Source organism: Sorex fumeus, unplaced genomic scaffold, assembly GCF_029834395.1.
Source record: "Sorex fumeus unplaced genomic scaffold, SorFum_2.1 ptg000131l, whole genome shotgun sequence".
NCBI lineage: Eukaryota > Metazoa > Chordata > Mammalia > Eulipotyphla > Soricidae > Sorex > Sorex fumeus.
In genome coordinates this window covers 30,644,223-30,716,311 of record NW_026606188.1, presented here as the reverse complement: position 1 = coordinate 30,716,311, position 72,089 = coordinate 30,644,223, and the positions used below count along the sequence as shown (strand labels likewise).

The 72,089-nt window shown below is 39.2% G+C and overlaps 1 pseudogene; it reads left to right on the top strand.

The window, feature by feature from the left end:
• The first annotated feature begins 49,846 nt into the window (after positions 1-49,846).
• Positions 49,847-49,984, top strand: LOC130015827 (uncharacterized; annotated as a pseudogene).
• The last annotated feature ends 22,105 nt before the right edge of the window (positions 49,985-72,089 follow it).

Sequence of the window (72,089 nt, the reverse complement as noted above, 5' to 3'; positions counted from 1 at the left end):
CCTTCGTCGACAGTCAAGAATCAGGGATGATATCTCATTCGCTAAGGCATCAAAATTCAGATGGGCTGGACACGTAATGAGATTTGGAGACGACTGCTGGACTAGAGCCATTACTGACTGGATACCAAGGGACATCAAAAAAATCGCGTTGCCGCCCACCTATGAGATGGTCAGACTTCTTCGTCAAGACCCTGAACGATCAGTTTGAGGCTCTTTGTGTTCCTATAATGAGCAGACGCCATTGGGTTACACTAGCACATGACAGGGACGAATGCAGACATTACTGGCGCCACTCAAGCAAATCGATGAGTAAACGGATGTCTAGTGATCAAGTGTATAGCTGGCTTATTAAATTGAAATTGTTGAAGTTTAGAAATGTTAAATCTATATGGTATCTATGCAGACTAGAAATTCACTTAAGAGGTGACGTTGCCTCAGTGAAATTAGGATGACAAACTGAATTGCAATATAGCAATCGTGTTGCTTTTTCTCTGAGAAACTCCAGTATTTCTCTTTATACCTTTAATTGATTGTATGATGCCCATCTACATATTATAGAGGGTAATCTGCTTTGTTCAAAGGCTTTTGGTTATAAATGTTGGTCACATCTAAAATATATTCTCACAGAATCATCCAGACTCGTGTTTGGCCAAACAACTGGGCATCATAGTCTAATGAAATTGACACAAAATTAATCATCAAACCCAATAAAGAAGAGCCAGCTTTAATTCCTCTATATATTTTTGTCTCTTCTCTAGATAATAATGAGTTCAAACTTATTGGTAATTCTCTCTATTGTGAGAGGTGATTACAAAAATTTCTCTAAGTATGACTGTCACTGTCACTGCCACTGTCCTCCCATTGTTCATCGATTTGCTTGAGCGGGCCCAGTAACGTATCCATTGGAGACTTTGTTGTTACTGTGTTTGGCATATCAAGTACATCATGGGTAGCTTGCCAGGCTCTGCTGTGCAGGCAAGATACTCTTGGTAGCTTCTTGCCGGGCTCTCCGAGAGGGGTGGAGGAATCGAACTCGGGTCGGCCATGTTGGCTGCGTGCAAGGCAAACACCCTACCTCTGTGCTATCGCTCCAGCCCTGTTACTTTTTGACACTGAAAACTTGTGGCTAAAGAATATGGTTATTGGTCCATCTTTGAAATTTTTGTATTATGTTGTTAAATAACTTATTGTAATTACCTTACATATTATACATTGTATCTATTTATCCTGTTGACAATTGAGATTAACATCATAAATAGTCTCACTATGATCATGGACTTGTCAGAAGTTTTCCTCGGCTCACTCAAATTTAATTTATATATTTTGAAGTTACTTCCTTTAAATCATAGCAGTTTTCTGATATTTTGTCTTCATATCATTCTTTTTAGAATTTTTTGTTGGACAAAGATTGCTTCATTCTCTTGGGAAAATCTGTTCCACGTGAGTTTAATGTGATAGCCTATGGATTCCTCTGTACCACCATTTAAACAAGTGATTTTTATGTTATTCTTTGATTTGGGGGGGAGATAAGAAGGGAGTTCCCCCCAAGTAGTGTTCTGGAGGTCTGGGAGTCCATCATGGTGAGTATTAGCCAACTGGACTGGTGGTTTATTGCAAAGGACCACAGATGAGATCCACCATTGATAACCCAGACTACGCTGTCAGTGCTTGGGAACCTATAGCACCACACAAGAAGTTGTCTGGGGACCTTTAGAGATGTACCTGGTGATGCTCAGAGACCATTGCCTTATATCTTGTACAATTTCTCAAGCTCCTTATTCATTTATTCCAAATAAATGTATTGTTAAATACTCGAGTTATTAAATCCAGAACAAGACACATATAATTGTCACAAATGATATTGTACCTTCTTTGACTTATAGGGGAAACATGTTTGGGGAGAATTGCTTAATGAAATACGTTCAACAAAGTTGTGATCCTCTGGTTAGTAATATATAAATTCCACAGACTTTCTCTGTGGAAATTAAGATCTCAGGTCTGCATTTTGCATTGTAGTTTCTAATTTGTTTTAAAATTTCATTCGTCTTATCTTTAAAGTCTTTTCTCTCTGAATTCATGATGTGATCATCTGTGTACCTTCTATTTTATCAGATATTTTAAGGAAAAGCTTTCTTATTTCTTTGGCTATGATTGCTTCCACCTGTGATTTATTCATGTAAAAATAATATGTCTCATGTTTTCTACTGTTTCTTTTGTGTGTGCATAATGACATTTTTGGAATTGTGAATTTGCTACTCATTTATCTATTTGTAACACAAATAGTCATATATTGCTCCAGCTTTGACATAAGGTAGATTTTTTTCTGTTCTTATAATGTCTGCGCCAATCTATTTGCCCTGGCAGAAGTTTCATGAATGTATCTTTTTACAATGAAGAATGCAGCCAAAAATCTTAGCTTATACAGAGAAAGTCAGAACCATGTATGTTTTGCTCTTATTGCATCATCTTTCCACCAAATGTGTTTCACTCCATTATCAGTTACAGGAGCAAAAATAAAAGAAGTAAAAGTAAAGTGACATTTGCATGTCTTGTCTCTGGATTTATGGGAAGAAGAACAGATCTGAGAGATTCTTTATTTTTGGACATGTATAAACCAGTATCCCAATTCTACATAATCCCATACTTACCCACAAATCATCCACATGGCCTCACCCACTTTGATTTTATTTTTATGAGTCAGGATTATCCACCAGAATTTAACTTCCTGATAGGGTTTGTCAGGTTTATTTTTCATTTTATTTGTTAACTGTGTTTAATAATTTGCCTATGTGATAAGGCAAAATAATGATATACTACATCTTATTGAAGGAATAGTTAATACCTTGTCATCAGTGAGGGAAAGGGTGTCTGCTAAGTCACCAAGTTCAGGACTGATCAGAGGAGTCAGTATTAATATCTATCAAAATTTAAGTTCTTGTCTTTATGATTGTCTGCATTAACATACACCTCAGAGACCTGGGCCCTATGCAAACAGGATGAGAACACTATTCGGGTCTCCCAAAGAGGAACTGAAAGAGCTATGCTTGGAATATCACGTTTCACTCAAATGAGAGAAAGAATCCAGAATTCTGACCTCCGTCGACAATCAAGAATCAGGGATGCTGTCTCGTTTGCCAAGGTGTCAAAAATCAGATGGGCTGGTCACGTAATGAGATTTAAAGACAAACGCTGGACTAGAGCTGTTACCGACTGGATTCCACAGGATGTCAAAAAATCGAATGGCCGCCCACCTACCAGATGGTCAGACTTCTTCATCAAGATCATGAATGATCGGTTTGAGGCTCTTTGTGTTCCTAGAGCGAACAGATGCCATTGGGCTATACTAGCATGCGGCAAGGGCAAATAGAGACGTTACTGGTGCCTGCTTGAGCAAATCGATGATTAACGGGAAGTCAAGAATTTCCAGGATAAAATTATAAATAGTAAAGTAAAATAGATTTTTTAGGAAGAAAAAGACAGACAAGACAGAGACAGAGATTACAGGATACTAAACTCCCCATTTTATCTTTCAAGGTAGTCTTTTAAAATTATTTTTTTTTCTGCTCCCTATCTGCTGTAACAAGAAGTCTCACAATGGAGACGTTACTGGTGCCTGCTCAAGCAAATCGATGAACAATGGGAGGACAGTGCTATCCTCAATGTTGTGTTTTGGAGTGCCTTGAATTGGATTTTTTTCTTTTTATATTACTTCTCTGGTTGATAATGTCTAAAGACCCATCTTTGGATACACCAATCACCTGGAAGTTATTTCTATCTTCCTTTGTTCCAGACAGGAACTCATTTCTGAATTTCTGAACATATTTAACTGGCACTCTAGGCGTTATACTCAGTATCTCAAATACAAAACTCTTTATGTCTTCCCCAAACTCCCTTAATCTCTCTATCTTTGTAAATACTTCTTCTATTTGCTTAGGTGTCTCAAACTTATGTTTCCAGTCTCTTAAGTCCTTTGGCTCTATCTTCAAGCCATATTCTCGACTATATTGCATCTGAGTAGCTCCACAAGTACTACCATTCTTCAAGTCATAAGACTTTTTTCCTCCTCAACTCTAGAAATTTGTTCTTAACTCTGTCATTTACTTTTAACTTTATAACCAGAATGTACTTTATCTATGAGGAAGCCAGAGTGGTTGATAATATTGCATTACTAATGAATATTCAGTGCTTAGAGCACTTTCTGGAGCATAGTTGGAAATTAGTGTGTATTTGTTGACTTGTTACAAAAAAGGAAATGCTTTTTAGAAAGAGTTTGAATGCAATAGCTAGTGCCAGTACACACATCATTTAGTAACCAGACCATTGTAAATTTGGGGGGAAATTATTCACTCGATGCCACTCATCTTTCTCAACTAACAATTTAGTGTGCCCAAAATATGATACCCACATTAAATTTATGGGTTTACCACAGTATAAATCTGAGGTTGACATTCCATTTTACTCTCTATCATTCACTGGCATAAACCAGCACATTAATCTAAGACACTATACACTATGATAGAGTTACTTTTAAAAGAACTATTTTGTCTATCATTAAAATGTTATTAATGTAAAACTTATAACAAAAATCAAGCCTTATAACAAAAATCAAACCTTATAACAAAAATCAATAGGTTGACTCAAAGAAGGTTGGTGAAGAGAATTTGTGTAGAAGAATCATATTGAATACTTAACCCATTAAATACATAGAATCACTACTAATCTTCACATTCATCATTCAGATATGTAGATAATTTAGGAGGTTAATTTTCAGATTGGGTTAAGTAATCTGCCATTTTTCTGAAGTCTACATATGACAAAATATGAGGGCTCTGTAGTCAGTATCTTTCCTTTTTCTTTCCTGGTAAAGCTAAGGTCCTTATAATCAATGTGCTGAATGGTTAATTAATAAGAACTAAATTAAGCCCCTATGCCATGAAGCATTTAATTTGCTTTAGAATCCTAATCTATTTAAATGTCAGACCTCTAGGGAATAACACCATCTTGCTACATTTTATACATATTGCTCTTGGAAAACTGGTTGGAATTAAAAATAACAAGGGGATCCAAAATAAGAATAAAAAAGAATAAATGACTTTTATTCAGGAAGCCTTTGAAAATGGATCTGTCTGACTACAGTGGTCAATCTTCCCCAACTCATTGCTAAGAAAGAAATTTAGAAAATAAAGTAGCATATATGTCCCAAATTCGTCTTATCTGCAAATTCTGTCAAACTGAATGTGTGACAACACAAATGCAGGTTACTCTTAATTTTTTCCTGTGACCATGTTGGATAAAATAGAAAAAAAATTGAACACCAACATGCTTTCCACTAAATCTACTTTAAGATCACACGAATCGCTGCAATACATAAGGACAAAGCACAATACTTTCACTGTGAAACATTAAAAGCCAAGATTTTATGGCTCAGGGTCAGCATCCTGAAGAAAATTTAGTCGCAAGAAGAGAAGAAAATTTAAGGTGCATAATTAGCCTTCCTTTCTCTATTTTTGGCTTTGATGCCAGGAGCTCTGAGTTAACTATGGCAGATTAGTAATCAGGGATAAGTAGAATAGAGACAAATGTTGTGAACAGAACAAGAGTTGCTTCCATAAAATGGTTGTAAATAGAACAATGATAGTATAGTGGGTAGTGTGCTTACCTTTCATGTGGCCAACTGGGGTTCAGCCATATAGTCCCCCCCAGGCACCTCCAGGAATAATTCCTGAGTGCAGGGGCAGGAGAAACCCCTGAATATTGCAAGCTGTAGTTCCATACAAGAATTTAGTCTTTCAAATTTCAAATACCTATCATTCTTTGGTTAATTTTCATCCAGTGGCAAGCATCATTATTTTATTTTATTTTATTGAATCATCGTGATTCAAGCTTTCATGTTTGAGTTACAATCACACACTAATCAAATACCCATCATTATTAATACAATCAATTCATGATCTAATTTGCAAAATACTGAAAAGTGAATAGAAGAGCAATTCAAGAGGAGACATGCCGTGATAAGGTACAGCCCATGAAAGGTCTAAATATAGCCCTGGAAGAGGTTAGGGTTATTATTAGTGAGCATGAGATAAGACTAAGGCTTCTTGCTCCTAGTCTAGCAGAGATGGAGAAAGACTGAGACAAGAAAAACAGGACAACAGATAGTAGATTGGATTAGCTATGGTAACAAACATGAATCTTATGCAACATACGTCTTTATGCAAAAATGAAAGTTTAGATAAACAACATAGGAATAAAACTTATTGGGCTGGAGAGATAATAAAGCAGGAATGGCATGTACCTCACATTCGACTGACCTGGGTTTGTTCCTGGTACCTTATGTGGTTCCCTGAGCCCTGCCAGCCCATAGCATAGAGTCAGGAGCAATCCTTGAGCACTGCCAAGTCTGGCCCCAAAACAAAATAAATAAAAATAGATAGAAAGAAAACATTATTTTATACGAATAACTTAATATTGGATTTATCATTCCCAACTGAAAGATAGCAAGAGGAAAGCTTAAAAACAGGATGAGATTTAAATCTGATAAAAAGAGTTTGTTCCACGAGCTAAGAACCTACAGACATTGACAAAAACTTCCCCCAAGTTCCATGCCTCATACCAGAAAGGATTCAGAAGGTTGTTTTTTATGTTAATGTTGACTTTGAAAATGTAAATTTCTTTCCTTTTTTGTGGGTGAGCAGGGGTTTCCCAAGCACTGCTTTAGAGGGTCCAGAGGCAAATGTCCAGTGGCACAAAGTCAATTGCCTGGGACAGATGCCTCAATGGTAGGTTCTTGGAAGGCAAAGAGGTGTAGCTGGGTCCCAGATGTTTGGGGGCACCCAGCAGGTTCACACCTGGTGGTGCTCTAGTGCCTGCAGAGCAATGCCTCCTGTGCTACAGAAAACATGGGGTGCTAGGGATTGAACTCTGGGGCCTTGTGTATGCAAGGCATGCCCATGATATCTGAGCTTACCTCTCTGTGTCCATGAATTTTTCTTTTAAGAATAAGCAAATCAACAGCTCCCATAAAAAAGCTGGGGTAGCCATCCTTATATTAGACCACATCGATTTCAGAGTGAGGAAGGTCATAAGAGACTGACCCAGCAATACCACTCCTGGGAATATATCCCAGAGAGGCAAAAATGTATAGTCGAAGTGACATCTGCACTTGTTTGTTCATTGCAGCACTCTTTACAATAGCCAGAAACTGGAAGAAACCTGAATGCCCAAGAACAGATGACTGGTTAAAGAAACTTTGGTACATCTACACAATGGAGTACTATGTAGCTGTTAGAAAAGATGAAGTCATGAAATTTACATACAAGTGGTACAATATGGAAAGTATCATGCTAAGCGAAATGAGTCAGAAAGAGAGGGATAGACATAGAAAGATTGCATTCATCTGGGGGATATAAAGTAACAAAGTATGAGATTAATACCCAAGAATAGCTGAGATCAGCACCAGGAGGATTACTCCATAACTTAGAGGCCAGCCGGATATCCTAGAGGAAAGGGCAGTTCAGATAGAGAAGGGAGCACCAAATAAAGGATGTTTGGAGGATCCTCCCAGGAGGGGAGATGCATGTCGAAAGTAGACTATGGACTGAACATGTTTGCCACTCAATGCCTCTTTTGCAGACCACAACACCCAAAAGGAGAGAGAGAACATTGCCCTGCCACAGAGACAGGGGGGATGGGGGGATGGGGGTGGGAGGGATATTATCCATGGTGGTGGAAAATGGGCACTGGTGGAGGGATGGGTATCTGATCATTGTATAATTGAAACCAAAGCACAAAAAATTGTAAATCTACCACTTTAAAAAAAATAAAATAAAATAAAGGGGGAAAAATAACATTATAATTGATACTAATAAATACTATTTACAAATAATAAACTATAAATACAATTTAATAAAATTTGATACTTTGTCACAATTTGAAAAAAAAAAGAATAAGCAAATCATTTCTCAAAGAACATTTGTTTGTTTTTTTTCACCTGGAGCGTTAAGCATTTTAGTTGTAAAGAGTAAACTTCTGCTGTTTCCTATCTTCATGAGTCAGAACAGTTTTATCAGTCTTTGCATTTGTGTCTTTGAAGTAGGTGTCCACTTTTGTGTGGAAAACTTCTGGCAATCAGAGTTAATGGGCTTGCTAATTGGACAATTGTCTCAACAATTGTCTATTATATATGCCACTCCAAGAATACTGGAACATAAACAGTTTTGATTAGTGTCTTAAAATTAGAGACCTTGGGGCTGGAGAGATAGTACAGCTGGTGGGATGCTTGCTTTGCATGCCGCTGACCTTGGGCACCATGTAGGCCAAGGCTCCCCCAAACCCCCACCCCTGCCATCCAGCCCCACTCTGAACACTGCAGACTCAAAAACCAAACACTGTGACTCAAAAACCAAATAAAGAAATAAATAAAATTAGAGATCTTGTTAACTTTGCATGTGGTATCTGAAATACTACCTAAAGTTGCAGATGATGAAAAAAATTGAATACTTTATTCACATATATCTTGAATAACTAAAATTGGAATTAATTTTAGTATTTAAAATATTAATTTTGTCTAGGCTTTAAAAATATTCTAGCATAGATGCATGGATGTTACAAATATACTTAGTCGTTAGTGTGAATAAAAAATGATTATGTTCTGGCCCACGGAAAATATTTAAACATTTTGGATACCACTATAAGTGGTGATATGCTTAAGAGTATATTAATGTATGTTCTGAATATTTATATGATAAAAGGAATGCATTTACCTTAATAACACTAGCTTACTATTAAGATAGAGGAAGCTACACTATATTCAACCAGTGTACTGGTTGAATATTCTAATTTTAGTTAATTCTAGCTTGCATACTTTTCCTGTAGTAGTAGTACCAGATGGACAGTGCTTAACATTTCTGTTCTTCAGATTGCTGATACATCTTTTACCTTTTCGTGGTTTTAATGTCTTTGGCTAAGCCACATTCCTAGGCTAACCACATGCCATGGTGTTGTGAGTTTAAATGATAGAAGCACTGATGGGGCTACTCTTGTGGGATTTTGCAATACTCACCCCACCTTAGATCTTCTTTGCTTTTTGAATAGTCTATAATAACATTCTGAATATGGGCCAAGCTTGGTTATATTCTATTTGTTGCATAAGATTTTTGAGGTAGCTGTGAAAAAATAACATGCGTTGCTACAATTTGGCTTGGGGCATGTGTAATTCTCTTTATTTTTAGTTACATGGGACAGATGAATGTGTGTGTGTGTGTGTGTGTGTGTGTGTGTGTGATAAGTAAAGTTATGGTGATTTTATGGGTAGTCAGTGTATGTAGTTAGAGAAGTTTCCTGTGAATGATAAAGATTTCTAGATCTTGGGGGGGCACTCTGCATGCAGAGCCAACAATCTCCATCTTGTTTCCAGAGCAGTGGTCAGAAAGATTTAGTGCTTGAGGATGAAACAAAGGTATAGTCGATTCACCTGTAAGCAAGTACCAGCTATGGGCAACCTCAGAGAAGTTCCCAAACTAATTTCACCTACTACAGTCTTTCCAAGAAAAAAAATGTTGCACAATGTCCTTCTGAAAAATTGTCTTTTTGTTTCCTCGAAATTTTATATTGTTAAAGCACCATGAATTACAAAGTTGTTCATAGTTGTATAGTTGTGTTTTTGCATTGTTTCACCACTAACTCAGCCACCCATGTCAACTTCCCTCCACCAGTGTTCTCATATTCCCTCTCTGACACCCTCTCAACTCAACCCCAGTCTGCCATCTTGACAGACACCTCTTAAGTCTGGGTATTAAAATTTGGGGTTCATGATTTCAGTGTTGTTGACTTGATGATTTGGATACTTAACTTTATCTTCCTTGACACCATCTATGTGTTCCAAGTTCCAAGCTGAAATGTGTTGTTAAGTGGGTTCAGGGTCCACAATGCGCGTCCCCAATGTTTCTCATCTATCTCTTCTCCCCTTCCCCTTCATTCTATTTCTTCTCTTCTCCTCTCTACACTCCTTAGTGCAAATTATCTTCTTTGAGCAAGCAAACCAGTCCCCCGACTCAGCTGGATTCTGTAGCTTCCCCTGAATCATTCTAGCTTCCCAAGGGGCAGTGTTGATAGAGCAGAGTTCAGTTAGCTTTCCCAGCTGGTCCTTTGGGATTTTGTATCAGTATTATTACAGAAGCCCCCACATTCTTTGATATTACAGTTATTTTCTCCAACAGCCTTAGCTGGAGCTCTTCTGCTGCTGGCAGTAGCCCTTGTTCAGGTTCCCCTTATTCCCAAACCAAGTCCAGGATCCTCCCTGTGAATGGGGTTCTGGGCTCAGACTAGGGGTCCTGCTCTGGCTTGCCTCCTCATGCCTTTGTCCCTTTGGCTTTTCCTCCTTGTCCGGCCACACAAGTGTGAGGCCTGTTGTGTCCACATGTGTGTAGTGAGAGCGTCTCAATTATCTCACCAGGAGTGGTTCTGCTGCCGGAATGCTTGCTACATGCATGCGCGATTTCAAACGACTAACGGGAGGAACTAGGTTACCTGGTGCCCTCTACATATCCCCTCTCCCGCGGGAACAGTATGGCCCATTTGGGGAGACACTGCTAGGATTCTCACAGCATATTTACTTGCAGCCAGAGGTTAACAGTGGCATCAGTATATACACAGTCATGGGGAACATTCACCTCTTGATCACAGGGACTCCAAGAGGAACACAAAATGCAGATTGGCAGCTGAAATGTGTTGTTAATTGAACTCAGGGTCGACAAACTGTGTAAAATGACTAGGTCTAGAGTCCCATAACATATCATATTTGGACTATTTGTGTCAGGGCCACTGGGAGCTTTGGGTGATAATTGTGCAAAGAACTCTGGGTGAAAAATCAAGAATTCTGTTATCATGATTTGGCAGTACTCTGTAATTGTCATCCATCCAGTAAAGCCTAAGATAGACAGGTAAGAGGCTATTAGTCCCATAGAGGGAAACTGATGCACTTTTTAGAAAATTAAATCATAATCAGTAAAAACGCATAAACCAGAGATATATCCAGTACTCATCATTTTGCACCATGATTATTCTCTCCTTGGTATTTACGTCATTAGCCTAATGCAATGATTTTTTTGTTTTCTGCTTTTACTTTCAGTGACATATTATTACCACCGTCAGAGAAAGTATCATTCTGGTTCTATTTCTTTCACGAAAGTGAGGAGTGTTTTGTTGAGCTGTTGTAAGACTAGAGAATGAAGAATAGCTCCAATCCTCATTATTTTAAGAGCCACTTGGAGCATTTGTGCTTCCTGTCTTGTTCTAAGTGATGAGAGGTCCTGGTTCTCAGGGCACAGAGGGTGATACTTCTATAATGGGACATGATAAAGGTTCCACTAAATTCTACACCAAGGTTTTAGGGTATTTTTTTAGAACTGCTCTTTCCAGTAAACCACCCTGCAACAAAATCATAGAGCATGCTGGGGTAAGGGAGTAATGGAGTTAAATTATCATGTAGAGATAAGGATGTTGTTCCAAATGGAGTCACTATTCATGTCTTTTAATCCTTTTATGAACGGAGTCACTATTCATGTCTTTTAATCCTTTTATGCCCAGTGATAACAGCAATAGAGTTTTATTGTATAGAGCCTTTTAATTTTATGCAATCTAATTTTATTGTGCTTTGGTATATTTGTGACTTGCATATATTTTCATTTTATACAAATTGCAGGTTTGTGGCACTGCTGCATTTAACAAGTCTATGGCTTCAATTTCCCCCAACAACATGCATTTCTTTTTATATCCTTGTGTTTTAACTTGGTAATTCTCACAGTAATTCAAAGTCTTCAATTCTATTACATTTATTACTGTGAACAGTAATTAGTGATTTTTGTTTTTTGTCTTTGGCCACAGCTGGTGGTGCTCTGGGCATGTTCCATAGCTCTGTGCTCAGGGGTCACTCCTGGTGGTATTTGGGGAACTGCTATGTGGTGCTGGGGTCAAACCCAGGCTCGTCACATGGGTTTGATATGGGTTTGATTCTTACTTATTGTACCATCTCTCTGACTTTGAGATCAGTGATCTTTGATGTTACTTTTATAACTATTTTGGGGCACCACAAACCAGGGCCATTTAAGAACACAAATGATACATGTAGTTTGTGTTTCTGACAACCAGCATGCTCTCTCTCTCTGATTCTCTCTCTCTCTCTCTCCCCCCGCCTCCCTCCATCCCTCTTTCTCTGTCTCTGTCAATTTCTCCCCTTCCCTTTAAATTCTCCCTATTTTCTCAGTATAAGAATATTGAATTTAGTCTAACAATCCTAAAATTTCCTTTACATTTTCAAAGAAAGGAAAGGATGTGTATCTCTTATTTTAAACCAAAAGCTAGAAATGATTAAGCATAGCAAAAGCTATTTTGTACCTAAAAGTAAGCACCTTGCATCAATTAGCCAAGTTATGATTACAAAGCAAATGTTTTCAAAGAAATTAGAAGTGATACTCTAGTCACTGTCACTGTCACTATCATCCTGTTAATCATCGATTACTTGAGCAGGCTCCAGTAACATCTCCATTTGTCTCATCCCTGAGATGTTAGCATTGTAAACCTTATTCTCTCTCTCCGCAGATGTGGGATGCCAGCTGGATGTCCTTTGGCATAATGGTGACACGCTTGGTGGGGAATGTGCAGAGGTTGGTGTCCTCAAAGAGCCCCACCATGTAGGCCTCGCATGCCTCCTGCAGCACCATGATGGCCAAGCTCTGGGAGAGCAGGTTGGTCTTGAAGTCCTACTCGATCTTGTGCACCATCCTCTGGATCGGCAGCTGGCGGATCTTGAGTAGACTCATTTTAGCTACTGTTGTCAGCATATTTGGTGCGTCGTGAGTGGTCTGCCAGGCTCTGCTGTGGGGCTGGATACTCTTGGTAGCTTGCTGGGCTCCCCGGGGAGAAGATGGAGGCTTTTGGGACAATCTCTAATCACCCCTGCAGGTGTTCCCAGTGTACCTAAAGTAAGCTCCTGATGACCGGCCTGCTGTAACAATTTGTACACTGACAACACGCACCTGCCTGCATTTCTGGGCAGCGCCTGGGGCATCTACGGCCCCAGGTTTATCTCCTTGAAGTGGATGGAGTTCACCCAGAAGTCGTTGAATAGCTGGCAGATCAAGATCCCATTGCATAAGGTCTGTGCCAGGTTGAACACCTGCACCAAGTCCCAAGTCACTCGGTGGTTGGAAGACAGCATCCCAGAGTGAATAAGTCACCCTGCGGGCCACTGTCACTGCTCCATGCTCGATGGTGCCATGACTTGGCCCAGCTAGGGGAGGCAGTGATGCTACGGCCGCTGCCTCGGTCTTTCCTTGCTCCACCGAAGCCACTCTGTCCCAATCCTGCAAAGCAGCTGGCGATGTATGGCAGGAACCACGCGCAGAGCTCCAGCAGGGATCACACACAGAACTCCATGCCCAGTGCACTGAGCTGTGTGACACCAGGGCAAGATGGTGAGCCAGGTTCGGGAGAGCGTGAGGGGTTCAACCGGCGTTGGTGCCGTCTTGCCTCCTAGTCTATCGATACTCAAGTAAAAACATAAAATGATAAGAAAGTTTCTGATATTATTTCTGATATGAAGAAAAATAGGTTGTCTGAATAGAAGACCAAACCAAAGACAACATTCCTTAAACCAAATCCTAATCAAGAATAAGTCTTTAGCTGAGTGAAACGAATCAGGAGAAGGACAGATACAGAATGACTGTATTTATTTGTGGGATCTCTTTCTCTTTCTCTCTCTTTTTCTCTCTCTACATATACAATTATAAAATTAAAGACAGTTATATAGCTATAGAGAGAGGGAGAGAGAGGGAGGGAGAAGGAGAGAGAGAGAGAGAGAGAGAGAGAGAGAGAGAGAGAGAGAGACTAATATTCAAGGCCAGAGTAAATAGGGGCCCGGAGAACTAGTCAATGGTTGGGTTGGAACGTTGTCACAAGAGTGTGGGGATGGCTAAGGGCAGTTAGGATAGAGAAGGGCCCAATGTGACAATAATAGTTGGAAATAATAATTTTGGAAAGGAACTGAGTGTTGAAAGGCAAATGGATATATCTGATAATATTTCATTATTTGTATTGCAAACCATAAGGCCCCAAAGGAAAGAGATAGACAGAGAGAAGACAAGTGCCTGCCAAAGAAGAGGGTGGGGGGGGGACACGATGTGTGGTGGGAAATGTACACTGATGTGAAGAGATGGGTGTTGGAATATTATATAACTAAAACACAATCATGCACAACTTAGTAACTGTGTAACTGTGTATATCATTGCTTCAATAAAAATATTTTTAAAAGACTGTATTTAATTTTCTTTAATTAAATGAGATCCAATAAAGGTAATAAAATCACTTAATCACTTAATCCCCGTTATTCATGGATTTACTCGAGCAGGTGCCAATAACGTCTCCATTCATCCTGGTTGCGTGCTAGCGTAGCCCAATGGTATCTGTTCGTTCTAGGAACATGCAGAGCCTCAAACCGATTACTCAGGGTCTTGATGAAGAAGTCTGACCATCCTGTAGGTGGGCGGCCACGTGATCTTTTGATGTCCCATGGAATCCAATCAGTAATGGCTCTAGTCCAGCGGTTGTCTGTAAACCTCATTACGTGTCCAGCCCATCTGATTTTTGGTGTCTTGGTAAATGAGACAGTGTCCCTGATTCTTGAGCGTTGACGAAGATCAGAACTCCGGATTCTATCTCTCATTTGAGTGAATCATGATATTCCAAGCATAGCTCTTTCTATTCCTCTTTGAGAGACCTGAATAGCATTCTCATCCTGTTTTCGTAGGGTCCAGGTCTCTGAGGCATATGTTAATGCAGGAAGAACAGTGGAATCAAAGAGATGTGCTCGTAGCTGGAGGTTCTTTGTCCTTTTAGTTATTTCTTCAACGTTCTTGAAGACATTCCAAGCCGCTCTCTTCCTCCTGTGCAACTCAGGTGCTAGGTCATTCATCATGTTGATTTCTCGACCTAGGTATATATAACTGTTGCACTCGGAGATGGTGGTTCCGTTGAGAGCGAATGGGGTGTCAGGAACAAGGCTGTTTCTCATAAACATTGTCTTCGTAAGATTCAGCTGTAGTCTGACCTTTCCACATTCACGGTCAAGCATTTGTGCCACTTGGCTGATGTTTGGTGTTATTAGAACGATGTCATCAGCAAAGCGTAGGTGGTGTAGTTGCCGACCATCTATCTTCACTCCCATGCTTTGCCATTCCAGTCGTCGCATGATGTTCTCGAGGGTGGCACTGAAGAGTTTTGGTGAAATGGTATCACCCTGTCGAACCCCTCTCTTGATACGGATGACTACTTCTTTGTAGAATGGTGAGATTTTGGTAGTTAATCCGCAATAGAGCTCATGAAGGATCCTGATGTATTGAGTTTGTACGCCCTGATTGGCTAGGACTTGCATGACCGCTTCCATCTCAACAGAATCAAAGGCATTCTTTAAATCAATGAACGTTAGACAGAGCGGCATCTTGAACTCCCGAGAAACCTCAATGAGCTTAGTAATCGTGTGGATATGGTTGATGGTACTGAATCCTTTTCGGAATCTGGCCTTGTTCACATGGTTGTCCTTCATCTAGTGTTCTGCTAATCCTATTCAGGATGACTCCAGTGAACAGTTTGTAGACGACAGACAATAGGCAGATTGGGCGATAGTTGCCAATGTCGTGGTTGTCTCCCTTCTTGTATAGTAGTACAGTCCTGCTGGTTTTCCATTGGGATGGAACCTTGCATTCAGACAGGTAGCGTGTGAAGAGCCAAGCCAATGTATTGATGAGTACTGATGGTAAGTTCTTCAGGTGTTCAGGTCTGATCTTGTCTGGGCCAGGTGCTCTTTGTTTCTTTACCGACGAGATGGCATGTTGGATTTCGGAAGGGAGAACATTGGGAACGACATATCCATCATGTGATATGTGGTATGTGGGCAAGTGGACATGGCTATTAAAGAGATCTGAGTAGAAGTCATGAATAATCTTCTCCATTGCCCTTCTGGAAGATGTGATAGATCCATCATGATGTCGGAGGGCAGTCATCTTGGTTTTGTAGTTGGTGAAGGACAGGCGGGCATTACGAATGCTTTTCCCAGCTTCTGCCGCATCTACCAGTACTGCTGCTCTCCTGTTTTTGAGGTCATCCTTGATGGCTTCTCTGCACTGTTTTGCCAGTTCGGATGTTCGCTTGTGGTTGCCTGAGGCATGTGCCAAGCCACGTTGGCGAATAAGTTCAAGAGTGTTCGAAGAAAGGCGTTTTTTTGTGGTTATCTCTCTCTTGGCATTCGTTGCACAATCATGGAGGTGCTGAATCATTCGATCGTATTCCTCATCAATGTTGTCAATGACGGCATCTTCCCATGTTGCTGCAACAGAGCCAAAGAGCTCCCAGTTGGTGGTCGTTCTGGGAGTCCTCTTCTTAAACCTTGCATTCTTTTCTCCTCGTTCTGTGAGGTAGAATTTTGCACGAAGAAGACGGTGGTCTGATCCCATTTGGAATTTTGGGACAACAGCAACATTAGTTAGGCAAAACCACCGATTGAATATGATGTGGTCTATTTCATTGTGGAACCGTCCATCGGGATACTCCCATGTCCAACGTTTAGATTCAGCCTTTTGGGACTGTGAGTTACCAAGGAAGGTTTTGGTTGACATGATGAACTCAGACAGTCTGTCACCCTGTTCGTTCCATTCTAGGCCATGGGTCCCGATGTGGAGTTCATTGACTGATCTTCTTGGTCCTATCTTGGCATTAAAATCACCGACAATGATCTTGTAGAAGGTGTGATCTTCTTTATAGAACTTCTCCAGCTCCATGTATAACTTCTCAGTTTCTCTTTCACCATAACTGGATGTTGGTGCATAGACAACAAAGATAGAAACTGCCGGTAGTGAGCCACATCTATTCAAGTGTAATCGTCCTATTCGGGTTGTTATGCAATCGAATGAATCAATGCTCGTGGCTAAGTTTGTGTTGACAAGGATACCGACACCACCGACGCCTCTTTTATCACATGTTCCAAGGAACAATTCTTCTCCAGTGTCGAAAACAGCATGATGTGATTGATGTCTTCTCGTTTCCGTCAGACCAATGATGTCGTACTTGATCTTTGGCGCTTGTACCATAAGGTCTTCAATGGATGCAGCAGATGCCAGCATACGAGCATTAAAAGTACAGACAATCATTTTTGTTTTTCTTCGTTTTGGCAGCCTATTTCTGCCTTGATATTTTATCAGCCTTTCCTTCCATATCCTTATCGACTCTGCCATATTCAGGGTTAGGGGAATGAGATCCATTTATTACTGGATTTGGCATATCAATTTGGTCTATTTGGCATAGACCACCGATAGCTTGCCAGGCTCTGCCGTGCAGGTGGGATATTTAAAGGTACCCTGAAAACTTAGAGAAAAGTAAATAAATAGTCGCGAGATGGGAAATGCGGCCGCACGCTCCCGGGAGCTTGTTGTGATAATCTCTGGATCCTGGCCGTTGTTGGGGTTACACGGCAGTTGGAGGGTGTAACTGTCTAGCTACTGACAGGTCCAGTCCTAAACCGTGCAGGCTTGGGGATCTCAGCCCCGGGTCCCACACACCTGGGTTCCTCTGCCAGTTCTGTTATGCCTGAGGCTTATCCAAGTGTGTGGAGAGTGGCCTCAGTATGGCCTTGGCTGGGGCCTGGAGGTCTTCAGCTGTTGGGCCCTGGCGAGGATAGTCAGGCACAGGGTAGGAGACTCTGCCTTGTGCTCTCCCGGGAGCTTGTTGTGATAATCTCTGGATCCTGGCCATTGTATAAAATCAAACAAGCAATATTAGAAGCTTGAAGAGGTTGTTTTGTGAAGCCTAAGGAAATGTGCCATCCTGTAACATAGAAGTACAAATATAAGAGAGTGTTAATGTAGAAGCTGTAGCAAGGTATCCAGGAGAGCAACTAATGCAATAATGAAATGGGCAACTAAGCAACAGATTTTTGATGTAGATAAAATATCCCTATATTAGGTAAAAGTGCAATTTAGAACTTTCATAACTTTGGAGGAAACCACTTCAATAACTGATTGCAAATAACAGGATGACTCTATTCTTAAGAGATAATGTTGCTAATAATTTTAAGTGAAGACAGTACTCATTTATTAAAGAAAATCCTAGGACTATTACAAATAATGTTAAATATATTTTGAGTCTATTAATGCATAACAAAAGATGAGATATGACAGCACCTCTGCTTACATTTGTTTTTATTAAATATTTCAAGTTTATCTTTGAGTCCTGTTAGAGACAAAAATATTTTCTAAAAAACATGATGACTCATTGATAATTTATTTTGACACCCAAGCACACTAATTGAGATGTATAGATTTATGATGTTTTCCATGCCTACTAATTTTATTCTGTAGCCCATACGCCAGGGAATAATTTCCATTTTCAAATTCTTCTGTTGATGAGAGGCATTTTGTGAATCTATTGCTGCCATAGTGTTTCTTCTGGTCAATCTGGGCAAGATTATTGAAAACTTTTTGGAAAGGATCTACAATACTAGACGCCATTAGAAATGTTTGGGACTTACTGAAGGGGACAAAATATTAACCCATATAGGAATTTAGAAAATGTTGATTGCATTTCTAATGAATGACATTGAAGACTTTAAGACTCCAGCAGAGGAAATAAGTGTAGTTGTGATGGACATAGCAATAGAACTAGAATTAGATATAAGGTCTAAAGATAAGGCTGAATGGCTGTAATCTCATGCTAAAACATCAATGAATAAGATGTTGTCTGTTCTGTATGAACAAAGTAAGTATTTTATTCCAATTAAATATACTTCTGCTAAAGATTCTGTGAACATCTTTGAAATGCAAGAAAACTTAAAATATTAAATAAATTTAGTTGATAAATTAGCATAGAAATTGAGAGATTTAATTGTAACTTTTAAAGTTCCAACATAGATATATCAAAAAGGATTATATGCCACAAAGAAAACTTTGGTGAAAGGAAGAGTCAGTGAGGCAAACTTCACTGCTGTCTTATTTTAAATATTTTTATGGTCACCTCAGTCTTCAGCAACCTCTGCCCTGATCAGTCAGCAGCCATCCAGAGGAAGGCAAGACCCTCTACCACAAAAACATTAGAACTCATAAAGTTCCAGCTAACTATTAGTAGGACTTTTTAGCAATAATTTTTTAAAGAACTAAATTTTTAAATTTTCAACTTTTGGAATAGTATTTAAAGTATTGGTGTGCAAAATGACTGCCTCCTACTCCCATTATAGTGCCCGTGAGCCTCCATATGTGAGCTGCACCACCTCTAGTGTGATCGCTCTTCGTTCCTTTTCACCTCTACCTCCTTTGTTTGTGGGTGATAATCCAAGATGAGTTCCTTGGTTTTTCTGTCTGTATTCTACATATCAGTAAGACCATCTGACATCTGTTTCTTCTCCTCTGACTTATATTGCTTATCATGATACCTTTCAGTTTCTTCCACATTGCTGCAAACTGCATGGTTTCATCATTGCTTACAGCTGCATAGTATTATATCATGTATATAACCCCCAACTTCTTGGTAATTGGTGTGTTTCCATTTCCTAGAAATTTTATTATTTAGCACTGTAATCAATATAAATACATAATTCTTTGAACTCTCAGGGATGTGGTTTAAGAAAAGTCATCCTTATTCACTGTTGATGGGAATGTCCTCTGGTTATGTTTCTATAGAAAATAGTATAAAGACTTTTTCAAAAAGTGAAAATAAGGGCCATTAAGGGATAATGCAGAGTTTAAGGCACTTACATTGCTTGTGGCTGACCCTATTTCACTTGCACTACCTATGATCCCCTGAGTATTGCCAGGAGTAATACTGCATGTGGTGCCAAAACAAAAACAAAACAGAATCTGTAGTGATTGCTAAGAGGTCTGTACTTAGGCCAGAGAGATAGTATAGTGAGAGGGTGCTTTCCTTGCACACAGTAAACCAGGGTTTTATTCCTGACACTGTACACCTTCTAGCACCACCGAGAGTATTACAGAGAACAGAGCCAGAAATAAAACCTGAGGACATGTAATCCCAGAACAAAATACACACACAAATATTTTTCAATTAAGGTAGTACATGATTTTTAGACATAATTTAACTGCTCACTTACTGGAATTTGTCTGCAGTGGAAAAAACCAAGCTGTTTTCTGGGATTTCTGTGATATTACGATGTTTGTTTTATTCTGATGACCTGTACCTGAATCTTTAAAACCTTCAAGGTATGTCTATCTTATATGCATCATCATTTGTTGTCTTTATAATATCCTATGTGGTATTATTATTTACATTTTATATGAGTTAGCTGAGATAGAATTTTTAAAACTGTTCTCAGTGTCACAATTGCAATCAACTGAGACACTGGGAATTGAAGCCAATACGGCATAGGAAATCAATCCTACTAACTGCCATGGTGATCCTTTCATAAACAGGCATCTGGTTCATATGATGGACAAATATCTACTGAAGCAGTCTGACTCAGTTGAAGGAAGAGTGAAGAGATCACAAAGTAGATGGAAGTCTGCTTAAATTGAGAGAAAGCTCAAATTTTCCTCTTAAAAATGCAACCTTCATGTGTGCGGAGAGTGGTCTCGGCATGGTGGTGGCTGGTCCTGGAGGTCTTCTGCTGCCGGAGCCCTGGTCAGGGCAGGGAGGAAAACTCAACCCACTCCCCTCCAAGGGACCCCAGCGAGGAACAGCCAGGCGCAGGGGCAGGAGACTGCACTGTTCTCTTCCGGGAGCTGGTTTTTATAGTCTCTGAGTCTTGGCCGCTGATGGGATTACACGGCACCAGGGGGCCAGGTGTTGGGTGTGACCCCCGCCTACTGGAATTTGGAGGATCTGGGTGGAGGATGCTCAACTCCAATCCGAGTAGGCTTGGAGATCTCGGTCCCGGAACCCGCGTGGCTTTGTCCCTCTGCCAGTACCTTCATGTGTGCGGAGAGTGGTCTCAGCATGGTGGTGGCTGGTCCTGGAGGTCTTCGGCTGCTGGAGCCCTGGTCGGGGCGGGGAGGAAAGCTCAACCTGCTCCCCTCCAAGGGACCCCGGCGAGGAACAGCCAGGCACAGGGGTAGGAGACTGCACACATGAAGGTACTGGCAGAGGGACAAAACCACGCGGGTTCCGGGGCCGAGATCTCCAAGCCTACTCGGATTGGAGTTGAGCATCCTCCACCCAGATCCTCCAAATTCCAGTAGGCGGAGGTCACACCTAACACCTGGCCCCCTGGCGCCGTGTAATCCCATCAAGACTCAGAGACTATAAAATCCAGCTCCCGGACAAGAATGGTGCAGTCTTCTGCCCCCGCGCCTGGCTGTTCCTCGCTGGGGCCCCTTGGAGGGGAGCAAGTTGAGCTTTCCTCCCCGCCCTGACCAGGGCTCCAGCAGCCGAAGACCTCCAGGACCAGCCACCACCATGCTGAGACCACTCTCCGCACACATGAAGGTACTGGCAGAGGGACAAAGCCACGCGGGTTCCGGCCGCGCCATCTTATCAGGACATCTTTTTATGACATCTTATTATCTCATTCCTACTTTGGACAAACTTGCAGGCTATCGAATGTAGCCTGCCCACAGGGCAGAGTCTGGCAAATTCCCCGTGGCGTACCAAATATGCCAAATACTAGTAACAATGATGGGTCTCATTCTCCTAAAGAGCCTTGAATATAATCTCAGGGCTAGGATGAAAGAGACGTTACTGGGGCCTGCTCCAGGCAATCGACGAATAACAGGATGATGAATGAATGAATGAAAAAAAAATGCAACACATTCTCACAAATAGGAATCAATTTAACTGTGGCGTAATGCCAGTAAACGGATCTGATTAAATAGATGCTGCAGAAGCATTTCATAAAAAAAAAATTGCAACAGAACTTGTTTCATGGCAGTATTGAGTCGATGTCACATTACATAAATTCTCACTTCACACAAATTCATCTGGAGTTTTATAATTCCTCAAAGAAAAGTGATGGTCCCGATAACCAAATACAAGGTCATTTCCCATCTCTGCTTCCAATTTCTTTTGTATGTTTGGGCCACACCTGGCAGTGCTCAGGACTTACTCCTGCCTCTGCGCTTGGGGATCATTCCTGGTAGGTTCTGAGGATTGAATCTGAATCAGCTGTGTGCAAGCACCCTATGCTATACTATGTCTCTGGCCCCTTCACTCCCACTTTCAATTTATGATGACCTGAACGTGATATATACAAAGATAAAGTGAAATAAAACAGACTGAGGCATACAAATAACTATTCATCTAGAACATGGGAGGTCTGTTTTGTCTGTATAGGACTTGAAATGTTTTTATTCTTTTAAATTTACATCATTCATTTCTTTTTTCAAAACAATATCACTAATAAAATCATGAGAATTGGAGATGCCCTCTTATTGTCCCCAAAGTCTAACTTTCTCATTCTCAAATTTCATTCAACGAGTAGTATATAAGTATTGTGAAGACAATTAATTGAACAAAATTTTATTAAGTATTTATTACAGTAAAGACTACTTTAGCCATCAGAGATTCTATAAAGAAGAAAACCAAAGAATTATTTTTTCACATAGAGCTTATATTTAGTTTCTATGGGTATTTGTGGAGGGAGAGAGGTAGAGAATAAAATAGGAGATACAATATAATGTGTAAACAATGTGCTGAGGAATAAATCCAGTGGTTTACAATTTTGAAAATTGTTTTCCAGGTTATATATGCAAGGGGCTGGAGTGATAGCACAGCAGTAGGGCATTTGCCTTGCACGCAGCCAGCCTGGCTGAGCCAGGTTCGATTCCTCCGCCCCTCTCGAAGAGCCTGGCAAGCTATGGAGAGTATCTCGCCAGCATGGCAAAGCCTGGAAAGCTACCCGTGATGTATTCAATATGCCAAACACAGTAACAACAAGTCTCAAAATGGAGACATTACTGGGCCTGCTTGAGCAAATTGATGAACAATGGGAGGACCATGACCATGATATATGCAAGATTTCTTTGCATATAGTAAAACTGAGTATAAAGTTTATGAATTTTTTTGGCTTGGGAGGAGAGAGGGAAATCACAATATATATATTTTTTAATGTAGGATTACTGCTATTTATTCAGCCACTGATGGGCTGATTGATTTGGGCATGAACTTCACCTTACTTTTTTTTTCATAGTTTTATTTATTTATTTATTTTTCTTCTTATATTTATTTATTGAATCACTGTGGGAAAAGTTACTAAGCTTTCAGGTTTAAGTCTCAGTCATACAATAATCAAACACCTCTCCCTTCACCAGTACTCATTTTTCACCACCAAGAACCCCAATATACCCCCTTCCCACTCCTCCCAATGCACGTGAGGCAGATGATTTCCACTTAACTCTTCTCTACATTGATTACATTCATTATTTCGACAAAAGATGCATCATTATTGTTTAGAATTTCCCCCCACCCAACAACCAGAATTGCTGAAAAGGCATTATGAAATACTTTGTTTTCTATAGCTGGTTATGAGAATCATATAATGATTTTGGATTTCTGCAAAGAGCCAGATCATTATGAGATTGGTTTCTGTATGTTTGGTGTTATGGCTGTGCCAGGGAGCTGCTCGTGCGGGGCAACTTGTGACCTTGGTAGGGCATGAAGGACAAACTGGTACCACCTTCCTTCCCATGAGACTGCAGTTGCCCCGTCACTGCTGGCTCATACCTGACTTTCCAAGCTCTGAGGCAGCAGCCACCCTGGTGCCGGTGGGGGGGGGGGGGGGAGAAAGGCGGGAGGGAGCAACACCCTTTCCCTCCCTGGGAGGTATGGGGCCGTAGTTTAACACATGGTCCATTCACTTATCTGCCCAAAACTGCTGGGCTCCGGGTTAAGTCCTTTTGCCTCTGGAGCCATGGCTGTGCCGAAGAGCCGCTTGTGGGGGACAACCCATGACCTCGGTAGGGCGTGAAGGACGAGTCGGTACCCCCCCCCTTCCCATGAGACTGTAGTTGCCCCGTCACTGCTGGCTCATACCTGGCTTTCCAATAAGCTCTGAGGCGGCTGCCACCTTGTATGTGGTCCAGATGCATTTCTGCCAAAAGGCTCTGGGTTTTGAGATTTGTTTCTGAGTCTCTGGGATCATGGCCATTAATCAGCTTGATCAGGAGCCAGAGAGGCCGTTTGTAGGCGGCTACTTGGGGTCTCGTTGGGATGGGGAGGAAAGGGCTGGTTCCACCCCCATCTTGTGAGGCCCCGCGTGTCCAAACCTGACTCTCTAGGTGCCCCTGGAGGATGACGGTCACTGGGCTGCCAAGAGGAATAGGCCAAGGCACAAAACCTATTCCCACCTGAAGTGGCCCAGCCCCAGTAACCTACTGCAGGAACAGGAAGTATTTCTGTCAAAAGCTTTTGGGTTCCGAGATTCGTTTCTGAGTCTCTGGGATCATGGAGACTCATGGACTCACATGGAGAGTGTCATGCTAAGTGAAATGAGTCAGAAAGAGAGGGACAGACATAGAAGAATTGCATTCATTTGTGGAGTCTGAATTAACATAACATGAGACTGACACCCAAGGACAGTAGACACAAGGATCAGGAAGATTGCTCCATAGTTGGAAGCCTGTCTAATGAGTGGATTGGGAGGCACGGGGGGAAGGCAGCTGGAATAGAGAAGGGATCATTCAGACAATGATGGTTGTAGGGATTGGTCAGGATGGGAGATGTGTGCTGAAAGTAGACAAAGGACCAAACATGATAACCTCTCAGTATCTGTATTACAAACCATAATGCCCCCCAATAGAGAGAGAGTATGAAGGAAATTCCCTGCCATGGAGGCAGGGGATGGGTGGTAAAGTGGGGTATTACTGGGAATATTGGTGGTGGGGAGTGTGCACTGGTGGAGGAATGTGTGTTTGATCATTGTATGGTTGTAACTCAAACATGAAAGCTTGTAACTATATCTCATGGTGATTTAATAAAAAAAAAAGAAAGTGCATGAAAAACTCATTTGACATCGACAAAAATACAAATATCTTGAAAATCAGGGTAATATATCTTCTTATATATAGTGTACAGAAGATAATTTAATGATAAATGTGATAAGTTAGGATAAGCTTGTGATAAGTTAGGATAAGCTAATGTTAGAAGTGTACAATTTAAAAATTTAAAAGACAAGCCATCAAAATAACCTCAAAATAAAATTAATAGAAAAAATATTCTAATTGTTGAACATAAAAAATAATAGTGGAGTTGGCTCTGACAACTTTTATTACCATTCTTTTTACAAGTTGCTGTGTTTAAAATCACTGTGGTCTCTTTCAAATGATTTATTTTACAATAGAATATTAGATGAATTCATTTTCATGAACATTTATAAAATTTATATAAAATAGTAGTTTCACTTCTATTTACTTCAGTCTCAGCAATCTCTAAGCTGAGATCCAAATATCCAAAATTGTGTTTTTCTCTATATTTTTCACATATATGTTTACATAAAGAATATATAATTTTATATAACTTTATAAAATAAATGGTACTATGATTTAACTCTAAGATTAACTCTTGCATTTTTACCTAATAATGTACCTTGGAAACTTTCTATGTTGTGTAAATATTGACATATGTTATTCTTTTAAAAATCTACATTACATTGCTTATGCTATCATTTTGTTGTTTGATATTAGGTTGTTTTCCATTTTCAGTGTCACAGGCAAGGTGATTAAAATTGTAACTTCTCGTTCCTATACATAGGTAATATCTAATTAATTTCTAGTGATACTTCGAAATTATTTCCAGAAAAGAATGTATGAATTTATGCTCCAACCACTAATATATGACACCATCAAATATTCCACAAAATCACCAACATATAATCCAACTAAATTTTAAAACTTTTTAAAAAATTTTGTATGTGTGATTTATAATTATCTGTCTTAACTCTGGCTATTTGGGGGAGATAAATTTTTTTTAAACTTTTCTACTATAGCTATTCATTTCGTTTTATTCAAATTTTTTTTTCTGTTTTAATGCTACTCCCTGTGATGCTCAGGGCTTACTCCTTCCTATGTGCTCAGAGTTCACTCCTGGTGGTAAACATAGGTCCATATTCAGTGTATGGGGGTCAAACAGGGGCCTGCTGCATGCAAGTCAAGAGCCTTAATCTCGGTACTATCTCTCTGGCTAACTGTGTTTACTTTTTTATTTTTACTTTTTTCTGTTTTTTGTTTGGAGGCCACACATGGGGTTCAGGACTTACTCCTGCTTTACCTGCTGAGCTATTTTTTTTTATCCTATTTTCTAATTTCTTATAATGTATTGAGTGAGAGTTTGATTTATACCTAGGTATACTTAACCAATGCAGACTGAATATTTTTTGCGAAAATATTCAATTTAATTTTTCTGTATTTGATTATTCAAAGGACATTTAAGGCATATCATCACTGCTCTACTGAGTTGTTTTACTGCCATTGTTACTTATTATATATAAATTAATATATTTCCTCCTCCCATGGTGCTGACGGCCTTATACACTCAAGGGATGAACACTAGCATTCACTCTATTTATTAATATAGGTCTACTTTGGGAGTATATATTATGTTAAAATAATGCATTTGTCTTTTTCTATATTCACTTGATCACTTGCTATACCATTAATCATCGAGTTGCTTGAGCGGGTGCTAGTAATGCTTTCATTTGTTCCTGTCACATGCTAGTTTAGCCCAATGGTATCTGCTTGCTCCAGGAACACGAAGAACCACAAATGTTTTGTTCAGGGTCTTGACAAAGAAGTTTGACCATCTCGTAGGTGGGCGGCCACACGATCTTTTGACGTACCATAGAATCAATCCAGTCGGTAGTCACTGCTCTAGTCCAGCAGTGATCTCCAAATCACATTATGTCTCCAGCCCATCTGACACTTTGGCCAAAGAGACTGTGTCCCTGATTCTCGATCGTCAATGGAGTTGGAACTCTGGATTCCTTCTCTCACTTGAGTGAAGCGTGATACTTCAAGCATAGCTCTTTCAATTCCTCTTCGGGTGACCCGAATAGCATTCTCATCCTGTTTTCATAGGGCCCAGGCCTCTGAGGCAGGGAGAATGCTGGAGTCGAAGAGAAGTGCCCGGAGCCGGAGGTTCTTCATCCTCTAAGCTATTTCTTCTATGCTCTTGAAGGTGGGTGTTCCATGCTGCTCTTTTTCTCCTGTGCAGCTCAGGTGCCAGGTTGTTCATCATGTTGAATACATGGAATACTAGGAATATATAACTATTGCATTTGCAGAAGTGTGTTCTGTTGAGAGCAAATGGAATGTCAGGAACTAGTCCATTTCTCATAAACATTGTCTTCATGAGATTCAGCTGCAGTCCAACCTTTTCACACTTCAATCGAAGTCAGACAGCATTTGTGCCACTTGGCTAATGCTTGGTGTTATTAGAACGATGTCATCAGCAAAGTGGTGGTAGTGTAGTTGCTGACTGTCTATCTTCACTCCCATTCCTTCCCATTCCAATCAGAACATGACCTTCTCAAGAGTGGCACTGAAGAGTTTCAGTGAAATGGTATCACCCTGCTGAATGCTTCTCTTTACGTCAATGATCATTTCCTTGTAGAATGGTGAGATTCTGGTGGTGAATCTGTAATACAGCTCACAGAGAATCCTGATGTATTGAGTTTGAATGCCTTGTTTGGCTAGGGCTTCGAAGACTGCTTCAGTCTCAACAAAATCGAAGGCCTTTAAATTGATGAACATTAATCAGAGTGGCATCTTGAACTTCCAAGAGAACTCAATGAGCATGGTCACTGTGTGGATATGGTTGATCTTGCTGAATCCTTTTTAGAACCTGGCCTGCTCGCATGGTTGTCCTTCATCTAGTGTTCTGCCAATCCTGTTCAGGATGATTTGAGTAAACAGCTTGTTGACGAAGGACAACAGGCAGATCGGGCAATAGTTGTCAATGTCATGAATGTCTCCCTTCTTGTATGGTAGAACAGTCCTGCTGGTTTTCCATTGCAGAGCCTTGCATTCAGACAGGTAGCATGTGAAGAGCCAAGCCAGTGTATTGATGAGTACTGACGGCAGGTTCTTCAGGTGTTTGGGTCTGACCTTGTCTGAACTGCTTGCTGTACGCTTCTTTGCCAACAAAATGGCATGTCAGATGCAATTTTGTTAGGAATGACATATCCATCCTGCAGAATTTGGTATGTGGGCAGGTGGACATGGCTATCAAAGAGATCCGAGTAGAAGTCATGGATAATCTTCTCCTTTGCCTTTCTGGAAGATGCGATAGATCCATCAGAAAGTCGGAGGGCAGTCCTCTTGGTCTTGTGGTTGGTGAAGGACAGGCGGGCGTTGCGAATACTTTTCCTGGCTTCTGCTGCATCTGCCAGTACTGCTGCTCTACTCTCTTTGAGGTCTTCCTTGATCGCTTCTGTGCACTGCTTTGCAAGCTCGGAAGTTAGCTTGTGGTTGCCTGAAACTTGCGCCAACCTACGTTGGCAAATGACCTCGAGAGTTTTCAAAGACGGGTGTCTTTTTGTGGCTATCTCTCTCTCAGCATTCCTCGCACAATCATGGAGGTGCTTAACCAGTCGATTGTATTCTTCGTCAATGTTGTCAACGACGGCATCTTCCCATGTTGCCACAACAGTGCCAAAGAGCTCCCACCTGATGGTCGTTCTGGGAGTTCTCTTCTTAAACTTTGAAGCCTTTTCTCCCCACTCCATGAAGTAGAATTTTGCACGAAGGAGACGGTGGTCCGATCCCGTTTGGAATTTGGGGACAAAAGCAACATCGGTTAGGCAAAACCGCAGATTGAATATGATGTGGTCTATTTCACTGTGGAACTGTCCACTGGGAAACTCCCATGTCCAATGTTGAGATTCGGCCTTCTGGGACTGTGAGTTACCATGGATGGTCTTGGTCAACATGATGAACTCAGACAGTCTCTCACTCTGTTCGTTCCATTCTATGCCATGGGTCCTGATGTGGAGTTCTTTGGGCGATCTTCTCCATCCTATCTTGGTATTAAAATCACCGACAATTATCTTGTAGAAGGTGTGGTCTTCTTTATAGAACTTCTCCAGCTCCATGTAGAATTTCTCAATTTCTTCTTCATTGTAGTTGGATGTTGGTGCATAGACGACAAAGATAGATAAAAAAGGTAAAGGTAAAGGCCCTCCCGTTGATCGTCGATTTGCTGGAGCGTGCCCAGTAACGTCTCCATGGAGACTTTGTTGTTACTGTGTTTGGCATATCGAATACTCTCGGTAGCTTGCCGGGCTCTCCGAGAGGGGTGGAGGAATCGAACTCGGGTCAGCCATGTTGGCCGCTTGTAAGGTGAACACCCTACCGCTGTGCTATCGCTCCAGCCACAAAGATAGAAATAGCCGGTAATGAGCCACATCTATTCAAGCCTAAGTGTCCGATTCAGGATGTTAGGCATTTGAATGAATCAATTCTCATGAATCAAGTTCATGTTGACGAGGACACCCGCACCACCACAGCCTCTATAGTCACAAGTTCTGAGGAACAGTTCTTCTCCAGTGTCAAAAGTGGCGTGATGTGGTTTGTGCCTTCTTGTCTCAGTCAGACTAATCTTGTCATACATGATCTTCTGCGCTTGCACCATCAGGTCCTCAATGGTTGCTTCCTATGCAAGCATATATACGTTGAAAGTACACATTCATTTTAGCCTTTCTTCATTTTGGCAGTCTAGTTCTATATTAATTCTATAATATTTTAATTCTGACTTGAGCGATAGCACAGAGGTAGGGCGTTTGCCTTGCACGCAGCCAAAATGGCTGACCCGAGTTCGATTCCTCCGCCCCTCTCGGAGAGCCCGGCAAGCTACCAAGAGTATCTCACCCGCACGGCAGAGCCTGGCAAGCTCCCCGAGACGTATTCGATATGCCAAACACAGTAACAACAACGTCTCCAATGGAGACGTTACTGGGCCCGCTCAAGCAAATCGATGATCAACGGGAGGGCCTTTACCTTACCTTACCTAGTTCCTTCTATTGGTATGTTAAAATTATGAAATTTAATATCATATTTGACAGAAAGAATCCTACTTCAGAGTAGGAGTTAAATTAACATTCATTGAATTCTTTTTCTTAGCATACTAAAAGTTATATTTGATGATGAATATAAATTAGCTTCACTATATTTTTCTTTTCCTATTCTCTAATCTTAGAAATTTGAGGATTGTAGTTTTTTCAATTCCCTTTAATAGCAGAAGCATTCCTACATTTTTTTATTTCTTTTTTTTTAGTTTTATTTATTTAGTTTTTCGTCTTATATTTATTTATTGAATCACTGTGTGAAAAGTTACTAAGGTTTCAGGTTTAGATCTCGGTCATACAATGATCAAACACCTTTCCCTGCACCAGTACTTACTTTTCACCACAAAGAACCCCAATATACCCCCCCGTCACCCCACCCAATGCCTGTGAGGTAAATGATATCTACTTAACTCTTCTCTACATTGATTACATTCACCATTTTAACAAAAGATACACCATTATTGTTTAGAATTTCCCACCCAACAATCAGAATTGCTGAAAAGACATTGTGAAATACATTGTTTTCTATAGCTGGTTATGAGAATTATATAATGTTGCGCAGATGCTATTGTGGCCACACAATTTTGGATTTCTGCAAAGAGCCAGATAATTACAAGATTGGTTTCCGTGCATCTGGTGTTATGACTGTGCTGGAGAGCCTATCATGTGAGGTAACTCAGATCCTTGGTAGGGTGTGAAGGACGAGCTGGAGCCGCCCCCGCTTCCCATGAGACTGCAGTTGCCCTGTCACCGCCAGCTCATACCTGGCTTTCCAATAAGCTCTGAGGCAGCGGCCACCTTGCTGCCGGGGGGGGAAAAAGGTGGAAGGGAGCAACACCCTTTCCCTCCCAAGGAGGCATGGTGCCGTATTTTAATGCATGGTCCATTCATTTTTCTGCTGCAAACTGCTGGACTCTGGATTAAGTCCTTTTGCCTTGGAGCCATGGCCATGTGGTATGGGTCCAAATGCATTTCTGCCAAAAGCCGCTGGGTTTCAAGATTCATTTCTGAGTCTCTGGGATCATGGCCATTAATCAGCTTGATCAGGAGTCAGAGAGGCTGTTTGTAGGTGGCGACTAGAGGTCTTGCTGGGATGGGGAGGAAAGGGCCAGTTCCACCCCCATCTGGTGAGGCCCCGTGTGTCTCGTCACTGCAGGCCCAAACTTGACTGTCCAGGGGCCTCTGGAGGATGACGGTCACTGGTCCGCCAAGGGGAACAGACCAAGGCACGAAACCCATTCCCACCTGGAGTGACCCAGCCCCAGTAACCTACTGCAGGAACAGGACGCATTTCTGCCAAAAGCTTTTAGGTTCTGAGATTAGTTTCTGAGCCTCTGGGATCATGGCTGTTAAGCAGTTCGATCAGGAACCAGAGAAGTCATGCCTCCACTTATATAGCTGAGCTGAAGGTGTTTTGTGGGTGTGTCTCCCACATACCTAACTTTTGGCTATTTACTTTCTTGGTAACCTTTGCCCCAAGTTTTTGGGGTTGGTCAAAGGCACAGCAGCAATTTTGGGGTATCTGAAGCCTGACGGTGCCATCAGGCTGCTGATGCACTCAGCATTCCTACATTTAGAAAGACATAGAGGGCTGGAAACTCTAGTAGTTCCTTTGGTTGAGAGTTAAAAGAAACTTTCATGTTTCCTCTTGATTATTGCAACATATCTTTAAAGAAAACAAACTACAATCTGTTCACTAATATTTTTAATTAAAACAATTCAAGTTCTATTTGCATTTATATTTTCTGTACTTAGACAAACATTAATTTCTGCAAATAAGTAATGTCAACATGGGAAAATACCAACACTTGTCATTACAAGTATCAAAAAAATGCATTTGTTCCATAATACTAAGATTGATACAAAATTGAGACAATGTGTTCATAAGTAATATTTTCAAAATGTTTTATTGATGCTTTAAAATTTTTAATAAATAATTTTAAAATAACGGAACAGACAGCATAGATAATTATGAAAATCATTTTGATAAAAATTTTGAAACTCTACTTTTAAATATTGTGTTTATTTTGAGAGAATGTTAATTTGCAAACTGTGTATGTTTGGGGGACACAATTTCGTAGAGGGCTCCCTCTTCAAACTGTGTATTACAAGACCACAGGTAAACCCCTCTTGCCTTCTGATTAATCCCTACTCTAGTAACCTCAGTGATGTGATAATGGTTGATTATGTCAATTAAAACATAATGAAAAGAGGTCCTACATTTTCTGTAAAGGCAAATACATTCTAGGAAAGTTAGGTTTGACAAAAAGTAACCCAAGATGGTTATATTGTTGGCCAATTTAATCATTTCTCACTGAGAGAGAGCAGTAATTTTATTTTCATCTTATTAACTATAATCCTTTAAAAGTCATTTAGGCTTAGTTTCAGATAAAGAACAATATATATTTAAGTGATCCTGAATAGCATGTTAGGATTACTTACTGTCTAAATGAATTAATTAATGCATAATAATATTTTTTCTTCTCACATTCTTTTGAATGTTTTGGTTCTATGTTTTTTCTCCTTTCTGTGTATTCTTTTATGTAAGGGAGAATTTTATATGTTTTGTATTTTTACCTAAGGCCCTATGCCTGCCAGAAAACATCATTGACTGTCTAAACTCATCAAAAGTTCCAGATAGCAGAGTTAGAACATGACTAGGTCTCAGTGTGGTCTATTAAAGAATTAGTTAGGCCAGGGAACTCTGGAATTTAGGGAAAAGGAAACCCAGGTCCTACTCCTGCTGCTTCTGTTTCTAAGGTCTTCGGCTAAATTCTTCATGTTATCTGTCCTTTCTTTGAGCTTACTCCCCTCCTTCCCTCCCTCCCTCCCTTCATTCCGTATTTGTTGAAGTGATAGTAGTTTTCCACAGTGTAAATGTTTATGTTTCACTGAATAATGAATGTTACTATATCACAAACAAAGTGCCACTATCTCTCCACACTCTCAGTCGGCTCCTTCCCCTTCTCTCCACTCCTCCCTCTCCACATCCCTAGTTTTCTCATCTCAGTCTGCTATTAGGGTCCAAGTCTGTTTTTATTAGTCATTATCTCTTTATTTTGTGTCTTATATATAGAATATTGGTGAAATCATAGATATTTCTTCTTATAGTTTATTTCATTTGAATGTGAAACTAATTCTATCCAAGTTGTAGCAAATGTTGAAATTTTGTCTTATAGCAAAATAGTAGGCCATTGTGTAGAAATGCCACAATTACTTTATATACTCATTTTTTGCTGGGTACTTAAGGTTGTTTCCAGATCTTGGCTGCTGTAAACATCATGGCAATATGTTGGTATACATATTTTTTTTAAGAAGTGATTTTATTTTCTTGAAATATAACAAGTTATAGAATTACTGGTTTGTATGGTAATTCTATTTTCATTTATTTTTATAAGTTTCCAGATTGTTTTTCATACAGGCTGATCACTTGATCACTTGACTTCCCGTTAATCATCGTTTTGCTTGAGCATGTGTCAGTAACATCTCCGTTCATCCTTATCCCTTGCTGACTCCTTCAGGATCAGGGGAATGAGTCCCATTGTAATTACTGGTTTTGGCATAACAAATACACAATGATAGCTTGCCAGGCTCTGCCATGCGGGCAGAATACTCTCGGTAGCTAGGCAGGCTCTCCAAGAGGAATAGAGGCTCTTGGGGTGGCCTCTAATCGCCCTTGTAGGTGTTCCCATGGTTAAAACCATATTTGAACCCTATCAAATATGGTGCGGCAATCCTCGAAGATGGGTATTAAGTGTCTTATGATGTGCCCGGAAAGCATCCTGGAGTGTGGTAGCAGCTCGGTAGTGAAGGTAGTGGAGGTAGTGGAGGTCTGCCTGCCTGTGAGTTATTTATCTGGTAAGGTAAAGTGGGTCTTCTGTGCGTAATTCTGTGCCACCTCCACTACCTCCACTACCCAGCCGCCATCATGCTCCAGGATGCTTTCCGGATGCTCGGCTGAGACTCACGCCTGAGTGAATCCCCGACAGAACCAGATAAGCGGAACTCTGAGACCTTGGACTCCAGGCTCAACAGACCCAGGGACAAAGATCCTCTGCTTGCTCCCACCAACCAGAGGTGACAAGGGATTAAAACCAGGAGCCCCACCCTACCCTGCCCTGTCTGCTTCCACCAGTGCCTGCGACCCAGGGATTGGATTTTGCACAGAAGACCCAAACAGGTTGACCTAATTTATAACCACGTCAACTGAGATTTTATTTCTCTACATCCTTGCCAGGAGTCATTGTTTCCGGCCCTTTTTATGATATAGACCATTCTCATTAGTGTCCTTACTTTTAGGTGACACACTGAGCTGTGTTCAGACTCACTCCTGGTTTCATCCTTAGGAATTACTACTGGTGTGACTCATGTGGGGACCATATATAGTGCTGGGAATTGAACCCGAGTTGACCACATGACAAGTAAATTCCTTAGCCATAGTACTATCTCTACAGCCCTATCATTGTCATTTTGATTTACATTTCTTTGATAATCAGTGATGATGAACACCTTTTTTATTTGCCTGTGGTCTCTTTTGGAATGGGAGTAATATTGCACATAATTCTACTACACACTTGGCAGAAAAGCTAATAAAGAAGAGATACAGGTTATTGATTCTTAATTATGTTCTAAGCCTAACTGAAGAGTAGCAATTTACAGTGGTAGAGAACCTAAATATGCATATATTTGAATAAGTAAACAACATTTTCTTTGGTCTTGTTTGTCATGTATGTTCTGTAAGTTGTCATCTGGTGATTGCTGTATATTTGAAAAGTGGGATGGCTTTTCATTGAAATTAAAAATTGCTCACTGAAAATCAAACTGTTTAAAAATATGTTCTTACCTTAAATCTGGTCTATTCAGTTTAGGCAGTGAGATAAAAATGTTATTTGCATATGTTGATGTATGCTACAGCAATTTTTACTCTCACCTAAAATTTGTAGCATTGCTATTGAACATTATGAAAAAATTTTAATTATAAGCAAATATACTCTCAAATGTTAATTAAATGTAGAACATTCTTACATTTTTTAAATTAAAACTTTTTAGCCACACTAAGCAGTAATCAGGGTTTATTAATGCTTCGGAGCTCGGAGATCACTTCTGTTGGTTCTCAGGGAACTATATACTATGGATAAAACCTGCGTCATCTATGTGCAATGCAAGAATCCTAGTCTCAGCACTATTTTTCTGAACCAGAATATATCTTTTAAGTACTAGTTACAAAAACTTTTTTCATAGTTTTGTCAAAATTAATAATCATTAAAAACTTTCCAAGAATTTAAAGCATAATTATGAAAGGGAAAACTTCTTACACTTGTAGCATTAAAATGATCAGAGAATAAAGCATAGTATTGACTAATTGGTAATTATTGTCCAGTATAAGGGGAAATAATAGCTTTAATATCTTTGACAGTTGTGCTGAAAAACCCATTTATATTCCCTTTGGTATTGCAGAAAAAGTAAACTTTCATCTATAACTTCAATAACTTGAAAACTTTATTATGAAGAGGACATTAAAGATATTAATAGTTTACAAGTTGAAATTAGTGGAAATCCTACCTCAGTGACAATTACAATTACAGTAGTCTCAGTGTTAATTGCTGCTCTTTTTCCCCCAGTAGGCTGGGCTTAGAAATTTGCCTCACACATTCAGAAGTGCTTTACTTTTGCATTTCATCCCTAGCCCGGCATTTGAAGTCTTCAGTCATTGGGTTATATTACATACTTGTTGGTTGTGATTAATATAATTAAGTGAACAGATGATCATGAAATAAGATTGTTTATTAATTGGTCTTTGTCTGTAGGAATACGTTCAAAGCATATTTTAAATATTTCCTCTGTGAAGACAGACATCCAAATATTTGAGTTAGTAGATTTTGTGTATTGACTTATCTACTGGAGAAAATCACATGTTCAAAGAAAAGGAACAGTTCTTTGTTGGCACTTCAGAGAAAGAACATAAAAGATTCACTTAGGTTATAAACTTTGTCTGTCTATGAATTAATTAGATAACTGAATGAACAGCACTTGAGATAGAATCTTAAAATACAAAAGACTAACAAAAGCAAAACAAAACACAAACATATTTGAGTCTAGCTTTTGTTTCTGCAAGTTGATCACCACAATCTTGGCATAGTTGGCTTGATCTAAAATCACTCCTAGAGTCTATACATCTGAAAGAACACAAACTCTGGGTTGCATGTTGTTGAAAGTTCTTTATTAAAAATTATGAATTTATAATTGTAATTTGTCAATCAGTGGATTGCCAAATTTGGGCAAGTTCCTCCAATCTTGATAGCCTTAAATTAGGTAGTTAAGTAATGTGTGTGTGTGTGTGTGTGTGTGTGAGAGAGAGAGAGAGAGAGAGAGAGATAGAGTGTGTGTATATGTGTGTTTGGGAGATGTTCGTGCAGTCCTCAGGTGCTTCTCCTACAGTGGTAAGGATCAAGCCCAGAATTCCTGCATGCAAAGCATGCACTTTAGCCTTTAGGATATATCCTTAATGTGTGATTCAAATTTCTAACTATCAGAGTGGTTGGCCAATTCTTGAACTGCACAGCTACTTTGTGAGGCCTTCAATGAGTAATAAATCATTTGCTTCTCATGTTTACTGAATGTGCTATCTCTAAAGCTGAAGTGCTGTTTATTTATTCCTATATTGAATATTATTTAGCAAATGCTGTTCTAAGCACCAAGGAATGCAACAAAGCCCTTGCAATCATGGAACTTATGTTCTAGTATGATAATATGAAAATTAAGTCCATCAAATCTTCTGGGTAAAAATTCTTTTATCTGAACAATTATAAAATAAATGCTTATAAATTCAAATTTTCCTGTGTAACTCAGCACAGTTGGAACTTAGAGTTTTCTCACTGGTTATCAAGCAAAAGAGAAAAAGATGCTAAGAGAATCAACTTGGTGCTTGCATTAAATACTGTGCAGTTGTTGGAAAGAGATTAGAGAAGAGATTAGAGAAATGACAGTACAGAGGTTATTTGGTTATTTTTGTAGTTCACTAACTACTGTGTATTAAAGGAATAAATAGAACACAGGGCTGGAGCGATAGCACAGCAGTAGGGCATTTGCCTTACAAGTGGCCAACATGGCCGGCCCTAGTTCGATTCCTCCGCCCCTCTTGGAGAGCCCGGCAAGCTACTGAGAGTATCTCACCTGCACAGCAGAGCCTGGCAAGCTACCTGTGATGTATTTGATATGCCAAACACAGTAACAACAAGTCTCACGATGGAGACGTTACTGGGCCCGCTCGAGCAAAATCGATGACCAACGGGAGGACTGTGACTTTAAAAGAGACACTTTAAGCTATACATAAGCAAATCACCAAAACACAGAGTGAAGAGAAACCTAGTAAATTATTATCAAATTTTAGATGTTTTTAATCAGTTCTACAGTTATTTAGCCATGCTATTGGCACTGTTGCATAAATAACATTAAAAAACAATTTAGTCATGGGAAGATTGCAATATATAGACATAACTTCATCCATATTTGTGATATCACTATATCACTGCCACCCCGTTGTTCATCAATTTACTTGAGCGGTGGCAAGTAATGTTTCCATTCCTTCCGGCCCTGAGAGTTTAGCATCCTCTCCTTACTCGTTTTTCCCAACGCTGCCGTATTGTAGGCTCTTTCAGGGTCAGGGGAATGAGACCCGTTATTGTTACTGTTTTTGGCATATTGAATACACCATGGGTATTCAAGCTCTTCCATGATATAAAGAAAATTAATCTCATAGTTGTTTGACTTACAAAACAAATCAATAAATCATGTGATTGTAGCTTATAGCCTAAAAGTTATCTGTGTTTATCCACCAGACCCTAAAAACATGACAAAAAGCATGATTCAGAAGTTCTGGTCTGTCTGAGAATTTTCCTGTTTGTTTTACATACTACATAGTACCAGAGTAATTTCTATCAAGTTATTCAGACTTAACTGTGTTTTCTCTTTTATAAAAGTGGCAACTCTTTCCTTCTCCACAGATCCATTGTGAGGATAAAATGGACCTGCAAAACAGTGTTGACTGTAAACTAGGAATGCTTACTAGTCTAGGCTGATAGTAGGCACTCATTTTGCCTGTGTGTCTCTAAAGTCCATACAGAGTCTCACTCTTCTAAACACTCTCTGACCAATATTGACATTTCACTTGCTTCTTTGTGGATTTCTACTAAACAACTTTGTGTAGTTTTTATTACAACTAAGCAAAGTTAAAATGATGAGGTCTCGGGATTGGGGTTAGGACAGAGCTGGGTTCAATACCCAGAATCATAGAATTAAATTCAAAAATAAAGTGCGTCCAAAGAAGTTTGTCTCCTTTTTCCCCTCAAACCATATTCCAATTGATTTCTTTTTTGCTATAAGATGGACTTTTTTGCTTTTCCTATAAGATGCACTTAAGTTTAGGACATGGAACCTTTCGTTTAAGAATCTTATAACAATATCATAAAGAAATGAGAAACTTTTTAAAAAAGTCAGACATGGAAAGACATTGTTATTCAGTATTAAAATTTTCTTTTCTGTGCAGGTGAAAAAATCTTAAGCATTCAAAAATAAATTCTGTATAGTAATTTAAGATTGTCTCATGCCTCTACCTGACAAGGGCTGGAAGCAGATTTTCCTTAGTTTGCCTACTTGTTTACAAACCTATTACTTGGTAGGATTTACATATTTTTGGATTGTAATTCGTATAGTTTTTATTTATTTATTTTTTTTACAGATTCCATAATATTTATTTATTTATTTATTTTTTATTTATTTATTTTTTTTTATAATTTATTTATTTATTGAATCACTGTGGGAAAAGTTACAGAGCTTTCGGGTTTAGGTCTCAGTCATGTAGATACCAAACACATTTCCCTTTACCAATACTCATTTTTAACCCCGAACCCCAATAGACCCCCACCTCCCACCCCTCCCAATACTTTGTGAGGCAGATGAGTTCTAGTTAATACTCTATCTACTTTGACTAGATAGATTATTTCGATAGAAGATGCACAATTATTGTTTAGAGTTTACGACCCCCCCCCCCCCCCAATCAGACATGCTGAAACAGCGTTGTGAAATGATTTGCTTTCTACAACTTGGTTTAAGAATAAAATGATGTCGCGCGGCTGCGGTAGCGGCCGCGCGGTTTTGAATTTCTGCTATTTTACTTATTGACCCTGGAAGAATTTCTATTAAAAGTTAGCTAGTTAAGAGATTGGTTGCTGTGCCCTGGAGTCGTGGCCGTGCCGGAGAGCCACTCGTGGGGGGCAGCTGGCGACCTCGGTGGGGCGTGGGGGACGGCCCACAAAGCCCCCCTTCCCATGAGGTCCCCGCCGCTCCCCCGAGCCCGGCTCAAACCCGCTTTCCACAAGGCTCCCGTGCGGCCGCCATCTTTCTTTCCAGAGAGGAGCAGGCGGGCTGGTCAACGCCCTTCCCCCTCCGGGCAGGCTTGGTGGCGCGGATCAACACAAGTCCATTTGCTTTTCTGCTCCAAGCGGCTGGTTCTCTGTGCTAAGTCCTTGTGCCTCCGGAGCCGTGGCCGTGCCGGAGAGCCGCTCGTGGGGGGCAGCTGGCGACCCCGGTGGGGCGTGGGGGACGGCCCACAAAGCCCCCCTTCCTATGAGGTCCCCGCCGCTCCCCCGAGCCCGGCTCAAACCCGCTTTCCACAAGGCTCCCGTGTGGCCGCCATCTTTCTTTCCAGACTCGTATAGTTTTTAGACTCTCCTGTGCCTTTTAAAAATTATTATTATTACTGGCTCTTTCTGATGCAGGTAGTTCAGATTATTCTTCACATGCCATTTATCTCTGTGCTTATATAGGCTTATCTAGCAGACAGACACAGATTAAACAGAAGTTAAAAATTAATGAAATCAGATATAATTTTAGATAGTGCTTGTATTTAAGTTCTATTTCACCCACACAATCTAAAAATAGTTTACTTAAAATTCTAGATACATGAATGATTATCCAATTTTCAATTTTAGTCCTGAAGCATACAATAGTCATACTAGAAAATAAAAGAGAAAAAAAATATTGGTCAACGCATCTCCCTTCTCTGTTCAATTAATTTTTATACTTGCATAAGTCAGTATATTCCATAGGAAACACAGATTTTAAAAAGTTAGTTTCTTTGGAGTAGGGTCGAAGTCCTACACTTCATTATATTCAGCGTGTTTTGGGGATACATATAATAGTTGCTCAGTTAATTCCTTTTTTAAGCAATGAAAATGAATTAAAAAATTCCTGCTACTCTCAACAACATGATAGACCTGGAGTGTCTTATGCTTAGTGAAGTAAGTTAGATCAAGAAAGGAGATGCTATGATTTTACATACAGGTAGCCAAAAAAAATAAACAAAGGAAAGAGCACATAGGAACAAATTTATAGACCATAAAAACAAAATAGTGGTTATCAAAAAGCAAGGGAAAGGGAAAGAGGTAAATTGGATCAGTGATGTCAACTGTAAATTGCAGGATGGAAGCTAAACTTCTGGTGACAAAAATAAGGTCTATGTAGTATGTACAGATGTTGATATAAAAGTCATATACCTGAAGCCACATAATGCCATAAACCTATACTACTCCAGTTTCAGAAAAGAAATCAAGAGACCAGAGAAATAGACCTGCAGATAAGGCACTTGATTTTCATATGGCTGGTCTGGTTTTAATCTGGCACTGCATGCTGTCCCCCTGATCACTGCCAGGAGTGACCCCATCCCCACCCCTGAGCCAGCCCCAAAACAAAACAAAACAAAACATGCAAATAAGAAATTAGAATCATATACAAATTTCAAGTAAATCTTAAAATCCAGAGCTCTATGAACCATGTGAAGAAGTTCAAAATAGAATTTAGGATGAGTCAAAGTTTAGACTGTTTAAACAGTGCTGTGTTTCAAGGAGAAATTGGATCTTAAAGATCTTGACCTGACTGGCAGAGACTAAAAAGAGTAAAGACAATCTTTGACTCAACAATTTAACTGAATCCACATCTATTGACAGGAACAGAATCCAACGTTTCTATTCAGAGTTAGAAGATGTTTCTTTTAGACAAGGTTGGAACATCTTGAGAGAAGGGAGCAATGAAAGCACAAATTACTATTCCTTTCTTTCAGTAAGCTTGCATGAATAGCAGGCCGAGCAAGGAGTAATGTGAAGCAAGAGAAACTGTTGTCAAATTATACATGTCCCAGTGTAGCATGAAGCACAGCCTCTTTTCCCCTGATTTCTCTGGGTATTTCTTTCTTGAGCATCTACTGTAATGGTGGATTCTGAGTGAGGGTCAGCAGAGGGAAGCAGTTCTGCAGGGAAACAGCATCAGATCAGGCTTGAGAGAAGTGAGTTGAGGGCAGGAGTACAAATACTGAAGGTAAAACTTGACTTTAGAACAAGGACAGACTCAAATAGGATAAGATATGTAAAAACTGTTTTTAGAAAGATATCTTAAGTTGTTTTGATTTTGGACCACATCTGGCTATGCTTGGTTCTTATTCCTGGCTCTGCAACTCAAGGACCATCCCTGGCGGTCTCCTGGGATCAATTGGGGTGCTGGGGTTAACACCTGGGTCAGATGCATGCATGTCAAGTGCCTTGTCTTCTGTACTATCAGGCTTCAAAAGATTACCTAAGCTTTAGTAGATGTGAATTATTTAACATTAAAGAGAACCTCATATGGTATACATGTGTATAATTTCTCTAATAGATAAGAAAATTTTATTAAGGATTTTCTATTTCCATATATTTAGAATTTTAGAGATAACAATTTGAACCATATATTAAAGAGCATATGTTTACACTGCCTCTTGGAGAGCCTAGCAAGCTACTGAGAGTATCCCGCCTGCATGGAAGAGTCTGGAAAGCTACCTGTGGCATATTCGATATGCCAAAAACAGTAACAATAAAGGGTCTCATTCACCTGACCCTGAAAGAGCCTCCAATATGGAAGCTTTGAGAAAGATGGGTAAGGAGAGACTGCTAAAATTTCAGGGCTGGGATAAATGGAGATATTACTGGTGCCCATTTGAGTAAATCGATGAACAACGGGATGACAGTGATACAGTGATACAGTGATGTTCACACTGAAAAGAAGTATAATGAATTGATTCAATTATGGAAAGACTGTTCTTACTGGCATATGGAGAGACTAAGCAGAACATAACCAGTCCAAAAGTGAATCAGAATGAAATCAAATGGGAAGCTATTGATCAACCTAGAACTTGGCAACATTGCAAATATAGCATCAGAGATTACATAGCACCACTCAAATAATCTAATTTCCATTAGTGACATGTCATACGATTTATATTTTCTAAAACTATCATCTCTTTGCAGATAATAAAGTCTGTTTTCAGCATTGTGGCATATTTTTTCATAGCTCTTCTGGTGATCTATTAAAAGAATTACCATTTGTATAGAGTGAGATGGGGGAAGTTGTGCTGTAAATTCATGCTGCTTGTGGGAACAGATTAAGAAATGAAAGGCAAACCACAACACCCAAGGGAGAGAGAGAACAAAAGGGAATGCCTTGCCACAGAGGTGAAGTGGGGGGATTTGGAGGGGTAGGAGGGATGGCACTGGTGGACGGATGAGTACTTGAGCATTATATGACTGAAACACAAGCATGAAAATATATAAATCTTAGTTTAAGATAGTCCCATTTATCTATCTCTGTTTTCACTTGCTCAGCCAGTGGCGTGTCATCTTTGAAAATACCATTAGCCTCAATGTCATGGAGGGTTTTGGCAACTTTGTCTTCAACGTACCTTATGGTTTCTGGTCTGATGTTGAGGTCTTTAATCCATTTTGATCTTACCTTTGTACATGGTGTTAGACAGAGTTCTGAGCCCATTTTTTTGCATGTAGCCGTCCAGTGATGCCAGCACAATTTGTTAAAGAGGCTTTCCTTACTCCACTTCACATTTCTTGCACCTTTATCAAAGATTAGATGATCATATGATTGAGGGGAGATGTCAGTGTATTCAAATCTGTTCCATTGGTCTGCAGTTCTGCCTTTGTTCCAGTACCATGCTGTTTTGATTATTACCGCTTTGTAGTAAAGTTTGAAGTTAGGGAGGTTGATTCCTCCCATTTTCTTTTTCCCAAGAATTGCTTTAGCTATTCGTGGGGGCTTATTGTTCCATATAAATTTCAGGAGTGTTTGCTCCATTTCTTTGAAGAGTGTCATGGGTATCCTTATAGGAATTGCATTGAATTTATACAGTGCTTTCTGTAGTATTGCCATTTTGACAATGTTAAGTCTCCCGACCCATGAGCAGGGGATGTCTTTCCATTTCCTCCTGTCCTCTTTTATTTCCTGAAGTAGCGTTTTGTAGTTTTCTTTGTACAGGTCCTTTACTTCCTTAGTTAAGTTGATTCCTAGGTACTTGATTTTCTGGGGCACAATTGTGAACGGGATTGATTGTTTCATATAGCTTTCCTCTCTCTCACTGTTTGCGTATAGGAAAGCCATGGACTTTTGGGTATTGATTTTATAGCCTGCAACTTTACTATACAAGTCTATTGTTTCTAGGAGTTTTTTGGTGGAGGTTATTGGGTTCTCTAAGTATAGTATCATATCATCTGCGAATAGTGAGAGCTTGATTTCTTCCTTTCCTACCTGAATGCCCTTAATATCTTTTTCTTGCCTAATTGCTATTGCAAGTACTTCCAGTACTATATTGAACAGCAGTGGAGAGAGTGGGCATCCTTGTCTCGTCCCTGATCTTAGAGGGAAGGCTCTCAGTTTTTCCCCATTGAGATGATGCTTGCTGTAGGCTTGTGGTAGATGGCTTTAACTATGCTGAGGAAAGTCCCCTCTATACCCATTTTGGCTAGGCTTTTCATCATAAAGGGGTGCTGGATCTTGTCAAATGCTTTCTCTGCATCTATTGATATGATCATATGCTTTTAATCTTTTCTTTTGTTGATATGATGGATTATGTTGATTGATTTCCGAATGTTAAACCATTCTTGCATCCCTGGGATGAATCCTACTTGGTCATGGTGTATGATCTTTTTGATGAGAAGTTGGATTCTATTTGCTAGTAGTTTGTTGAGGATCTTTGCATCTGTGTTCATCAGGGATATCGGCCTGTAGTTCTCTTTCTTTGTGTTATCTCTGTCTGTTAAACTAAGAAGCTTCTGTACCTCCAAAGAAACAGTGACCAAAATACAAAGACAGTCTACAGAATGGGAAAGAATATTCGCCGAATACACATGTGACAAGGGGTTGACATCAAGGATATACAAAATACTGGTTGAACTCCACAAGAAGAAAACATCCAACCCCATCAAAAAATGGCGCAATAAAATGAACAGAAACTTTCTCAAAGAAGAAATCCGAATGGCAAAAAAGCACATGAGAAAATGCTCTACATCATTAATCATCAGGGAGATGCAGATCAAAACCACAATGAGATACCATCTCACACCTCAGAGACTGGCCCACATTCAAAAGAACAAAAGCAACCATTGCTGGCGCAGATGTGGCAAGAAAGGGACACTCCTTCACTGTTGGTGGGAATGCCGACTGGTTCAGCCCTTTTGGAAAACAGTATGGACGTTCCTCAAAAAATTAGAAATTGAGCTCCCATTTGACCCAGCGATACCACTCCTGGGAATATATCCCAGAGAGGCAAAAATGTGTAGTCGAAGTGACATCTGCACTTGTTTGTTCATTGCAACACTCTTTACAGTAGCCAGAAACTGGAAGAGACCTGAGTGCCCAAGAACAGATGACTGGTTAAAGAAACTTTGGTACATCTACACAATGGAGTACTATGTAGCTCTTAGAAAAGATGAAGTCATGAACTTTACATACAAGTGGTACAATATGGAAATTATCATGCTAAGCGAAATGAGTCAGAAAAAGAGGGATAGACATAGAAAGATTGCATTCATCTGGGGAATATAAAATAACAAAATATGAGATTAATACCCAAGAATAGCTGAGATCAACACCAGGAGGATTACTCCATAGCTTAGAGGCCACCCGGGTATTCTAGGGGAAAGGACAGTTCAGATAGAAAAGGGAACACCAAATGGAGGGTGTTTGTAGGATCCTCCCAGGAGGGGAGATGCAGGTTGAAAGTAGACTGGACTGAACATGTTCGCCACTCAATGCCTCTTTTGCTGATCACAGCACCCAAAATGAGAGAGAGAACAAAAGGGAATGCCCTGCCACAGTGGCAGGGGGGGATGGGGGGATGGGGGATGAGGGGGGACGGATATTATCCTGGTGGTGGAAAATGGGCACTGGTGGAGGGATGGGTATTTGATCATGGTATGACCGAAATCCAAGCACAAAAATTTGTAAATCTACAACTATATCTCATGGTGTTTCACTAATAATAATAATAAAAAAAAGTCACAAAAAAAAGAAAATATATAAATCTGTAACTGTACCTCACTAATAAAAATTAAAATGAAAGTCATTGCTAATATTTGAATTTTGGAAGCATGTTTTCTTTTCCATGTAACAATGATAACAATGATATATTTTTAAACCATTTTTGATGTAAGTGTACCAAATATAATTGAAGAAAAGACAGAACTTTTTAATTTATTTTTTAATTTAATTTAATTTAATTTTATTTTATTTTATTTTAATGTAGGAGTACTGCTATTTCTTCAGCCACTGAGAAACTGATTGAATGTTGCATGAACTACACCTTAACTTTTTTTTTCATTTTTTATAATTTTGTTTATTGAATCACTGTGAGAGCAGTTACAAAGCTTTCGGGTCTAAGTCTCGGTCATTCAATGAAACACCCGTACCTTCACCAGTGCCCATTCTCCACCACTAAAACCCCCAGTATACCCCCATCATACGCCCTCCCCCTACCTGTGGGGCAGACGATTTCCACACTACTCTCTCTTTACTTTGATCACATTCAATATTTTGACACCAGACCCACCATTATTATTTGAGATTTTACCCTAACACTCAGATCTGCTGAAAATGCAACAGTAGACAATTTGTGTTCTATTGCTGGTTATGAATAACATATGATGTCGCGTGGCTGCAGTAGGGCCATGTGATTTTGAAATTCCAAAATTTTAACACTTAAATCTGGAGGGATTTCTGCCAAAAGCCACTGGGTTTTGAGATTTGCTCCTGAGACTCTGGGATTATGGCCATTGATTTGCTTGATCAGGAGCCAGAGAGGTCATTCATGGGCGATGAATTGGGGTCTCATTGGGACGGGGAGACCAGGACCAGCTCCACCCCCATCCCATGAGGCCTAACAAGTTTCGTCACTGTGGGCCCAAGCCTGTCTGGCCAATGACCTCTGGAGGATGACAGCCACCGAGCCGCCAGGGGGAAGCAGGTGGAGTGACAACACCCTTTCCTCCCTGGGGTGGCTTGGCGACAGTACTGTGGGGTCCAGACACAGTTCTGCCAAAAGCCACTGGATTTCAAGATTTGTTTCTGAGTCTCTGGGATCATGGCCATTAAGACGCTTGATCAGGAGCCAGAGAAGCCATTCGTGGGTGATGATTTGGGGTCTCATTGGGGTGGGGAGGACAGGGCCAGCTACACCCCCATCCCGTGAGGCCCTGTGTGTCTCATTACTGAGGACCCAAACCTGACTGTCCAGTGGCCTCTGAAGGATGGCGTCCCCTGGGCCGCCGGGGGGAATAGGCTAAGGCACGAAACCTATTCCCACCTGGGTTGACCCAGCACCGGTAACCTACTGCAGGGACCAAATGCATTTCTGCCAAAAGCCACTGGGTTTCGAGATTTGTTTCTGAGTCTCTGGGATCATGGCCATTAAGCAGTTCAATCAGGAACCAGAGAGGCCATGCCTCCAATTATATAGCTGAGCCGGAGGTGGTTTGTGGGTGTGTTTCCCACATACCTAACTTTTCCCTGTTTACTTTCTTGGTAAACTTTGCCCCAAGTTTCTGGGGTCTGGCCAAAGGCACAGCAGCAATTTTGGGGTATCTGGAAGTCTGAAGGCGCCATCATGCTGCTGATGCACTCGCCTCACAGGTACAGATTGACCTGCTGGTGGCACCATACCCCCAAGAGACTGGACTATTTTAGCACCTAAATATTTATTAAAAAACTATTGAATATAAGAAAGAATTATGTTTTGATATAATTGAACCTAACTTTTGTTATAATGGAAGATATTTTGATTAAAGCAAGGTAGAATCACTTCACTTATTAGATTTCTTATAAGGTCAGCTTATGCTATTAAATAAAAAGCAGATTAAATATGTCATATCTGTCATGAAACAATCTTCTCTGACACTAATAAAAAATGCTTCTGCTAAAGGAATATTGTAAGGAATTCAATAAAATCAAGTTAATTTCTTGTATTAATTTGAAATATTTTAATAATTCTCTGGAAAAATCTCAAATGGAATAATTGACATAAATCTGAACTTTCAAAGATTAATTTGTTTATGCTATCACAATGCCAGGCTTATAGCACTATGTTTCCCATATTAAAAGGGAGCAGACAATGCTATTTATTGATCTGAATCACAAATCTGATCAGAGAGAACAATGTGACAGCTACCATCAAATTTCAAAAGAAAAATAGATTTGTACAAATATTAGTATTTTGTTTTAAATTTTTTGGATGACAATTTTTAACTTATTATTTTACAATAGTGCCAATATAAGACTGTTTTTTACTTGAAATATTGCAATGACATGCCCACCACCAAGTGCCAGGATTCCTCCCCCATAATCTCAAAGTATCTTCCCTCTTACCCACCTTCATTCCTTGACTGTCTTGACACTGAATAGCCTTAGATCACAGTTCTATTGATCATATCTTAGAGTTTCTTTTAGAAGGACAATTTAATACACATATCTATGTGTGTGTGTGTATGTATGTATGTAACTATGTGTGTGTGTATATATGTAGAGAGAGAAAGAGAGGGAAAGAGAGTTAAAGATTACACACATCTTAAATCTAGCAGCAAATGCTATTTTTGTTTTTAATTTGAAAGGGAAATGTTGGGCCTGGGGGTATGACCCTATGTTAGAGTTCCTGCCTTGTAGACTCAGGGTTGTGAGTTCTATCTTCAGCACTGCCCACATTCTGAGACTAATTCTGCTGGCATTGTGATTGTGATCCCTGCTGCTACTACCAAATGGGTAGTCTCTGGTGATATACCATCTGTGTGCAAACACCACAGTTTAAGTATGTGACTCCTAGAAGTCCAGGTGTGCTGCCCTTACTACCTATTAAAGTGTGTGGGACCACAGCCAACTGTGCAATCACTGTTCATAACAATAGCAACAACAAAGGGAAGGGGAGGGGATGGGAGAGAGGGAAGGGGAAAAGAATGAAAGGGAGGGAAGGAAAGGAGAGGGAAGAAAAAGGAAGAGGAGGGGAAGGAATGGGAAGGGAGAGAAGGGGAGGGGAAGGGAAGGAGGGGAGGAAAGGAAAGGGAAAGGAAAGTGAGCGGTGGCTAATTTTGTGGGATTATAGTCTATACTTGGGCTCTAGTGATTTATGTTTTACATGGAGCAGATGTGTATAGACTCAGATATGTATATATAGTTATACTTACTTTCCCACAAGGTTTTGATTACTATTTATAAAATTCTCGAAAGTGTACAAAATACTTAAAAATAATTCTAAGATTTATAAGAATTATGTGTAGCAAATGAAAACATATATTAGTAAGTCTTTCAATATACTTAAAATAATAAAAAGTCAATAGAACTAAAAAGGGCACACTACATGAGAAAACAAGATATATATCCTAAATTAGAGTTATTGATAGCAAAACCAAATAGAAAAATAACTGAAAAATATTATTTGCACAGTAGCTTGAAGCAATAAATTTTGAAATTTATCACTTAATCACTTAATCACTTAATCACTTACAAGGGTGATTAGAGGTCGCCCCAAAAGCCTCTATCCCTCTATCCCTCTCGGAAAGACTGGCAAGCTACCGAGAGTATTCCGCCCGCATGGAAGAGCCTGGCAAGCTATCCATTGTGTATTCGATATGCTAAAACCAGAAATTTATCTAATAGGACTAAATTTCACTTTACTGGTAAAGAAAAAAACTAAGTTAATATAAATTTTCCCTATGTTTCTGAATGGGAAACTTAAATGGTATTAAGTTGTGTTTAATTTCAAAATTTCATACATGTAAAAGGTAATGTGGATTTTATGGAACTTCCAACTGTTTCTACAGTTCATATAATAGAGTAAATAGAAGAAAATACTAAGCATATTTAAAATACACTACGATGTATTAAAGCAAGCAAGTTCTTTGCTATTAAAATAGGAAGAAATAGAAAATAAGTAAAGAGATAATGAAAGTGTCAAAAATATATCCAACTATATTTGAAGTCTAATATATTTTAAATAGGGCACTTAAAACAAGTAGAGAAAGAATAATTGATGATGAACCAACTATCTATAAAAATAGATTCCTACCTTACCTGGAGCATATGAAGAAATTACAGATATATTAAAAGCATTACATATTTAGTCTCTTTAAGAATAAAATGCAAATTTATAGGAATGTCTTTTATAATCTTGAAATAGGAAAAACTTCTTGAGATTCAGACAGAAATTATAAAAAAAGGCAGGCCCTCCCGCTGATCATCGATTTGCTCGAGCGGGCCCAGTAATGTCTCCATTGGAGACTTTGTTGTTACTGTGTTTGGCATATCGAATACGTCACAGGGAGCTTGCCCTGCGGGCGAGATACTCTCGGTAGCCTGCTGGGCTCTCCAAGAGGGGCAGAGGAATTGAACTCGGGTCGGTTATCTTGGCTGCGTGCCAGGCAAACGCCCTACCGCTGTGCTATCGCTCCAGCCCACGCTTCTCGGCCTTTTGGCTAAGATCAAGTGTAGTATCTGTTCTTATCAGTTTAATATCTGATACATCCTCTATCCAGACAGAAATTATGGAACAAAAAATGGACAAATTTGACTATATAAATTAAAATATCTCTATAGTATTAAAACAACAAATTAAAGTACAATACAAGAAGGTATAACATAGTCTGGGAAGTTAAATAGGTGGATAAAACCAAGGGATTATATCCATATGTAAAATTTCTACAAAACCATGGTGAAGAATAGGATTAGTTGCTACAGAAAGCCATATTGATGCTGGGACCAGAGTGATAGTATAGCAGGTAGGGTATCTACTTACATATTATTCATCTGGGTTCCATCTCCAGCACTCCAAATGGTCCCCTGAGCACTTCCACAAATGACTCCTAAGTTCAGAGCCAGAAGTAAACCCTGATTATTACAGGATGCCCCCCCACCTAAGAAAAGGAAATATAGATGCAGTTTGTATGTGGGCAATAAATGTTATTTTAAAATATAGCAGGAATTTTTCAACAGGAACTAAAATGGAAAGGTAATCTTAATGTACATTTTCCATTTTAAATATTCACATATTCTCTCCTTTCATCACGTGCTTGCAAGCATGCATTTACACAGATTTTCAGCGTTAGTCTTCTATTTTTAAACTCTGTTAGGTATATATGTTCTCCTGAACCTTAATTCCTGTTATTTTTCTAGACATTCTCTTTTGCAGAAGAATATTCAAAAATTGAACTTTCATAAGCTTGCCATGTAAAATATCTATTTATAGATTAGAATGTGGCAGAGTTACCATAGAAACTAAGAGATAAATCAGTTCAGAAACCATAAAAGTGTAAGTAATGATGTGAATATTATATATAGAAAGCATAAAACATATAATTCCTTATAATTATTAGAAAAATGCAAAATTGATTTTTAAAAGTATAAGGAAAAATAATTTATGATGATGGCTTATCCACTGGTATGTTTGTTTAGCTATAAAAGGAAGCTAATCATGCTTGATTTTAAGATGTTGCCAAAGAAATAGACTATTTTTGGAAAACTGGGTAAATATAAAACCTCAGTATATCTTGAAAAGCTTACATATTAAGACAACTATTATTTCTCTTTTTGCATTCCTCTATCAGGAAGTGTACAAATCACTTTGATGAGACAGATATCTCTACCCAAACCCATACTCTATAAGTACCATGACTCAAACTGTGTAAATACATTGACAAAAATGAGGAAGAATCCAGGAATCTTAATATTTTTAATCAAAGTGATAAAATCCCTTGATATTAATTGTGTTGGTATTTTCAGTCAGCCTACTTTGGCGCACTGATACAATTATTTCTGAACTCAGTTGTGATTCACTGATAAAAATGTAAGAATTACAGCTAGTTCTAGTAGGACTACAGTGAGTGAGGGGATCAAGTTCATGCCATTTCCAAGGGAGGAAACCCAAACCATCTTCCAGGTGGAGTGAAAGTGTCTGGAAAATTGGCATGTCAACTATTACTTCCTCGTTTGGGCTGGATTCAGGTTGGTGAAGCAAGATTTTGATCTTTTGCCTTGTCCTCTAGTTTGAGTTAGGGAAGATAGAGGAACTATTAAGGTGCAAAACTCCCTGTTTCCATTTCCTGAACAGAGTGGCAGGATGAGGAGAGATGTGACCAAAGTCTAATTTATTTGCTTAAATTGTTTTGTTTAATTTATTTATTTATTACAACAGTGTTATGATAGAGATGGAGGGCAATGGGAAGGGTGCCAGATAATCTAGTTACAACTGAACATTTTAAGTCTTCTGAGTTGAGGGTAACCAGTCAGGCAGATCATTGAAATGGCTTAGGAGTAGATATAGCCAACCTAAAAGGGTCATGCAACTTCCTCTTTGATCTTTCCCTCCCAGAAAGAAAGCACAGTTCTCACCTATTCACCTATATTGAGAACTAAGCAAAGTCAAAGGGACCAAGAGGCAGGACAGACTACTGCAGAGCACCAGACCTCCCACCAGATGGACAGGGAAGGGCACAGAACATCTTAGAGCATTGTGGCCCAGGAGGCCATCTAGACCAGTGTGGCACAGGAGGCCTCCCATCAGAAAGGTCAGCTTGGGAACAGAGCAAGTGATGATGTCCACTGGAAAGGTCAGGGAGCAGTGAGGGACAGGATGAGAGGTGCTATACATGGGAAGAAGGGAGACAGAGACTGGATAACATGGAGAGATTAGGAACACCGCAGTGTACAACAAAGAAACTTTAATATAAGCATTGGGAGTTTCATCTGCTAATTTTGTATATAGGACTACGGGACCCACTCAGAAGCTAGGACGTTTTGTATAAATCCAGTACCCATGTCATTATTAGATACTTGTAGCACTTTTATACCATACCCATCACCAGAATGCCAGCATCCTACTCGCCATATATGAGCCATGAGTGGCTACACACTGAGGTTTGAATGAGGGTAAACCTTATGGCATGGCAAGTGCCTTAGCCTCTGCTCTGTCTGAACCTACATGTATCTTTTAATAAAACTAAAATATGTAAAACAAAAATTAACAAGACTAAGTCTGTATTCAGAAGTGATAGTTATTAGGATTTAAAATTTTTTAATATCTAGAACAGTCAGGAAAAAATAACAATAAGGAAACAAACTTTTAACATCACCAAAACTCACTGTCACGGTCCTCCCGTTGTTCATCGATTTGCTCGAGTGGGCCCAGTAACGTCTCCACCATGAGACTTTGTTGTTACTGTGTTTGGCATATCGAATACGTCACAGGGAGCTTGCCAGGCTTTGCCGTACGGGCGAGATACTCTCTGTAGCTTGCCGGGCTCTCTGAGAGGGGCGGAGGAATCGAACTCAGGTCGGCCATGTTGGCCGCTTGCAAGGCAAATGCCCTACCTGCTGTGCTATCACTCCAGCCCATCACCAAAACATTACCTGATATTTAGTACACACATACAAAACTGCAGAATGCATTCTCTTTTTAAACCCACCATAAAACAACCTCTAAGGTAAAACCAAATACTAGGGAATAAGTCTTAAAGTATTTAAAACTGGTTCAAAAGAAATGGAAAGCTGAATTTAAAATAAAAAATCATCAAGTTCTTCTGATCAGGGATGATTTTTCTTTATCTTGGTCCATCCCCAAACTCTTTGAACTAGCATATCCTCTTGATTTTTGATTTCTGGTTGACTAATTTAACTCTCTAATATCAGTAACTTTAGTCTTTTGTTTATGTTATATTCCTTGAAATTAATTTTTTTTAATCTTTGACCTGGAGATTATTACTTTACCAGTCACTATTTTGAGATCCCAGTGGGGAAGTGTTAGACTTCCAATATTCAGTACGTGGTTGTCAGACTTTTACTTATCTTTGCGTTTTTACAGTATAATGTCAATGTTTCTAGAATTGATTTGTTATTAGTGTAACTTAAATTCCTTTTAGAATTCTGTAACGAGGAAAATTTAACATTTATGCAAGATCACAAATTTTTATAAACTGAATTTTTTTCCTCTAGGTACTTAAAATATAATGCAAATTAACCTTGGTTTCTTATATTGAACATGAGAATATTAGCATTTTTTCTAAATAGATAGTAACCTTTTAGGATTTAAAATTTTTTAATATCTAGAACAGTCAGGAAAAAATAACAATAAGGAAACAGAAACTTTTAACATCACCAAAACTCACTGTCACGGTCCTCCCGTTGTTCATTGATTTGCTCGAGCGGGCCCAGTAACGTCAAGTAGTGTATTTTATAGGTAGCTGTACTACAATGTTACTATTAAAGTAAAGGTACTTGGTATTTATTTTATTTTCTGCTAGACACTATTATACTTTAGCTTTATGTACTTGTGGTATATTTTAGGTATTTCACACTAATATTAAAATATAACCAGACCACTAGATATTTTTCTTACTTAAAATATCACCAAATTCTATTTGTTTTTTAAAAATGATTTTATTTTCAGAGGTGGATCATCTGTTTTAATACTGGAAAAGTAGGGAAAATGTATTTGTTTTTAAGGGATGACTTCTGACAACCAGTTAAATTAGGTAAATACATTGCCCCTAATTAATAGTGTGAAGTTCCATTTATCAGGAAGCCTTATGCCAGTTCTGACAGATTTTTCCATAGATATATTTGTTCCTATGGAAACTGACCTCCCTGTACTCTTCTTTCTACCAGTTTAGAAACATGTTATAGAAACAATGGCGAGGAAGACATATAAAACATTCATTTAACTACTTCTTAGAAGCTTCAGCTAACACACTTTCAGTGTATATTTTTGCTTAAAGGTTATGCACACACTTGCACAACTCCCCCACCACCCAGACAAACATTTATGTGTTTAACAACCTAAAACACAGACTGAAAAAAAATTCTCTCTTGTGTGAAGGAGAGCCCGGCAAGCTACTGAGAGTATCTTGCCCGCACAGCAAAGCCTGGCAAGCTACCTGTGACGTATTCGATATGCCAAACACAGTAACAATTGTCACAATGGAGACATTACTGGACCTGCTTGAGCAAATTGATGAACAACGGCAGGACAGTGACAGTGACAGTGTGTGAAGCAAGTCAGGAAGGTGCTGATGATGCACAAGTAGTGATTTCCAGTTTGTTCAATATTTCCAAGAATGAAAATATCAAGAAATAAAGATGCTCAGACTCAGAGTTAGAAAATAGAAACTTTTTTTCGAAAGTCAGCAGAAGAGAAAGAAACTCCCCAGCAGGGGCGGACCTTAGTATATTAAGTATTGTGTAATTAAGCTTAATTTTTTTAATTAAGTATGGGCTTTTTGGTGGAGTGTTTATAGGAAAACTGAGTCTTTGTGTTAGTGATCAAAGTATTAGAGGGTTCCCATTTGTTTCCCGAGATTTATTGTTAATTTGGGGCTCACTTGTTGTTCAGATTAGATTAATATCTTGCATTCCCAGTTAGGCTGGTGGAAACTGACTATTTATGACCTTTTTATATTTCCCCATATGCTTGGGTCTCTCTTCTCTCCTTTGTTCCTTAGTCTCCTGTGAGCCCAAGGTCTGAGGCAGAATTTATGGCTTTGAGAAACTGCAGACTTCCTTAGTCCCAGAAAGAAACCCGGAACTTGCAGGAGTCTTTAAAATGTAGGATGGTGTAATTAACATAAAGGCGCTTGTAGCAACTGGCAAAGAAAAACCGAGGCTTCCTCTTTCTGCAAGGTCTCAGGGAATGCGTGTAAATGGACAGAGCAGGATTTTCAGAACTAAAAGCGTATTTGCTGGAGTGAACCTCCTGGTACTTATCTTGGCTATTCTTGAGTGTTAGTCTCCCAGTTTGTTACTTTATATTCCCCAGATGAATGCAATCTTTCTATGTCTGTCCCTCTCTTTCTGACTCATTTCACTTAGCATTATACTTTCCATGTAGTATCACATGTATGAGAGATGCATGTGAAAATAGACTATATAGACCAAACATGATTGCCACTCAAGAGATTGCCTCTTTTGCAAACCACAGCACCCAAAAGGAGAGAGAGAACAAAAGGGAATGCCTGCCACAGGGGTGGGGTGGGATGGGGGGCTGGGGGGTGGGAAGGATTCTGGGAGCATTGGAGGTGGGGAATGGGTACTGGTGGAGGGATGGGTACTCAATCTTTGTATAACTGAAAACCAAGCACAAAAATCCATAAGTCTACAACTATGCCTCATGGTGTTTCACTAATAATAAATAAATAAATGAATGAATGAATAAATAAATAAATAAATAGACTATTTGCTGGCAACAGTTACTGGGAATTCAGAAGTTCCTGCTGTTCTCCATGTCTACTGTTTAATAAAAACTTTGGTAATAACTTATAGTTTGCAGATAGCATTCGTGACATCGTTGATCAGGGATTTTAGGAAAGACTTCCATTTGTTTTTCATCCTAAGTCTACAACTATGTATTTTTTTAAAGGGGCTACTCAGAAAACATGGGGGCTCAGCATGCTTGAGAGTTACCCCTCAGTAGCCCTACAGTATGTCACCCCTCAAATGTTCTGACCCTACAGTGCCCAGACTCAGAGACTGAACTCAGAACCATGCAATTACGAGGCATATATCCTAGGTCAGCTGTTCCCTAGAAGAGTGTTTTTTTTCTTTCTTTTTTTTTTTAAAAAAAAGATGAAATAAACATTTCAAATAATTTCAATTAAAATTCCTTTTAGAGAAAGGACTCTCAATTCCCAAGTGTAGTTTTTAAAATCATTTTTTGTTTTTGCTACTGATAAGAAATTTTTCAGATTAAAGTTTTTTAATGGGGTTTTGTTGACCAGAATTCTTTATTTTTTTCCAAATAGAAATATTTTTGAGTCTGCTATCAACAAGGGAAATCCCCCCATAAACATTTTCATGGTGCAGCATCACAGATTTAGCTCTAATACCTAAATATAGTTTTTATTCAATTCTTCAAATTTTGTTATTTAAAATTTTTTACTGAAGCAACATTGGTTTATGACATTTTATGGGCTTCAAACGTAACTATTATAAATTAACATTTGTTTGTGCCACACTGTGTTTGTCACAGAAAGTCTAATACTTTCACCAATTTACCCTTTACAAATAGATATTACTATCACCCTCCTCCTTCTCTGCTGCTAAACACTGATTCTGTTTTATATTCTAAGAGTTTAATCACTTAGTAACTTAACTTCCCGTTAGTCGTTGATTTGCTCGAGCAGGCACCAGTAACATCTCCATTTGTCCCTGTCGCGTGCTAGTGTAGCCCAATGGCGTCTGTTCGCTCTGGGAACATGAAGACAGTAGCTACAATGGGTCTCTCTAAGAGTTTATTTGTTTCTTTATTGCTACATCTGAGTAGCTGGAGCGATAGCACAGTGGGTAGGGCATTCGCCTTACAAGCAGCCAACATGGCCGACCCGAGTTCGATTCCTCCGCCCCTCTCGGAGAGCCCGGCAAGCTACCGAGAGTATTCGATATGCCAGACACAGTAACAACAAAGTCTCCAATGGAGACGTTACTGGGCCCGCTCGAGCAAATCGACGATCAACGGGAGGGCCTTTACCTTTTACCTTTACATCTGAGTAGCATCATTATGTTAATTATCTTTCTCTGACATTTCACTTTACCTGTGGCAAATGGCAAAATTTCATCTTTTAAAAAAATCTTTTATTCAATCATCAAAGTATTACCATTATTATTATTACTATTATTATTATTAGCATTATTACTATAATGCTAATACTTTTTTTTTTCAAGATAGGCCCTGAGGTTGTTTCCAATCATTGGCTATTGTGAATTAATCTGCAGTGGACAGCTATCTCATTAAGTATTTTTGCAGTCTTTGGGTAAATCTCCTAACTAAATAATGTAGGTTTTCTATTGGTATCTTTTGAGGAACTTTTGATTGCTTTCTCTAGTTTATCTCCCCATCAACAGTCCTCTCCACCTCCCTTCCTGTCATTTGGTTAATTGTAATTCTCACAAGTGTGAGGTCATATCTCACTCTTGTTTTGGATTTTATTTCTCTAATAGTAAGAGATATTGGATATCTTTACATGTACTTGTTTACCATTTGTCGTTTTTATTTTTGAGAAATGTTTATTCAAATCTTCAGTCCTTTTTTGAAATGATGTAATCATTTGTTCTTTTATTTCTTTGTTTTATTATGAGTTTCTAAGTATAATATTAATTCTAACCACTTTTGGGGTATATGGCTTGCAAATATATTCTTAAATTCAGTAGGATACCTTTTATTTATTTATTTTTGCTTTTGTTTCCCCCGCCTTTGGAATCAAAATCGAGACATTTCTAAAGGTAATGCCACCTAAATTACCTTCTGCGGAATTTTAGGTCATACTTTCAAGTATTTAATCCATTTTAGATTAGTACTAGGTCTGGAACCATTTTGTTATATGTGGATTATTCAGTTTTCCTGACACCATTTGTTGAAGTCTTTTCCTTGCTTCGTTATATACTCAGGCAGAGTCTCCTGCCCCCCCCCCCCCCCCGTGCCTGGCTATCCTTGCCAGGACCCCTAGGAGGGGGGCGGGTTGAGTTTCCCTCCCTGACCCGAGCAGAGCCCCGGCAGCTGAAGACCTCCAGATCCAGACACAACCATGCTGAGACCACTCTCCACACGCATGAAGGTACCGGCAGAGGAAAAAAGGCATGCGGGTCCCGGGGCTGAGATCTCCAAGCCTGATCAGATCTGGGCTGAGCATCCTCCACCCAGATCCTCCATCTTCCAGTAGGTGAGGGTCACACCCACCAACTGCCCCCTAGGGCCGTGTAACCCCATCAATGCCAAGACCCAGAGACTATAAAATCCAGAACCCGGAAGAGGTCTGTACATAACTGTTTTGTGAATTTAAAAGTCTTTTACATTTCTACGTTTGGATTCTAAACTGGTTGCTGAATTTTTTTTCATTATTACCTGCTTTAGTGTGTGTGTGTGTGTGTGTGTGTGTGTGGTCTTGAATTACAACTTGGCAGTGTTCCCACCATATTTCTCTGAATTCCATCCTGCTGGTGCTCAAGGGACCATGTGGTAAAAGGAATTGTACATTGATTTCTAACATGCAAAACATGTGTACTATCCCTTTGAGCTAACTTTATAACCCCAAGAGAGGTTCATTTTTAAGAACCTCTAATATTAATATTAAACCAATATTAGTAAAACTCATAAGGGATAAATTTTGTTTAGACAGTCATATTGGGGCCAGGTCCTGCACCTATAACGTATAGTCTTGGTTCCTGACATTGGAGAAAATGATCTATCTAACAATTGATTGACTTCCTCTTCTTTAAGGGGGGATAATAAAAGTCTCTAATTTGTGAGGACACTGCTGCAGCAAGTGGCAGGCATGTGTAAGTTTGTACTGAAATTCCACATAGCACAAAATGTCTAATATCTAGTATCTCATCACAGCACGGAGCACAATTTTTTAATATCAAGAGCAATGTCAAGAATGGCACTTAGCTGGTTCTCAGGCAACTTGAGACCCCTTATTTTGAAAAAGGAAAAAGATAGCCCTTCTAGCGTCACATTGTACCGGCAGCAGTGATTTCAGGGAACTAGAAAACATGTCCCAGGAGAACAAAGTGTGCTCTATGATCTCCATGTGGTGAGTAGTCACTCACATAAAGTTTGGATAAATCAACATTACTTCATGGCTGGAGCTTGTATATCTTACATTACTGCTCTCAATACCATTTATTTACATTATTAAATATACATGTATATAAATAATAAGTATAAAATATTTGAGCATAAGATTTATTTTATTTCAATAAATATTAAATGGCTAGTGCAATTTAATTTACTATAATGAAACATTAGAACTAAACCTTATATTCTCATCTTATAGCACAAATAGCAGTATTATTTTCTTATGTAGATAATAGAATTACATGTATTGGTGTACTTGGGCATAGAAAGTACTTTACCAGTATGCAAACTTGAACCATTCACTAAAATGGCTTTTCTTTTTTATTTATTTGAATCTGTTCAAGATTATTATATTAGTAATTATTTGTAGTGAGGCAGTTATGTTGTAAATTTTTAAAAGCAAATCCTAACTGAATTTACTAGTTAATATTCATACTAATAATCTATCAAAACTGGGCCTGCTCGAGCAAATCGATGAACAACGGGAGGACCGTGACTGTGACTGTGACATATATGTAGCATTCATTTGATTCTCAAAATCTTTCTGAGCTAACTTTTAAGGATGGTTTTAAGTTTTTTTTTTAGAGGCAAAAATGGGGATTCAGAGATATCAAATGAAACTGCCCAAGATTACTCTGGAGGCTGGCAAGAGTTTGGGATTTGAGTCCAAATTTTCTGCTAGATCACCGGTTTCTCTTCACTCTACAAGTTCATCAATAAAATACAGTTTTACACTAATTTCAAAATGTGGATACACAATTACAACACCAACCACAAAGTACAAGTTATAAAATTTGGCAAATTAATTTCCTTTTAATATACTACAAGGGGCTGGAGCATTAGCACAGTGTAGGGTGTTTGTCTTGCACGCAGCCAGCCCAGCCAAACAGGTTTGATTCCTCTGCCCCTCTCAGAGAGCCTGGCAAGCTACCGAGAGTATCTCGTCTGCACGGCAAAGCCTGACAAGCTCCCCATGACGTATTCAATATTCCAAACACAGTAACAACAAGTCTCAAAATGGAGAAGTTACTGGGCTCGCTCGAGCAAAATCGATGAACAACGGGAGGACAGTGACAGTGATAATACAAGGAAATATTAATTTCTTGAGAGATAAAACCTCAAGAAACCAATTTGTTTTATGGTGAAATCATCACAATTAGCTATTACTGACATTACTTAGCTATTACTGACATTACGAACATGTAAGTAGCCATTACTATTTAATTAATTAATTAATTAATTTCTTTATTGCTTTTTGGGTCACACCCGACAGTGCTCAGGGTTTACTCTTGGCTCTGCACTCAGGAATTACTCCTGGCAGTGCTTGGGGGACCATAAGGGATGCTGGAAATCGAACCTGGGTCGTCTGCGTGCAAAGCAAATGCCCTACCTGCTGTGCTATTGCTCCAGTTCCAACTATTACTATTTTAAACAATACCCTAACATATATCAGTAAATCTATATACCTCTTTCTCAGTTTTGTTGTCAACCTAAAACTATTCTAAAACCTGAATTGATTAATTTTAACTTTCTAATGGCAAAGTGACTAGTAATGAATTACCTTTTCTGTTATAGATTCATTTAATAATAAACAATTTTTGTTAAAGACTCATTTGGTATTTGTTTGCAGAATAGCAAAATTTGGCCACCTATTTGGTAAGGACTAGGGAGAGCTGACTTCATAAGTAATTCTATTAATTCTTTGAATTCTACCAATTCCATGATCACTATCACAATCATCCTGTTGTTCATCGATTGCCCCGAGCAGGCCCCAGTAATGTCTCCTTCATCCTAGCCCTGAGATTTTAAAAAGTGCCATATTCAAGGCTCTTTCAGAGTTAGGAGAATGAGACCCATCATTGTTACTGGTATTTGGCATATTGGGTATACCACGGGGAGTTTGCCAGACTCTGCCGTGTGGACAGATTACATTCAGTAACCTGCCAGTTTGTCCAAAGTAAAAGTGAGATAATAAGATGTCACGCGGCCGCATTCACAGCCACGTGCTTCCGGGACTGGGTTTTATAGTCTCTGGGTCTTGGCCGTTGATGGGATTACACGGTGCCAGGGAGCCAGTTGGTGGGTGTGACCCCTGCCTACTGGAAGATGGAGGATCTGGCTGGAGGATGCTCAGCTCCGATGCAAGCACATTTGGAGATCTCAGCCCTGGGACCCGCATGCCTTTGTTCCTCTGCCGGTACTTTCATGCACGTGGAGAGTGGTTTCTGCATGGTTGTGGCTCGTTCTGTAGATCTTCGGCTGCTGGAGCTCTGCTTGAGGCGGGGAGGGAAACTCAATCCACCCCTCCAGGGGGCCCCGGTGAGGATAGCCAGGTGCGGGGGCAGGAGTTCTGCCAATTCCAATAATGCATAATTATCGATTAAGTTAATCATATCTACTTAGTGGTTATTATATATGTACAATGATGCTTAAAATTGAAAAACTCAAACTGTACTGATGAGAGAGGAGATACAATGAGAATTCTCAAGAAGATAAACTCTTCACACAATAGACAAGGGTGTCAGTGGTAGAGTTTATGCCTTATATAGTTTGATTGCCAGCGTCTAACATAAAACAGATTATTTATATTTTTTGTAGTGCCCGGTGGCCAAGCAAGCTTTGAACTCTGAACCACATTTTTAGTCCAAAATAGATTTTTATATTTTTCAGAGAAATTTGAAGTTTAGGAAAAATTCAAATGAAAATAGACTTTTTCTTATACCTCATGCACCCCACTAACATAAACCCCTGCATTATCAACATCTCCCATCACAATGGCTTGTTACTGTATTTCATGGCATAATCATCACAGATTCCATGCCATTTTTTTTTTGCAAAAACGTGGGAAGCAACCATTATGTGAAGCTATCGCTAAGTTGTGTTGTTATCTGTTACCACCTGAAAATCATTATTACTAACTAGTATTTGGTGCAAGATTTGCTGAATACTCATGAGTGTATATTGAAATTGAGTAGTCCAAATTAGTGTGTATCATATCGCAGTGTCAGTTATTTCCTTCTCTGGTCTGATATAAAAGCTAACACAATAGTTATTGTTTTATTTATTATAGTTGAAGTATTAAATGACTTGAGAAAATTTAGTGTGATGTTGAGAAGTATGTGGGTCTGAAAAAAAATTTAAACAACTCTGTTAAAAGATTCAGAACTGCTTCTCTTCCTCTTCATCCCCCAAGCTGTGCTGATCTTATCCCAAACCCAGTTGTGCTGATCGTCTCCCAAACCCAGGTCAGTTCATAAGCAGCCCTGAGCCTCTGCCTCTTCATCCCCCAAGCTGTGCCGATCTTCTCCCCTACCCAATCTTTACTCCCCCCACCACACACCAGGTACCTGTGAGGCCGTGGCCTTTTCAGAAGTGTACGTGGCTTCTGTAGAAGTGGGGGTGGGCTAATTTGAGGCAAGCCAATGCTCACGCAGGTACTTTACCCATGCCAAGGAACCTAGTCTCCATACCCACACACCAACATGAAGAAACAACGCAAATCCCAACCACATGGAGAGGACAAAGAAAAGAATCCAGAAGCCTCTGTAGATACTGCTCACCTAAGAGACCTCTTTGACAAAGAATTCAGATATGAAGTCATGAAGATGTTCAATCAACTCAATAAAATATCAGACAGATATCCAGTAACATGACAGAAAAAATTGACAAATTATGGGAAGAAATGAGAGCAGAAATATTACGAATAACAGATTCCATAGATGAAATGAAAAACTCAGTCTTTGCCCTCAACAGTAGAATGACCGCAGCTGAAGAGAGAATCAGTGAGCTGGAAGATCAGCTGCACTTAGCGAACAGACAACAACAAACAGTGGCAAAGAACCTCAAAATAGCTCTAGAGAGAATCAGAGCACTAGGAGATGATTCCAAGAGGAACAACATTAGAATCATTGGAGGACCAGAAGCTCAGGGAAAAAATCCCAATGAGAAAACCACGGTTAAACAAATCATTGCTGAAAAATTTCCAGAGCTCCACAATGCAGCCATTCAGGTTCAAGGAGATTGAAGGGTGCCAGCTAAAAGAGACCCTAACAAAAACACTCTAAAATATATTATAGTTAGAATGATCAATACTGTCAATAGAGACACAATACTGCAAGCAGCAAGGTCAAAGAAGGAAATCACATACAAAGGAGCACCCCTTATATTTAGAGCAGACCTATCAGAGGAAACCCTCTAACACCAAAGGCAATGGCTGGATATAATAAAAAAAAACTCACTGAAATGAATGCTTCACCAAGAATACTCTATCAAGCTAAACTCTCACTCAAAATCAAAGGAATGGTACACTATTTTCTAGATAAACAGTAGCTCAGGAACTTCATAGACTCAAAACCAAACCTAGAAGAAGGTCTAAAGGGGCTACTATAAGACAATACAAACCCTACAAGCACAACAGACCCTTAGAGAAAGATGACACAAAACTCCATAACAAAATCTCTCTCAACGTCAATGGTCTAAATTCATCATTTAAGAGACACAGAGTGGCAAAATGGATTCAGAGACAGAACCCAAGATTCTGCTGCCTACAAGAAACTCATCTCAACAGTGAGAGCAAACACAGACTCAGAGTGAAAGGAGGAAAACAATCCTGTAAGCAAACAGCTCCCTCTAAAAAGCTTGGATGGCCATACTAGTATCCAACAACATTAACTTCAGGTTGAAAAATATTAGAAGGGACAGTGAAGGCTATTTTCTCTTCATCAAGGGATACTTACAACAGGAAGAAATCACACTCTTAAATGTATATGCATCTAATGAGGGAATAGCTAAATATTTCAAACAACTGCTAACAGATCTTAAGGAGAACATTGCTAGGAACACAATAGTAGCTGGAGATTTCAACATCGCCTTATCACCTCTGGATAGATCAACAAGAACAAAACTCAGAAAGGAAACATTGGCTTTGAAAGAAGAAATAGAAGAGAAAGGGCTTATAGACCTATATGGGCTTTACACCCCCAAAAGAAAGAATACACATTCTTCTCCAGTGCGCACGGAACATTTTCCAAAATAGACCATGTCCTATGCCACAAAACATACCTCAATGAATCAGGAAGATAGAAATAGTACCAATCATCTTTTCAGACCATGATGCACTAAGGATAGAAGTGAATCACACACAGACAGGGAGAAGCAAATCAAACACCTGGAAATTAAACAACTCAATGCAGCACAAAGGGTGGATCAGGAAGGAATTCAAGGAAGAAATCAAAGATACTTGGAAACAAATGAGAATGAAGACACAAGCTACCAGAACTTCTGGGATGCAGCTAAAGCCGTTTTAAGGGGAAAAATTATAGCTCTACATGCATATCTCAGGACGAAAGAAAGGATGCACACAAACAACTTGACTTCACAGCTCAAGATCTTAGAAAAGGATCAACAGAAGGAGCCCATATCAGGCAGGAGGAAAGAGATCATAAAACTTAGAGCAGAAATCAACAATATGGAAACCAAAGAAACAATCCAAAAGATCAATGAACTTTGAGCAGAAATCTACAATATGGAAACCAAAGAAACAATCTGAAAGATCAATGAAACCAAGAGCTGTTTCTTTGAGAAAATAAACAAGATAGATAAACCACTAGCAACAATCACAAAGAAGCAGAGAGAGAAAACTCAAATAAATCGAATAAGAAATAAGAATGGGGATATCACAACAGAAACCAAAGAAATTCAAAAGATCATCAGAGACTACTTTGAAAGTCTGTATGCCACTAAACAAGAGAACCTAGAAGAAATGGATAAACGCCTGGATTCCTATCATCTCCTAAAGCTGAATCAAGAAGATATAGAGTACCTGAATAGACCTGTTAACGTAAAGGAAATTGAAACTCTAATCAAAAGCCTTCCAAAAAACAAAAGCCCAGGTCCAGATGGATTCACTAGTGAATTTTTCCAAACATTTAAAGAGGACCTATTGCCAGTTCTTCTCAAGCTTTTCCAGGAAATTGAAATAACAGAAATTCCCCCAAACAGTTTTTATGAAGCCCATATCTCTCTAATACCAAAAGGAAACAAAGACACCACAAGAAAAGAAAACTACAGGATGATATCCTTGATGAACACGGATGTGAATATTCTCAATAAAATACTAGCAAATAGTATTCAACTACTCATCAAAAAGATCATACACCATGACCAAGTGGGATTCATCCCGGGGATGCAAAGATGGTTTAACATTAGGAAATCAATCAACATAATCCATCATATCAACAAAAGAAAAGATAAAAATCATATAATCCTATCAATAGATGCAGAGAAAGCATTTGACAAGATCCAGCACCCATTTATGAAGAAAGCCCTCACCAAAATGGGGATAGAGGAGACTTTCCTCAATATAGTTAAAGCCATCTACCACAAGCCTACAGCAAGCATCATCCTCAATGGGGAAAAACTGAGAGCCTTCCGCCTAAGTCAGGGATGAGACAAGGATGCCCACTCTCTCCACTACTGTTCAATATAATACTGGAAGTACTTGCAATAGCGATTAGGCAAGAAGAAGATATTAAGGGCATCCAGGTAGGAAAGGAAGAAATCAAGCTCTCACTATTCGCAGATGATATGTTACTATACTTAGAAAATCCTAACCCTCTACCAAGAAACTCCTAGAAACAATAGACTTGTATAGTAAAGTTTCACCCTATAAAATATATATCCAAAAGTCCATGGCTTTCCTATACGCAATAGAGAAAGAGAAGAAAGTGACATGAAGAAAACAATCCCGTTTACAGTTGTGCCCCAGAAAATCAAGTACCTAGGAATCAGCTTAACTAAGGAAGTAAAAGACCTGTACAAAGAAAACTACAAAACTCTACTTCAGGAAATAAAAGAGGACACGAGGAAATGTAAAACATATCCCCCGTTCATGGATCGGGAGAATTAACATTGTTAAAATGGCAATACCTCCCAAAGCACTGCACAAATTCAATGCGATTCCTACTATGATACCCATGTCATTCTTCAAAGAAATGGAGCAAACACTCCCAAAATTTATATGGAACAATAAGCCCCCACGAATAGCTAAAGCAATCCTTGGGAAAAAGAAAATGGGAGGAATCAACCTCCCTAACTTCAAACTCTACCACAAAGCAGTAATAATTAAAACAGCATGGTACTGGAATAAAGGTAGCGCTGTAGACCAATGGAAGAGGGTTGAATATATATGGGGGGTGAGAGGGATACTGGGACCCATGGTGGTGGAAAATGGGCACTGGTGGAGGGATGGGTACTTAATCATTGTATAACTGAAACCCAAGCACAAAAATTTGTAAGTCTACAACTGTAGTTCATAGTATTTCACTAACAAAAATTTTTAAAAAAAGATTCTGAACTACTTTCAATCTCTCCTTATCTGCTGAAGGTTCCTCAATGCCAATCATATAAGATGTGTTTACTTTTCACTCTGTCAAGGTATAGAATCTTCAGATCCATTTCTTGTGTTGTAATTTTTCATATTTTGAAGCTGTGATGACTGTTCCATGTGATGTTTCCTATTCTTAATTATCCATACATGTACGAGTTCAAGATGGGTATTTCCAGCTGGCATCAATTACAGATCACTGCTCATGATTTACTCACTGTGGGTAAGTAGTAAGTGGTCTTTTTTATTTTATTGAATCCCCATGAGACAGCTACAAGATTTCATGCTTGGATTACAATAACACAATGATAGAACACCCATCCCTCCACCAGTGCACATTCCCCACCACCAATCTCCCCAGTATACCCCCCTTTCCTACCCTTTCCTACCTTTCCTACCCTGCCTCCGTGGTAGACAATATTCCCCATACTCTCACTCTCTACTTTTGGGCATTATGGTTTGCAATACAGACACTGAGACGTTATCATGTTTGGTGCATTATCTACTTTCTGCACATATCTCCCAACCCCACTGATTCCTCCAGCCATCATTTTCTTAGTTATCCCTTCTCTATTCTATCTGCCTTCTCTCCTCCACTCATGAGGCAGGTTTCCAGCTATGGGGAAATCCTCCTGGCCCTTGTATCTACTGTCCTTTGGTGTCAGTCTCTGTTATGCCATTCTGTACTCCACAAATGAGTGCAGTCCTTCTATGTCTGTCCCTCTCTTTCTGACTCATTTCACTTAGCATGATACTCTCCATGTCTAACCATGAGTAAGTGGTATTTGAAGGGTTTATTTTACATATACATCCAATGGCTGTTCAGTCACAGGGAATGACTCCCTGTTGGGTTTTATTTTCAGGAAGAAGTTGCTTGACTCAAGTAACAATGCAGCCTTGGACATTATCTAACAGCCCAGAGCTATTATTTCAGTATATCACAGGTACTTGAACTGTACTGTTTAAAAGGAAGTGATGCAAAATTTACCATATTATGTGATTGAATAACAGGCTGCACCTGCCCACTTGTCAGCAGACTTCATTTTGTTGATAATTAAGACCACGTACTCTTGCACTTTAAAAAAACCATGCAAGTCAACTTTCAGAAATATACAGACTTTTCAGGTTTGCTGAAATTCTAAGGTTTTAGTTCACAGAGTGAGAAGACGAAGGAGAACCCTTATGCTATGAATAAATACATTGCTCTTCCGTTTACATTTTAAGTGGAATGTCCAAAAGTATCACACTAGGTGATGATTACTTGAATGGTTATAAACCAATTTTTAAGACTCTAAAACCAAGGTATGGTGATCATAAGGTAAACTATGTTTCAATTGTTGAATCTACACTATATATCATTATCAGATTTTATAGTTGAGGGTTTATACTTGTGTTGTATACTCTCTAGATCTAGATAAATGTGCAAGGACTTGTATCAGTCATTATAGCATCCTACAAAGCAGTGTTCTACCTTTCCTCCCTTCTTTCCTCCAAAGTTTTATTTTCTTATGATTCATAATTTATCTCATGTTCCGAGGAACAATTATTCTCCAGTGTCGAAAACGGCATGATGTGATTGATGCCTTCTTGTCTCGGTGAGACAAGTGATGTCGTACTTTCGGGCTTGTACCATCAGGTCCTTGATGGATGCATCCGATGCTAGTGTATGCACATTGAAAGTACAGACAATCATTTTTTCATGAGAACAATTATTTTATTTATTTATTTTTAATTTTTAATAGTGAGGCACTATGAGGTACAGTTGTAGACTTACAAATTTTGTGCTTGGGTTTCAATTATACCATGATCAAATACCCATCCCTTCACCAGTGCCCAACAGACCATCATTTTTGTCTTCCTTCGTTTTGGCAGCCTAGTTCGGCCTTGAGATTTTATCAGCCTCCCTTTCCTCATCCTTCTCAACGCTGCCATATTAGTGATGCCTTCAGGGTCAGGGGAATGAGACCCATTGTAATTACTGGTTTTGGCATATTGAATACACAACGGGTAGCTTGCAAGGCTCTACCGTGCAGGCGGAATACTCTCGGTCGCTTGGCAGGCTCTCCGAGAGGGATAGAGACTTTTGGGACAGCCTCTAATTGCCCTTGTAGGTGTTCCCATGGTTCAAACCATATTTGAACACTATCAAATATGGTGCGGCAATTCTGGAAGATGGGTATTAAGTGTTTTATAATGTGTCATGCGGCCGCTGTGCTGCTGCACGGTCCGGAAAGAATCCTGGAGCTTGGTGGAGGCTGGGTAGTGGAGGTAGTAGAGGTCACCAAAGATTAGCCAAGCAGCAAAAATGCTGGCCAACTTCAACCGTGAGTGTGGAAAGGTCGGATTACAGCTGAATCTCACGAAGACAATGTTTATGAGAAACAGCCTCGTTCCTGATGCTCCATTCACTCTCAACGTAATGACTATCTCTGAATGTGACAGTTATGTGTACCTAGGTAGAGAAGTCAGCATGATGAATGACCTGGCACCTGAGTTGTGCAGGGGGAAGAGAGTGGCTTGGAATGCCTTCAAGAGAATTGAAGAAATAGCTAAGAGTATGAAGAACCTTCAGCTCCGGGCACATCTCTTCGATTCCACTGTTCTTCCTGCATTAACATACCCCTCAGAGACCTGGGCCCTAAGCAAACAGGATAACGCTATTCGGTTCTCCCAAAGAGGAATTGAAAGAGCTATGCTTGGAGTATCACGCTTCACTCAAATGAGAGAAAGAATCTGGAGTTCCGACCTCCATCGACGATCAAGAATTAGGGATGCTGTCTCGTTTGCCAAGACATCAAAAATCAAATGGGCTGGACATGTAATGAGATTTGTAGACGACCGCTGGACTAGAGTCGTTACCGACTGGATTCACGGGACATCAAAAGACAGTGTGGCTGCCCACCTACCAGATGGTCAGACTTCTTCATCAAGATCATGAACGATCGGTTTGAGGCTCTTCACTCTTCGTGTTCCTAGAACGAACAGATGCCATTGGGCTACACTAGCACGCGACAGAGACAAATGGAGACGTTACTGGTGCTCGCTCGAGCAAATCGATGATTAACAGGAAGTTAAGTGATCAAGTGATCATAATTTATCTAGTAGGTCATGTAGTTAGAATCACGTAATACCTAGCCTTTTCAAATTGGCTTCTTTCATTTAATAGCATGTATAAATTTTCTCCATTTTTTTATATTTCACAGCTCATTACATTTCAGCACTGAATAATCTTCCATTGTTTGATTGTGCCACCGTTCATTTATTCACACACAGAATAATAATTAGTTGTGGTTGCTTCAAGTATTGGTAATTATAAATAAAGCTCTTATAAGCATTTCTATCTACAGTATTTTTTGTGGATGTAAGTGTTCATAAACACTGATGAATATGATAGATGAATCATATGATAAGAGAATGTTTAGTTTTGTAAAACATGGACACACTCTATTCCAAAGTAGCTATATGCATTCCTACTACCAGTGAATGAAAATTCTGCTGTTCCATATCATAGGCAACATTTAGTACATCAATGTTCTGAAATTTGGTCATTCTAATAAATATGTAGTGGTATCTACTTTAATTTGAATTTTAATTGATGACATATCTGGACTACTTTTTTGTATGCTTTTTTCCCAATATGTATATAAATCTTATTTAACATACCAAGTAGTATGAGGAAATGTTTACTAAGGTCATTTACTGATTTTATTTTAATGGAGCTGAATTGTTTTCTTACTGCTTCTTTGCCAAAGATCAGCTCATTAAATTTATATGTGTCTATTTCTGGGCTCTGGAACAACCTTTAAGGAACATGTAAACATATATTCACATATATTTACATATAAATGTGTATTTTCAGAATTTTATTTTTCAGAAGATCTCATTCTAACTTGCAAAACACCTGAAATCTGAAATCTCAACATCAGTGCTTCAGAAACAAATATTTGCTGAAACTGTAAAATCATTGTGTACATTGTTAACTGCAATTCTTCTCCTTTTATTTGTTCATTATTAACTCTAATTAGGTTCTTCCTTGGTGTATTCTGAGACTTTCTTTGATAAGGTCATTACATTTTCCTTTGCAGATATTCAGTTAAATCATTGGTCATGGCTATTACTATGTATAGCATAAGGAAAATTTATTTACCACAGAGTTAAAAAATGTACATACTACCCCCCTATTTTAGTCACCAATTTTATTAATTATCTCTTAAAATTATTTAGTTTTTCTCTAAAGTTCTAACTAGGTAATTTTGCCTCAGATGATCTGAACTCAGCCAAATTATTTTTTTCATATATTCAAATTTTCAGATAAATTCAGTTGAATTGAGATTTCAATAACATCTCTCCTGCTATCCTGCATCCCCCTGATCCAATGTGATGTAGGTAATTTCTGGGCATTGTTGTAATAAAATCATAAAAATTTCCTTTATCGTTTCTGCATCTTAGACTTTAAAGACCCTATATCTTCTAGTTTTATCACTTGTTTATTAACACATATTCTCCAGTTCTTCCTAAATGTTAAAAAATAAAAAGAATTTTCTTCTCATGATACATCTACCATTTTTATATAAATACAAATAAACACAGTTAATATTCTATAAGACATTTAAAATGATAGTATGAATGAAACAGGATGGCGAGAGCTAAGAAAAGTCAGAAGGTACAAGACAAATTTAATGAGTCCACTCATGTATGATAAAAAGAAGTTAGAGATCAGAAAAAGAACCTAAACATGAAACTGCAGTTTAGTCCTTTGAAGTGAAATTGCCAAAAGAACAGCGGGGGAGGGAGCAAGCCACGATGGAGGGATTTTGATACATTGAGAAGGGGCACAGTGCGTTTGGAAGAGGTATGAAATTATACCCTTAAAACATAAAACCAACGTCAGTACAATTTAAAAACAAACCAAAATTTATTCTCTTTTTAACTTGTTTTATTTTCTAAATTTTTGTTTTTGTTATTTTGGTCTCCATCTGTCACATGGAGTTTTCAACATAAAGCAAACAATATATGGTTGCCCATTCGTATTTCCTGGAAAACGCAAAGGTGTTGATTGAAAACTGGCTGAGCATTGCTTTTGACTAGTGATATACTCTAGAGATCAGGAGGAAATTCACCATGAGCACGTGGGAAAAGTTCTTATAGAATTGTTTATTTCTCCAGTAAAGTGCACCAAATAGCCCATTCCTCTTCAAGAAACTGGAATACTTTACATTAGCTAGATGAAGTAGTCTGATAAAAATATGAAACTAAAGAGGTTGAAATTCTTACAGGTCCCATTTTGTATCTTACATCTTAAATCTGCTCCTTTTTATAATCAATATTCTTGTTTAAATATTCTTTTTTTGCTGCAATTACCATGTTCTTTGTGATTTCTGGGCATTGTTTTAGGCAGCTGTTTCTATGAGGAAAGACTTGACTATCACAAAATATTAACTTTTTTGATTATTAGGAGGGGAGCATAAGATTTTTTTAATTAATTGTGGGGTTGTGGGTGGAAAGTGCAAAACTTGCTTATTCTAGTGGACATTTTCTTAAGACAGTGTACAGAAAATAATGTTCTTAAATATTAAGCCATGAGTGGTTGGGACAAAAAGTGATCAAATATAATGTTCAAGATAGCAAAAGAAATGATTCATTTTGATATGCTTGTATTTGTTTTTCCTGCCTGCACAGCAGAGCCTGGAAAGCTA